The sequence below is a fragment of the Panulirus ornatus genome, chromosome 34, assembly GCF_036320965.1.
Source record: "Panulirus ornatus isolate Po-2019 chromosome 34, ASM3632096v1, whole genome shotgun sequence".
Lineage (NCBI taxonomy): Eukaryota > Metazoa > Arthropoda > Malacostraca > Decapoda > Palinuridae > Panulirus > Panulirus ornatus.
Genome location: NC_092257.1, coordinates 13,776,915 through 13,843,251, shown reverse-complemented (window position 1 = coordinate 13,843,251; position 66,337 = coordinate 13,776,915). Strand labels below are relative to the sequence as shown.

The following is a 66,337-nucleotide window of genomic DNA, read 5'->3' as shown; positions in this document are numbered from 1 at the left end:
CCACTCCAGCAGCTCCCCGCCGTCCACCGCTACTCCAACCACTCAACATCTTCCCCCTCATAAAAGTTATGTTTACAATCCCTCTTCTTTATTTATCGTTCACCGGACTTTCCACATTGTTAGGTTATGAGTTTATGTATTTTCATTTCGTCCATAAGAAGTTATCAAACTTCCCCCCTTTTCTTCAGTTAACTCAAAAGTTCTGGGGTAAAACCCGTGGAAACTTGACGTTTCTAAAAGTGAAAAGACGCGCGAAGGAGACATGAAACCCAAATTGGCATTCCCTGGGTGTTGTTGCTCGGTCCAGGCGGGCGGGTTATGTGTGTGGGGGGAGGGGATGATTTTGTGTTGGACGATGGCAAGCAAGATGATGAAGAAGAGGGAGAGGAGGAGGATGGGGAGGAGGAAGAGAGAGAGAGAGAGAGAGAGAGAGAGAGAGAGAGAGAGAGAGAGAGAGAGAGAGAGAGAGAGAGAGAGAGAGAGAGAGAGAGAGACTCAATGAATAACAGCAACACGCTGGTTGAATGTGAGTGACATAAACAGCAGTATAATAACGAGCACCTACATCGGGCGAGTTACAGGAAATCATTCATGACGGTTTTACCGCCGCGAACTAACCCCAGTGATTCACATTTCCTTTTTTCTCTCCACCTTAATAACACCCGAGTTTCTTAGTATGTCATTAGACTCCTATGGCTGGATCCCGCGTTCCTTAGCTGGGTGGTAACAGAACACAGATTGAGTGGACAACACCGAAGTACTTCTGTGAATCTGCAGTGGTCTATCTTCAAACGTGGATTTAGAATATCAAATCTTTCTCAGAATAAGTTTAGTTTTAACACCGAGAGTGGCATCGGGGTTAGTTCTACTCAGGAGGAGATGACAGATAATGTTCCTTGAAGAGGATAGAGGCAAGGGCGAAAGCAAGAAGAAGGCCGAGTTATGGAAGGGAGAAGAGATGGCTTCTGCCAAAGAGACGGGCGCAGCCGCTGTCTGACTCGTTGGGCGGGACGCAGACGACGGCAGAAGACAGACTCAATCACTCTCCTTCCTGTATTCACGAGTGAGCCACCGGAGGTGTGAGTAGGAGGGGAAGACTTCGTGGTCTCTCGGTGGTCGTCAAATACCTCGGGTCTCTAAGGTGATCCACCGTAGCTACGAAATAATTATGTCGAGAGGTCCCTCCCTCCTCCTCCTCCTCCTCCTTGCTTACCTCTTCCTTTTCCTCCCACCACCTTGCTCCGAGCATGGCTCAGCCTCACGGGGAGGCCTCGGAGTGGTGGTAGTGTCTCTCTCGGCCCAGAATATCCCCTTAAATTAGGCGACGACGGCATTGTGAGCCACTTACATGACGGAGTATTGACTATGTGTCAAGATATTAAGTTTATGGCTCGCTGGTCTCATACAATGTTGCTGGTGGTGGTGATGGCCCAACTGTGCAGCTAGAGGCGGAGGTGCACACGTGTGTGTGTGGGGGGGGGGGGGGGGTTTCTTTCTGAGAACCAACCTGCTACCGACTTGGATAATGGTTTCTGGGAGAGGGTCATGTAATGTGGGGGTCCTGGGAAAGGGGACCTGGAGGGATAAAAGCCTGATAGTGGTTTCTGGAAGGGTTATATGTAAAGGAGACCTGGGAGAAGTTACCTGCAGGTGGAGGGGAGCCCGGTGATGTTTTTTTTTTAGTAGTGGACATATATCTGGGGGAGGGACCTGGAGAGGAAGCTGATTGAAGGACCTGGGAGGAGTTAGAGAAGCCGACCTGGGACCTGGACCTGGGAGAGGTTGGGTGGGGGTCCCTAAAGGAGGAGCTTAAGATCCTGATAACCTTGGTGGACGGACGACCTGGAAGGAGGACCTTGGTTGGGCAACCAAGAATGACACTCGGGGAAAGGAACCTCAGAGGGAGGATTGCCTCACCTGTGTGAGGCACTTGAGTTAAAGACTTGGGGTATAGACCTGAGAGGGAGACGTAGGATAAGAACCTGGAATGGAGACCTGGTAGGTGTGCAAGTAGGTACTGGCATATAGATCTAAGTAGGGGAAACTTCTGGAACTGCTGTCTACAGTCCAGTGCCCTCGCTCACTCACTGTAGGGGAAGGACAGGCCGCCCATTCCCTGATCCTGAGGGCCCCGCAAACCATCTCACGGGCGGACCATGGCACCCTACAGGCCCACGGTGAGTGGGCGGGGCCCTTGAGCTGGATACAGCAGTTCCAGTGAAACAGGTTTTGTCCCATCGCTGGTCCAGTGGGACGCTGTCCACCTGCTGTTCTCGGTAGCCTGGGTCCGATCCTCGGTCGCGGAATGGTAGAATTGTTTACGCGTTGATATACATGTGAACATTACATTACTTTTTTTTTTAATTTTCCAAAAGAGGGAACAGAGAAGGGGCCCAGGTGAGGATATTCCCTCAAGGGCCCAGTCCTCTGTTCTCAATGCTACCTCGCTAATGCGGGAAATGGCGAATAGTATGAAAAAAAAAAAAAAAAAAAAAAAATATATATATATATATATATATATATATATATATATATATATATATATATATATATATATATATATATATACAAAAGTTTTCACTTTTCCAGGATTTATTCAACGTGTATTCACTTTCCGGACGAAGGCAACCCCTCCCTCCCTGTCCATGGAAAGGGTGAGGGGCATCACGTATTTTGTCACAGTGGAACAATATCGACCCTCCCTCACCCCTCCTGCCGGCCGGTACAAGCTCTCCGCTCTGATTTATAGCATCACGCCCTTCCATCAATGCACCTGGAGTCCGTCGCTCTGATGAGGTATTGAGCGCTCGACCCCACAACGATGCCCCAGCCTGAAGGGACTGTCAGAGACCTGAGTCACGTGTGGTTACGGTGGCTGCACGACCCACACTGTGGTGTACACTTGTAGCACGACCCACGGTGTGTGGTGTACACTTGTAGCACGACCCACACTGTGTGCTACACTTGTAGCACGACCCACACTGTGGTGTACACTTGTAGCACGACCCACACTGTGAGGTGTACACTTGTAGCACGACCCACACTGTGGTGTACACTTGTAGCACAACCCACACTGTGTTGTGTACACTTGTAGCACGACCCACATTGTGGTGTACACTTGTAGCTCGACCCACACTGTGTGGTGTACACTTGTAGCACGACCCACATTGTGGTGTGCACTTGTAGCACGACCCACACTGTGTGGTGTACACTTGTAGCACGACCCACACTGTGGTGTACACTTGTAGCACGACCCACACCGTGGTGTACACTTGTAGCACGACCCACATTGTGGTGTACACTTGTAGCACGACCCACATTGTGGTGTACACTTGTAGCACGACCCACATTGTGGTGTACACTTGTAGCACGACCCACACTTTGTGGTGTACACTTGTAACACGGCCCACATTGCGGTGTACACTTGTAGCACGACCCACATTGTGGTGTACACTTGTAGCACGACCCACACTGTGTGGTGTACACTTGTAGCACGACCCACACTGTGGTGTACACTTGTAGCACGACCCACATTGCGGTGTACACTTGTAGCACGACCCACACACTGGTGTACACTTGTAGCACGACCCACACACTGGTGTACACTTGTAGCACGACCCACACAGTGGTGTACACTTGTAGCACGACCCACACTTTGTGGTGTACACTTGTAACACGACCCAAATTGTGGTACACTTGTAGCACGATTCACACTATGGTACACTTGCAACACGACACGTATGTGTGTGCGTGTGTCTGATCACTAAGACATATATAGATCACAAGGAAGGCCAGCTTTCGCCTCTGACAACTCCAGCTATTAATATTCACTCGTCCAGCTCCGTCACCGGGATCTGTCTGTCATCCCCGACTGTCGCTGGCTGGTATCATCCTGTGGTGTAGTGGACTCCTTACAAAGGGGCTCCGTGCATGTGAACTCGCGGACACAGAGCCCTGAGGCAACGCGTTCCGTGCCATCCCTTACAACCAACAACCTCGTTAAGTAGTTAAAGACTTGTTTTACGAAAGTCTGTGTGATCTATGGTCATGTGGGGGTGACAATGTCCTTCATGACGACTCCTGGAGAAGCGTCACGCAAGCTGCATGTTCTCACTAGAACTGAGTGTGTGTGTGTGTGTGTGTGTGTGTGTGTGTGTGTGTGTGTGTGTGTCGTGTTGGCGATGGGATTCTATGACAGCATCATGTGATCCAGTCATGCGATCATGGCCTCAAGCGTGTCTAGTCACACTAAATCCTCTGCGAGAGAATCTAAACACACACACACACACACACACACACACACACACTCATGACTGAGGACATGGTTAGTGCAGACAGCACGCATAGTTCTTTTTTTTTTTTTTAAGAAACTGGATGATAGTAGAGAATACTTAAGAGGCTGGGAGTCCCATGGATTTAAAACTCCTTCCCTGTACAGTACATATGGTCACACACACACACACACACACACACACACACACACACACACACAAATGATATGTATAAATAAACATATGTAGATCTATAGCAAGAGGATAGTTCTCCCACGAAGAAAAGTGATCTAATCCTCATCTGTAGCATCAAGGTGGGTGGAATCGTTGCTCGAGTACCTTCATGGAGACGTTGCCAGGACCTGGACCACATCTCCCAGCGTAGAGTATGGAGACGGAAGGTTCCTTGTGACGTCGTTTCATAAATTCTCCCGTTGACCTGATGGCCGTGAGAGGCGGTGCCTCCCGCCCTCCTGGGGGAAGGTTACCTTAGTGCTGCGCCAGCCGCCAGCAGGGGTGTGGTCTATGTTGCATTAGCTGCCATTCACAAGGCCAGCGGGAGACGGATGTCTCCTGCAACGCTCTGGTAAGCTAAACTAACTGTTGGTGGCTGACACACAGGTGTACTGACGCTACACCTGTGTCGGTGTACCTGGAATCCCTGCATCACTGGCAGGTGTACTGAGGCTACACCTGTGTCGGTACACCTGGAATCCCTGCATCACTGGCAGGTGTACTGAGGCTACACCTGTGTCGGTGCACCTGGAATCCATGCGTCACTGGCAGGTGTACTGAGGCTACACCTGTGTCGGTGCACCTGGAATCCCTGCATCACTGGCAGGTGTACTGAGGCTACACCTGTGTCGGTACACCTGGAATCCATGCGTCACTATATCACATGTCGTCGTGAGGTGTAAGTCAATAATCACCATGAAGCCACAGCCGTGTCACTGTTGCTTACTGTCGTCTACTCCCTCACCCGTCTTACGTCTCCTTCTCCAGCCTTGCTCGCTCCTCCAGGCTCGCTGTGTGTCCTCCTCGAATATTACTGCCTTCTTCTCCTACCTCCTCCCCCTCCTGGATGATGTGGAGCGGTAGTTGGGAGAGAAGGCTAGTAGACAGAGTGGGCTAGAAGGGGAAGTGGAACAGTGAAGTGGACTGGTAAGGAGAGTGGATCAGTGGGTGAAGTGAAAGGATTTCAACGACAGATCGAGAGGGTCAGTAGGTGGAGTTGGCAAGTCTGGAGGTGGAGCTGCATGAGGCCCTAGGTGGAATACCCCAGCAGACAGGGGTGGGGTAGTAGTTGAGTAGGTGGAGTGAGTGTTTTGGAGGCATGATACTGAGCAGAAGGACGTGGTTTAGTGCAGGAGAGGTGGTGGTTGGTGGTGGTGGTGTTGCAGGAGTGGTGGTGATGTTGCAGGAGTGGTGGCCTGATGGTGGTTGGAAGGAGGTCTTGGTGTGCAGGAGTGGGCGGGTGAGAGCAGAGCAGCCGGGCAGCACGAGTGGAGAGGGGGCGGATCCCGTCAGTGCGTTGCTGGGCGAGGTGGGTGACACACGTGTCGGCCGCGGCTCCCAGACCCACGCGGGCCGTCCGACACCCGCACCTCTTCCCGACACTCTCCTGGTGGGGGAAAAAAACCACCCAACCATAGACAGTATACCAGCGTCATGCTACCATAGGTGGTGATATCGTCTGAAAAATGATTCTGGAATGACCTCGGATCTGAACGCGTTCTGGACTAGTATGCTTTTTCATGTTTGCTTCCGGAGGTGGACAATGATGTGATGCAACCAGGTGACTGAAAGGTCTACGCTTCACCGGAGTAGTCGTTGTGTTACGCTCGAGAAAAGCCAGTTGAAATGTCACTGTGAACTTGCAGGTGCCAGCTTCGAGGCCACAGGACTCGTACAAGTGCCACCTCGAGGACACAGGACTCGTGCAAGTGCCAGCCCCGAGGCTACAGGACTCGTGTAGGTACCAGCCTCGAGGACACATGACTCGTGCAGGCGCCAACCCCGAGGCCACAGGACTCGTGCAGGTGCCAACCTCGAGGCCACATGACCCGTGCAGGTGGCAAACCCAAAGGCCTCATAGCCCGCCAGGGGCCGCGACCCTCCTCACTCACAGGACACACGCCACAAGTGGTTCCCGCCACTACCCAGTCACCGCCGCCGGAACGCTGGTGATGTCAGCGACAGTTAATGACGTTGTAGTTGTTATTTAGGTGATTCGATGGGGAGGGGGGGGGTGGGATCTCAGGTCCCTCAGTGGTGTGCAGGGAAGGAACGTGAGGTGTGGGGATGGGACGCGAGGGAGGCAAGCTGGCTGGTCGGGTTGGGAGGATCATGCGATGGGGAGGGAGGACATGGGTGTTCAAGACGTCATCTTCGGGTACCACAGACACTCTGGGGTTGTGACGCCTCGTATGGTTCACATATGGTTCTTCTACCCGGAAACCCGTCTCGTCTTTTGCTTCCCCTGTAGAAGGGAGAATCCCCTCCAACACATCCTTCGTTGAAGCATTACTATCACGTTACTGTTCATTGCATTCACCTGGACCTTTTAATTCTCACTCGCGTCACACTCACATATCACCCGGGGATGACGCCTGACTTGGCTGGCTGGTTTGCAGCCGGGCATGATATACCAATAGTTCGAATCTCAGTAAAATATCACACACACACACGCCAGGGCATGTAAAGCGTCCGGGGTAAACCACGGAAAGGTATGTGGGGCCTGGTCGTGGATAGGGAGCTGCGGTTTCGGTGCATTACACATCACAGCTAGAGAATGGATGTGAGCGAATGTTGCCTTTCTTCGTCTGTTCCTGGCGGTATCTTGCAGACGCAAGAAACGGCGATCGAGTAAAAAAAAATGAAAATATATATTGGAAGAGACTGTCTTGGAAATGAAAGTAAGTTTATTACTTTTTCCCTAGAAACAAGTTAGCAAGTGTTCCCAACGACTTAAAACCAACCATTGACCAGGTGTAGCCTTCGTCTGGACCAGTGGACCGGGTGTCATCTTAATCTACACCAGTGGACCGAATGTAGTCTTCGTCTGGACCAGTGGACCAAGTGTAGTCATTATCTTTACCAGTGGACCAGGTGTAGCCTTCGTCTGTGCCGGTGGACCAGATGTAGCCTTCGTCTGCATGTGTGACCGTACAGACAGCTGGAATAGTCTGTCTGTAATTTTTACTTCGCAGAAGTAGTGTTCTTCTAACCGTCTCTTGTAACTTTTCTCTTTTTTCTATCATCCCTCATTTCTTAACATTGATCTTTAATTACCAATCTGCGTGTCGACGCTGCGGTAATTAATGGTCATTAGCAGATCGTGGGTAGAATAATTACTTATGACTGTGGAACGGGTCATTGTGGTTCGTGATGTCCCTTGTGCCTCCTGCTTCCCTGGCCACCTCTTCTTCCTCCCCAGGTTCCCCCCTTTTTTTTCCCCTATGGACGACCCTTCACCACCACCATCACTCCTCTGGACGACCCTCAAGCTCCATCTCTTCGGGGCGACCATCTTATTCCACTCGCTCTGGACGACCCTCCAAACCCTATCCCTCCGGACGACCCTTCAAATCCTCTCCCTGTAGACGACTCTCCAACTCCTCTCCCTCTGGACGACCTCAAAAAGTCTCTCCCTGTGGACGACGACCTCCTCTCCCTGCCACAACATGCTTTCCCTAGCGCATCACCAGGCCAACCCTCAAAACAGATGTCACGCAGAACCGTCCTTCAGGTAATGCTCCCTCCGCAGGTCTCTCACTTAACCTCCTTGGCACTGCGGAAGACCCGGGCGATGAACGCGCACCCACTAGCGAGGTACCGCCGACGCTGTCGCAGATTTCCGAGTCCAGAAATATGAAACGCGACTGATTCTCAGGGGAATGTGAGGCCATCGTCCGACACTGCTGGAGCAGAGGGGGCTAATCCAAATCCTCATCCACTGAACGAAAAATCATGAATTCTGGACACCTTTTGAATCCATCTAAGGGCACTCTGTATCTCGTGCAATACTCAGATAAATTCTTTCACAAATTAGCGTTCCGTTTTATTGAATATGCATAACGTCGGTCGGGCGTCGTGTCTAGAGTTCTTGCGCGGGATAAAACCTTGATCAATCAGCCGTTCCTTCGTCTATCATTTGTTGGTCATGCCAGCCATACCACCTCCTCATTAACCTCACTTTGAATAGCAGTTCACAACATCTTTGCTGGCTATCATATATATCTATCTCCCCTTCTCATCCATGAGGACCGCAATGTTCATTTCTCTTTTGGCCGCATGCGACCAGGAAACCTTCTTACTCATGAGGACCGCAATGTTCATTTCTTTTTTGGCCGCATGCGACCAGGAAACCTTATGCGTGCGACCAGGAGAACAGCAGCGTAGGTATCGAGTGCCGCGCGGCCGGCAGGGTCGAGAAGGTGACCAAGTCTGTTGTGATTAACTGCATTTTGTGTCAACAATAAAAACAAGAGATAAGTGACAGCGGGAAAGACTCGGATGAAGGTCGAATGATTTTGAAAGAATTGGTATCAAGGTATTATGATAAACGTAGCAGGCTTGAAAAAGACATTTTAATGTTGCCCTTTTTTTCTAAACCGTCTTATATCATGCCAGATCAGTTTTTGCTACGCCAATCTGAATGTACAACACAGTTCTGCGTGTCTGATCGCTCATCTCATGTTTTGATTAACTGAAGTAGATTTTTTTTTCCAACATATGTTGCATGATGACCGTGTGTGTGTGTGTGTGTGTGTGTGTGTGTGTGTGTGTGTGTGGCTTGTGTTCGCTCGCCGATTATAAAAGTTGCGGACCCGTCGAAGGAATGAGTGAGTGTGGAGGACACACACCGCTCACGCCACGGACCGTATGCTACACCTCAACATCCATATCACCAAGTGGAATCTTTGCCTATGATTAAGATCATTATATTCTCTGATTCATAATCACTTCCTCTGATCAGAGAGTTTTTAATAAGATTTTGTTATTTTGTCACGAAAAACTGCAATTTTCGTTGCCCCTTTCAAATTTAAGCGCATTTTTAACTTTTTCTTTTTGCGATATCGTTCTATCTATTTCGTAAGAACATTCTATCCTTTTAGTGTCTTTTTCCTTTTGATAACCAACTTTTGCTTTGCCTAACCATGAGTTAGATATCTAACCATCCTTATTACTCTGCTCAACAGCCATTTTCCTTTCTAACCATCCCTTATCGTGCATAGTCTGACATCCACCCTTCAAACCATCGCTTACCTAACCACGCCGATGTTTCTAATCACCCTTTGCTATGGCTGAAAATCATTTGTTCACGTTTCGGCCCATCTCTTCCTACCTCAAACCATGTGCAACCATCACTTCATTCTACTTCTTCGCATCCCTCCTCTGCATTACAAACTTGCCTTCAACATCACCAGGACACTCCTACGTTGCGTTTAAGTCGACATTGTAAAGTGCTTTCCAATCTCTGCCTCATTTACGTATTGTTGCATGGTACGCGCCCACTCACTGTGTAGGTACAATACTCCACACATTGCTGGTGTTCGGCCTTGTTATAAAGTGTCATGTATTCGTACGAATCATCACGGCATCTCAGAGGGACTTGGATAGCTTCGTTGTACATTAGTGTAGTGAGCCTTGTGCATAGGTACATTGGTCATATATGTACACAGGAATGAAGAGAGTAAGGCCATGTGTGTACAAATAAGTACAGATGAAGAGAGGAAGGCCATGAGTGTACATAAACGTACAGAGGAAGAGAGTAGGGTCATGATGTGTGTACATATATGTACAGAAATGTGTAAGGTATGGTCATGTGTGTATGTGTAGTAGTAGTATCGCCTCATTCTTCTTAGAAAACATTTCAGACGTCGAATGAAATTAGATGTGCGATCAACACTCCACTTGCAATAATGTCTGGCCGGTAATGTGATGTCGTCTACTGCAACGACGCAGGTTCCATAGTGACGTTGGACGAACAGTATCAAGCTGGTGTCGTCACAGAAGCTCCGGGACGTCTACCTACGAAAACTTCATTGATACGTTTTGAGCCGACGATAAGTGCCGTGTTTGCTATTACCAAAAAACAGATGAAGATCAAGTGAAAAAAAATTCTGATATGTTTCGATATGAAGATTCCCGTAAAAAGGAATTTTTGAGTATCTCACTAAATACAACCTGTTTATCCATAGACGGATTTTAAAAGGTGTCCAAAATATCCTTGGTTGCTGTCTGTTGTGTAGTATATCTCCTTCCCCTGGTGACGTAATTCATCAGACGTGTTGTATCTCCTTTGGTGAAGTAAGACAGTTGTTGACGTAGGGAGGGACTCTGCGTCGTCGTGAGGAGGTCTTCAAGTCGTTCTGTGTTTACAGCAGTTGTGAAGTTATTACCGCTACTCTGGTCACCTACAAACAGCCCCCTTGATCATGACGGTCCGATCCTTCAGCACGGTGTTTTGACTCCTCTTCTGGGCGTGGATACTTGGGGCTAGTATATAGGAAGGAAGGATATCAGAAGACCTGATGGTCCATGACGAGGCTCTCCGCTGGAGGACATGGGAAAGGCCAGGTACCAGAAGACCTGAAGGCTCATGACGAGGTTATCTGCTGGAGGACAGCAGTAGCGTCCTGACGTCATGAGGTTATTTGTGGTAGAGACAGGAGAGCAAAAAGCAGTGAGCACCTCACTTCGCAGTCCTGCGTCCTCGTGATCTGTCAAGAGGATGGGGCCGTTGCTGACCCCACAGACGGCCCCATCCTGACACTGAGCTGGGCAGGTCATCCGTGTGTTTAGCAAAATAACTCTGAGCAAAGGCGCAGCCATAACTGTTCTTCCTCCGGGACATCGTTATGATGATCCGAGGATCATGTTAGTAGAGGAAGTGGCCGTATTAACGACCAAAACGACCCGTGAATGAAGTTAGAACAAGAAGCAAAATGAGCCACAGATGGTACGGGATTCCAGATAGCGTTATACTGGGTATCAAATAGTGTTATACAGGGTACAAGACAGTGTTATAAGGGGTACCAAACTGTGATTTACGGGATACCAGACAACGTAATGCAAGGAACTAGAGAAAAGTTCGACTGATAATGCTTCATAGACATTTAGGAAGATAAAGCGCCAAATCAGACGTAATCAAATACTCATTTAATCGAAAGATGAGTCACTGTGGCGGACATACCATCTGGGCGTCTTAATATAAGGAACCATCAATCAGGTTCATCAAACTGTTATAATCCCACATTTTTTTCTTTTTATATCCAACTATCCACTTTATCGCCTAACTCCTAAGGGAGGATGAACAGCTAGGTTGACTGTGGACTGACTACCGAAAACTAGGATTCGAGTCTATGCGCTCGACCCTTAAAAGCCCCTGAGTGCGTCATGGTTAGTAGCGCTAACCGCTCCACCACGGAGGTATATACATGAAAGTATATATATCGAGGGATGTAAACGGAGGTATAAACAGTAAATTATTATTTTCACAGGTTCACGCGTAACCGCATTAATAAAGCCAATATTTTCATCGATAAAGAGATAATAAAGTGAGACTTAAAGAATAAAATAATTCCTCCCACATGTTTCTGTGACAAATTGATCGTTTAATCAGACGAGAAATCCCCAAAGAGGAACGGAGTGTCTGCTGTCGACGCCCTGTACAACAACATACACCGCACACTGGCTGTCTTAAATTCGCCTCCAAAGTTCAGAAGACGTCGCTTGGGTTCTGGTGAAGTGACGTCTCTGTCTTAATTAATTAAGGGACCCACCTCATGACAGGATGACAGAAGGGCATGAAATATTCTAGAGAACTTTCCCCTCTCTGCTGTATCATTATCCTGACGGCTCCGATGGCTTCCTCCAGCTGATGTTCCTCGTTCTCATGAGGTTGTCTGCAAATTGAAACCCTCAATGGCTCCGAGTCTAATTCATTATGTATACCCGGTCTGCTGGTGATCAATATGGCTACGAGAGATGATCAACCTCAACGTAGATAATCTGTGCATTGCCGTGGAATATATATGTGTGCGAGTGTCAGCTAGACCGTGCCTCAGTATGGCTGACACTTGAATAATACGAAAAGAAAGACTTTGTTTTTCGTCAGCGTGTGGGATTTTGGGCCAGTCATAATCATCAATTGGTCATTACGACACTAAGTTGAAGTCTAGCCCAACGTTAGCGTCAAGTGGTCATTACTCTGTGATGAATTACTACTCGAAATGTCTTACTGATCAATCAGTCTCGAGATTATGAGTAAAAATAAGACGGATTTTTGAGATCATCCGGACTCATTCCTTTCCAGGGAGACAATAATTCCACTTACTAATTCTTTACTAAACTAACGTACTGTCTACCTCTCCTCATGATGGAAGATATGTAAAATGTTGACTCAATTTTCCAACAAATGGAAGTTGAAATTTTCATGGGAATTCCCGCAGTCTCTGTCGTGCCTTCATTACATAATCCAGTCAATGTTTAACACTGACGTGTAAGGCTAAGGGTTCGCTTGCCTCCTACAGTATACCAGTGGACCGCCGTGGTCCTTCTGCCTCCTACAGTAGACCGGTGGACCACCCTGGTCCTCCTGCCTCCTACAGTGTACCGGTGGGCCGCCGTGGTCCTCTTGCTTCCTTTAGTGCGCCGTTGGAGCGCCAGTCCTTCTGCCTCCTACATAGTAGCGGTGGTCCACTGTCCCCCAGCGTCTTACAGCCTCAAGACCCACCAGTGTGGCGATGGACCATCAGTCCTCTAGACTCGTACAGTGTGGCTATGGACCATCGGTCCTCTAGACTCGTACAGTGCGGCTATGGACCATCGGTCCTCCGGACTCATACATTGTGGCGGTGGACCGCCGATCTCCGACCTTGTACGTAACAGCGGTAGACGCGGACCTTAATCCTCCAGCGATGTAGCGGCGGACCAAGGTCCTCAAGGCTCCTACCCACGCATCATATCATGGGTCATGATCCTCATCACTGTTGTGATCCGCCGGTAGCAATACACTAGCCTTACAGCTGTGGTGAGAAGGTGTGGTCAGTCGTTAGCCTCACAGCCGTGGTGAGACAGAGGCCCTATGGATGTACATAGACCGTTGCCTGGCCCGTTGCACTTGCTCGATCGGTTAAGGAGAGAGAGAGAGAGAGAGAGAGAGAGAGAGAGAGAGAGAGAGAGAGAGAGAGAGAGAGAGAGAGAGAGAGAGTAAACGTGTATGTAATTACAGGCTGCGTTAGTCTGGCAGGTAGACAAGAGCTACGACTTGTCGTTCGTTTTACGACGGTAAGTTTTGAGTAAACTTGCGTTAAGTGGCATCTAGTGCCTGATGACTGGTTGTGTATCGACGACGAGCCAGGAAATTACTCCCTTTGGGAAAGGTCACAGTCCAGGTCGGCCGGCACCCCCGCGACACTCTGGGTTGGCACCTTCAGTCTGGCCAACGACACGGCAGGACGCAACCCGTGTTCCGTGTGAGGCTTCTTTTTTTTTTTACCCGTGTTCCGTGTGAGGTTTCTTTTTTTTACCCGTGTTCCATGTGAGGTTCTTTTTTTTACCCGTGTTCCATGTGAGGTTCTCCTCGTAGACTGTGGAAGAAAAGGAATTTTGACGAAAAAAAGACCCTGCAAATTTCAGGTCAGACTTGAGTGTCGTAGGCAGTGTGGAGAGACTTACAGGCTGGCGCGACCTGAGGGCCGCAGCAGAGAGAGAGAGAGGACTGTTTTTCGTTGCACCTCCCCTGGCAGGAGGGCTAGAGGAGAAGGCCCTGGTACAGGAGGCCGCAGGAGGGCACCACCACCACCACCACCAGGAGCATCATCAGCCACGTCAGGTTATGGGAGATGGGTACCAGCGCTGCCTTCAGGTACCTGCCACTCTTTGCCTTCTGCTGCTTCGCTCACGAGGGTAAGTCATGAGGACCTTCTCGCCTCCTTTAGTGTTATGATTGTGGTCAGTGTTTAGGTAGTTCCCTTCCCCTGGTACTGGCGTTCTAATGATCCAACGCCTCCGTGGCTACTTTTAAGACAGACTGAAGCCTTGTATGTACATATGGTAGTATACAGGCATACTGAAGTGTGGGTAGGGTGACATTTTGAGACGGAAACACGAGAAAGATAATGTCTTCATTGTTCTAACAATCATTTGGAAATGTTAATGTCGATATAAAACCACCGCTGACATGACGATGATGTTCATACATGTATGTGTTAAAAAAGAATGAGAAGCAAGCGAGCTGCCGGGAAACATCTGGTCTAGGTATTATATAAAGTCTTCTTGTTTTTTTTGCAATGATAATTTCCTGTGTTTTCCTGTCTGATCGGGAATCTAATCCTCCCCTGCAGAACAGTCAGACAGGACAATGATCTGTCTTATGTACCTATCTTGATCTCCCGTCATGAATAATCCACGTGGGATTTTCATTATACATTTCGACCAACACGTTTGGTCACACGTTCAAATGATGACGTATACCTGACATCCTAAGCATGAAGGGACCTGTAAACCTGGGAGTCTTTACTACATCCTTATGGAAAGATAGTGAAGCTATCCCATCATACCTACGGTCAGATAATGAGGCTATATCATCATCCCTACAGTTAGATAGAAAAGATGCACCATAGCAATGATCGTCTGACGGGTGATAGACACAGGTAGGAGAGTGTACGTCGTGCGTGCCAGATCCGGCTAAGAAACAGTTTAACACTGTCATTGATAACAAGACGTAGTAGAGAGGATGTACTAGTGTTAATATGTTTAGTTAACATGTTCGAGGTGGCAGGAGGTCGCGTCTCGTCCTGTTGGCATCTCCGCTGACGGAGACCTACCGAGGGACGTCCAATTTCTAGCCTTAACATTTCCCACATATCCGGCCTCTATAGACCATCAAGTGGGAAATGAAGACGAATACATTTAGAGGCACTTGTCCGGTCGCTGTGTCGTAGTTATCCACTCAATACACGTATGTTAGTTACCGATACAATAAGAAATTTACTAAAGTAATCCTAAGACATTCTAGATGGTCAAATTTGTTATCGACAGTTAGCAACTACTGAGACAACCAGAGATTAGTCAAACTAATCCTAAGATATTCTAGATGGTTAAATTTGTAATTGATAGTTTGGAATTAAGGCTGTACTAACGCGCCGTTAGGTGTGGCTAAGTGTAACTAAAGTTAGATTTTCAGCTGGCGTCGATTTACTCATGATGTTCGATAGGCTGACATATGATCATCATTCTAGGAGGCGTCTGTCATCGGGCCGATAGCTACAGCCTGGTTGTACTGGGTCAGATTAACCCCTCGACAACATGACCCCCCTACCCCCCGAGGTTATCTTAGCATGACCTTTGACCAGACTCCTAAGGATAAGGTCAAAGATTATAGGCCATCATACCTTAGGGTCGTACCATCCAGCTCAAGGGCGTGATGATCAGGGGTCGTTAATCAGAGGTCGTACAGTGGTGATCAAAGGTCATACCGTCGTGACCAAGGGGTCGTACTGTCGTTATCAAAGGGTTTATGACCCCTGGATTATGTGTGTGTGTGTGTGTGTGTGTGTGTGTGTGTGTGTGTGTGTGTGTGTGTGTGTGTGTGGGGTCTCTATCAGATCAGCCGGGACGATGGGCCGTGGTTTGATTACTCCAGCCAATCCCATAACCATAATGCCATGAAAGACATCTGAACTGATCCCAGGGATGCTTTTCATGGCGGTCTCCACCAACTTTTCATTATTCCCTCTAGTTCTACCGAAAGAATTTCACTATAATTAGGCTGAAGACATTTCTTTAGGGAATGAAGGAAGACGAAGAAGGAAGGAAGGAGGGAGAGAAGGAGAGAGTGTGGGGAGTCAAACGCTAGAGGGAGGGAGTGAAGGAAGGAGAGGAAGAACAAGAGGGATGGAGGGAAAGGAGTACACAAACGTCGTTACGAAGGAATAGTAGGTTGAATATATATATATATATATATATATATATATATATATATATATATATATATATATATATATATATATATATATATGCAAGAGGCACCACCAAGCAGTATTTCTCTCACCTTTGCCATGCCTCTCCGCCCTTCTCCCACCCTCACTGCCTCTCGGGTCATCCACACCGCTGCCTCCCGTCCAGCGGTGACCTAAGTGTAGTTGTGGTGTGGTGTGGTGTGGTACTGGTACCTCATGTCGTCTGGTTCAGCCGCTGCTCGTAGGGACTGCCACCTGACTCCTCGTTCAGGGGACTTCAGCCCTTACTCCATGGCGTCCTGTACCCATTTCAGGTCCTCATTCCATTTATCTTCCATTTTCTCATTATCTGTAACCGTTTCTACTTTGTTCTGTGCGGATTTTTATATTTGTCCTTCGCGTCTCTCGGGTGGAGAGCGTCTGTTCGCTACCGGGTACGGCCCCTCAGGACATTCTTCGTTCCTCTGTGGACTTGTAATCACCTCTTCTTCGATAGGCAATTTTCTTGACCTTCCTCCTCGTCTCCCAATAAGCACTCCCATTTGTCACCCTCCTGTGACCCCTTCCACCTGGGTGTCGTTTTTCTGATGACGTGTGAGTCTTGCAAACCTCACTTCCCTACCCCTGTCATCTCGCGTCCCATGGGCTTTTCCTACCTCGCCCATAACACTAGTCTTTAATTGTTTTTCGCCCCCTCACGAGGTCTGTCTCTACCTCGGCTGGTCACTTCGCTGGCTCCGCGTGTGGATGCTTCTCGACCAGTCAGTCCTCCTTCTGTCTCCACTGTGTAGGTTTTGTTACAAGTGTTGGCACACAGATCTCCTCTCCCAATCCTGTCCTTGTGAAAGTCATCACCCACTGTCAACGTCCTCCTCGACCCATCACCCTCAACTAACGTCCTCCTCGACCCATCATCCCAAACTAACGTCCTCCTCGACCCATCACCCTCAACTAACGTCATCCTCGACCCATCACCCCAAACTAACGTCCTCCTCGACCCACCACCCCCAACTAACGTCCTCCTCGACCCATCATCCCAAACTAACGTCCTCCTCGACCCACCACCCTTAACTAACGTCCTCCTCGACCCATCATCCCCAACTAACGTCCTCCTCGACCCATCAACCTCAACTAACGTCCTCCTCGACCCATCACCCCCAACTAACGTCCTCCTCGACCCATCATCCCAAACTAACGTCCTCCTCGACCCATCACACCCAACTAACGTCCTCCTCCACCCCCAACTAATTCTTTTCCTCAACCACATCACCCCAGATGACTCTTCAAACCTCTTCTCCCTCCTTCCCTACTAAATCTCCACATATCTACAAAGACTCTTCTCCGGTTACCATTGAACCAAACACACGTGGCTATATCAGACCTAACCCCACATCACCTAGGTATTGTCAGATCTAACCCCACACCACCTAGGTATTGTCAGATCTAACCCCACATCATCTGTCAGTATCAAGCCAAAAGAAAATATGTGAAGTAAACGTCCTTCCTTCTTCGCTGTATCTTGCCTCTTGCAATACAATTTTTGTTCTACTTTTTTTTCTTTAAGAAATTCAGCGCCGTCCCTCCCACGCTCCGTCACGGAGAGCACAACTCATATTCATCGTTTTAAAGAGGTCAATTATGTCTTTACTGCCGTAGAAACTAGTGCGAGACGGACACTTACGGCCAGTTTACATATTACGGGGCCAAGAGCAGAGCATGTTGACCGTCACGCACGCACCACGACACGACACTTGCTCCTTCCTTCCCTCCTCATCCACTGCAGCTACGTCTTTGTGTGTGTGTGTGTGTGTGTGTGTGTGTGTGAGGGGACGGTTAGTGAGCCAAACACAAGCCTCGTTGATGCATAGATCGACCCTCTTCAGAAAGTCGTCCCCTCCTCCCATGCCTGGCGTTGGACAGAAGACAAGCCCACTTGGCCAGTGTGTGATAGCCAGGGCAGCTGAGCCGTACAGAAGGCTACGCCAGCTGTTGGAGTGTTGGAGAATCGGAGAGCATTGGAGAGGCTAGACGAGGGAGTGGAAGGTCTTCATTGTAAAGCCTGGGCCAGTGGTGGTGATTTGCTACGTGGTAATCCATTTTTTTCTTCCAAGTTCGACCTGGTTCTTCCCGGAAACTGGTGAGGGCGCCATTAACTGGTGCCGCCACAACCTCGCCATGACATCGTTAGGCTGTGAGGGGTCACCTCGAACCACTCTGGTCAAATCTGTTTCTCTTAGGTTTACGTTAAACTGTTTGGGGATCCTTTCTTGAGCGGCTGTCACTTAACCAGACAAATGACGAACAGATCTATAGATGGATAAAGTTTGGGTGATTTGTACGTTCTTTCGTAAACCATTACGACCAAGTAAAGTAAGAACTGGTGTACCCGAGGTGATGTAATGGTTAGGAAGACCTCGGAAGTACCTCCTGAGGACGGTGGCTATAGCGGGGCTGGTGAAGGCGCCATGACTTTGTAGGTTCAACTGCTTTATCCTTATGTTCCTGATCCTCTGGAATCTTTGCTTTCAGCCTTACAGAAGAGCGAATTACCATGTCTCCCTCTCTGAGGATCGGGCCGTAGGCCAGCGACGTTGAGGGTGTAGTAATGATGATCAGTCGAGGGTGATGTGGATTTGAAAGTCTTTTCAAAGTTGAGGTGAAGGTGAGTCTGTTGATGTCGCCCTTAGATGAACATGATAGTGAGTCTGTTGATGTCGCCCTTAGATGAACATGATAGTGAGTGATGATGCGAAGGGAGACTTACTCCCTTCATACGAGAATGTTGGTTTATATAGTTATTTTCTTTAGCTCTCCCTCAATACAGCTGATCGTCAGAAGGAGTTCGCACTTTATGCTAAATTGGTAATTATATCACTAACTGGATCTATCTTTCATGGGCCTCTGTGGTGTAGTGGTTAGCGTTACTGAACATGAGTCACCATGTGTTAGGGTTCGAATCCTGGGTATGAACATTCGGCCTACGCCCAACCCAGGTGCTCATCCTCCCCTCGGGGCTGAATAGATTAAATGGGCACCTGGATGAGGCTGGGGCATGTGTGTGTCTTCATACATACTAAGGAGTAAAGACATGGTACATAAACACAAGGTATAGAGACGGGGGCAACAAGAATATAAAACTCGCTTTCCGTAACACACAAATGATGGTATAATTTTCTTTAAGCTGCAGTTCCATAGCTTTCCCTTTGTTGGCTCCAGGAGGCGACTCACAACAGCTGGGACAATGTTTACATGGCTGGCTTGATCTCCTCCGCCGATTGTGGCGCCAGCGGCGCCAGGTCTCGGAGGAGTGTCGGTGTGGGCAGTTTCTGGCGCCGTTGACAACATGTTGATAAGGGGAAGGTGGTGTCAGCAGCGGCAGGAGGAAGGTGAGGGTGAGGGTGGTCAGTCGTGACGGCAATATCAGCTGGAGGATAAGGAAGGGTTGACGACGTCAGGTACCGACACCAGACGACATTGGAAGATGAGGCTGAGGAAGAGCAGTGGCAGGGAGAGTTATATGACGGCCTCGACCCGTCTCCTTCCAGTCCCTGGTCGCCGACTGATGGCCTCAGACCCGTCTCCTTCCAGTCCCTGGTCGCCGACTGATGGCCTCAGTCCGTCTACCAGTCCCTGGTCGCCGACGGAAAGCCTCGACCCGTCGTCTCCCAGTCCATGGCTCACGGGTGAGTCCAAACCCAGCTCCCGCCCGCCCATGAGACTAATAAATAAAGAGCGGGACGGGAGGACTTGTCCAGAACTTTTCAGAACTTTCCGGGAGGATCTTTTTTGTTTTCTTTTCTTTACGGGAGATTACCAGAGGCCTGTCCTGGAACCTTATACAGAGGGCGTTCAGAACCCCCCTTCTGGGAATTTCAAGAGGGATTAGATCCCAGATTTCACGCGTATCAACAGGGATTGTCTTTTACTGGGAGTTAGGGAGAGCGAGGTGCTCCTCACTTGTCATGATCACCAGGAAATGTCCCGGGTATTCTTGTGCTTCACCAAGTGAATGTTGGTGAGGCCTGGTGGCTGTGGTGGAGGACAGTGGTGGTGGTTGTGGCGGCAGTGGTGAAGGCGGTGGTGATTATAGTGGTAGTGGTGGAGGTGTGTGTGTGTGTGGGTGTGGCTGTTGGCAGTGGTGATGTGTCTGTTGTTGTTGGAGTACTGTAGTTGTAGGTGGCGGCGGTGGTGATGCGGTCGTTGGCGATAATTGTGGTGGTGTATGACTGGCGGAGGAGATCGGTCCTGTAAGATGGCGGACAGGCTGGAGAAAGGGAATATCCCAGCTCTCGTATGTCTTATGTCGGCTATGATCTCCAACTTCACCAGGATCTCTCCGTCATCACGCTGTCCAACACTGTCATCATCTGTATATCCAAATGGCAGTGTGACCTTCAGTTTGTATCATTCGTTATACCAAGATCACTAACATGACGTCATTCGTGAGAGTATGACTTGTGAGTCTCTTCGTAATGTAGATATTCATGAGTACATCGTAGTCTATCCTCAACAATCCCAGTGGAATAAAGTCCGCGAAGTAGGATCATCAGTGGTAGTACAACACACACACACACACACACACACACACACACACACACACACACACACACACACACCTTCAGTGGTCTGAGGATCCACTGCGAACACCTTCAGTTGTACGAAGATCCTCCTCGATCACATTAACACACCTGAGGTTCCACAAATGATCTGTAAACTTAACTAAAAACGCCAGTATTTGCGAGCGGACGCAGGAATGCTTAAACTCATCACTGTCAGTCTTTGATATAGAGGGAGACACCGCCCCAAACGTGGCTACACAACGCCCTCGATGAAGATAAATCAATTTCTCTACAGAATGATCATCATCATCATTATTCTCGACGGACGCATCTATACTACACCCTCATCTTCATTACGGGCCGCCATTCCCCCATCGTCATCTCGACCTGACAGGTAAAGTGTCAGGTCAAAAGGCAAGAGGTTATAGAGTGTTGATCGCAGGCGGAAAAAAAAAAGATGAAAAAAAAAAAAAACTGATCCAAGGAAAAAATGACACGTACGTTTTCTCTTGCAGTGAGGGAGGAAGGCATCATAAACTAGACTCTTAACCAGGCAGAGAGAAAGTGCACTGGGAGATATTTATGGTGGCCATTCTCTTATGGGGTTCTCATCAGTGGCTTCCCCTATGGTCGTATTGAATTTTACACTAATCGACTCTGCCATTTGGAAGGGGCGAGAGAGAGAGAGAGAGAGAGAGAGAGAGAGAGAGAGAGAGAGAGAGAGAGAGAGAGAGAGAGAGAGAGGAGAGCAGGGGTTGGCTGGTGGGGCTATCCTGCCCCAGAGGGACGGTACGGGGTCCCCATACCTGTCCCATGCGTCCCCCTGGGGGAGGGAGCATGATCATGACGCAAGGGGTACGACGGGAGGATAACCCTGAATTATGATGCTATTGCTGTTGTAAGAACCTTATCGAATGGGGTCAGGTGGACCCTGGTGGTAATCACCAGCGCCAGCCTGATGCATATATTTCGACGTGTGAAGTGAGTGACCAGCTGAAATACAGGAACTGATTCACACATATATTGGATATTACACACAAACACACACACACACCTTAGGGGTTGGAGGGCCTTCATGCACTTGCATGGATGATGGGACAAACTCGTTGAAATATATCTCCTGCTTGCTTGCCTGATGGTCGGGTGGCCACAAGCATGTGTCGGGCGACGCAGTCATAGGTCAGGTCAGGGATTAGCTCATAAATTCGTACATGTCGACATTTTTGAGAAAGGATCTAATCTATGCACCCGAGACTGATGGTGAGGTTATTATGAAAGTTGTGTTTAATTATGCTAGATTCTGCGATATCTCTGTCTGCAGGTAAATGACAAGATACGATTGTCTAACCTTTGTTCCAGTCAGTAGAGTGGCTGAATCCTTGCATATGCAGGGACAGAGCACTCGATTCTTGTCCAACACGAACACTATATTACTGCTGACTTGAATTATTCAGAAGGAATCTGAAAAAATAAATCAGTTACCTGGTCATTTCAATAGATTAAGCAGGAAGGTGACAGGCGTGCACGGGATATGTAAATTGGAACGAGGTAGTATACAGAGGTCAGACGTAATGTCAATGGACTGAGCCAGGGTATGTGAAGCGGTATGGGGAAACCAGGGAAAGGTCTCTGGGACCTGGCTGTGGGATAGGGATAGGGAGCAGTGGCTTCGGTGCATTACACATGACAGCTAGAGCCTGAGTGTGAGTGACTGCGGCCTTTCTTCGTCTGTTCCTGGCGCTAATTCGCTAACGCGGGAAACGGTATTATGATAAACTATATAAATATTATTTGTGCGTTACGAAGAGAGAGTTTCATACTCATTCCCCGAGGGGAGGATGAACACCTGGGTTGGGTGTAGGCCTACAGCCATACCCAAGTTCCGAACTCAAGTGGGTATGACCCCGGGCTGGCCCGTGTTGATTCATGGCCAGTGTGTGTGTGTGTGTGTGTGTGTGTGTGTGTGTGTGTGTGTGTGTGTGTGTGTGTGTGTTATGCCATTACATATTACAAAGGCTTATCCTTTTTGATGTATATCCTCACATATTTTTGGTTTTGAGGGGAGGGATTTATTCTGCTCCCCTGTGTTCGTGATGGTACATACGAGTCTATGTGTGAGTCTCCGGTCATTATAGACTTATTTATGGTTGTGATATTTGATGATATTTACAGTTGTGTGGCCACAATGGACGACCCCCAATGCCAGTCCAAAATAATTAGCTTTTAATTTGTGTCAGAACTGAACGGCCCGTGATGTTTAGGTTAGAATTCAATTCTGATGTAAAGACAATACTGCCAGAATACATCATCCCAAATATTGCAGCTAGAATACATCATCCCAAATATTGCTGCTAGAATACATCATCCCAAATATTGCTGCTAGAATACATCATCCCAAATACTGCTGCTAGAATACATCATCCCAAATATTGCTGCTAGAATACATCATCCCAAATATTGCTGCTAGAATACATCATCCCAAGTATTGCTGCTAAATACATCCCAAATATTGCTCTTAAAGTACTTGTACAATATTGTTGGAACAACACATCCCAAAAATATCGCTGCTAAAATATATATCCCAAACAAGTCCTCCGTTAAGCCAGAACAACAGCGCCCTCCGTTAAGCCAGAACAACAGCGCCCTCCGTTAAGCCAGAGTCGTTGCGTCCTCCGTTGAGATAGAGCAGTGGTCTCCTTTGTTACTTATCCGATGAAAACTTGCGTCAGGTACCATCCTCCGTCAGCCTTGCGTCGGGTATCAACCCTCCGTCAGCCTTGCGTCAAGCGTTAGCCCCAGACACTCATCCCTCAAGGTCTCAAAACGTCACTGATAATCATTCTGATCATATATATTCACACACGATTTCTATTGAGCCAAAGAGATAAAAAAAAGGGGGGGTCACTATAATTTTCTATCCTAAATTGCATCGTGTGTTTCACTTGTCGTGCGAGTGGCTCTCGACCTCCACCTCTCATCACATTGGTTACGATCCCCCGGATAATCACTTGAAACAAGCCAAACACTCCATTAATCAACGAACTCGAGGAATTTTGCCAATCCCAGCTGAAACGTGTGATGAAGCACTGTTGACAACCGATTAGTGCCTTCAAGGGGGGGAGGGGATCATTAGCCAAGATTAACATATTTATGGAAGCAAGAGATTACCAGATGAGGCCTGGGACAATGAAGTCATGTCATGGATACACGCCACTCATTCTTGCTCAGGGCCAAAAGGGTCTTCTTGAGGAGTGAATAGGACAAAGGAATTGTCATGGCAGAACAAGACCATAATCTCCTCTCTTCTTCTATCAATCTATTGAACTGAGAGACAACATTATTCGGATCCGGTGACTGGCGGTCGGTATCTGCTGAGTGCTACTGTATGAAGAACTTTACTTTCCCGCTGAGCCAAAGTTCCTAGTGTTGACCGACACTCTGGTCATGTCTTAAGTGTTTGACGGACGCACCGTGAGGAGGACAGGCCGTCCGTAAACTATGGATCACATACGTAATGACCACATTGGAGCAGACAACCGTCCCCCCCTTGACGCATCGCACTTCTCGCTATCCCGGGGACCAATCGGAAGGCTCTCTCTCTCTCTCTCTCTCTCTCTCTCTCTCTCTCTCTCTCTCTCTCTCTCTCTCTCTCTCTCACTGAAGGGGGACTCACTGAACCTCAGTGAATAAGGTTTATGAAGCCGAATCTCACAATGAACCACACGGATAAACCAGCTTTGCCAGGGCGGTAGCAAGGCCCATCCCCTCATCCCAGACTCCCTACTGATATGTCTGGCTCCAGGACTTGAGCTGGGTGACATACACACACACACACACACACACACACACACACACACACACACACACACACACACACACACACACCCGCTGCAGATGTTCATGCATATAACGATCCATAATAAGGAACTGTCTCATACGTCTCGACCATAATCTCGATGGGTTTCCAGCTACCAGTCCCACAGTGTGTGTGCGCGGAACCAGGACCTCTTCGTTATGAATTGAATATACGATTTTCCTCGTCTGGTAGAGGGCGAGACTGTAATAATACTAGGGGGGGAAAAAAAAAAGGCGTCCGTGGCTAAATTACTCGTTACACTCTTGCCGACGTGGTATGATAACGTCTGAGTTGACGTTTTCTATGAATGGGTCGAAACATAATTGAACGAGACCCCTTGAAGGACAGCCGTATATTATAAAATGCCCTAAATTAAGGGCTTCCCAGACTAATTTGTAAAAAAAAAAGGGGGCGAATGCCCCTTCACATGAGGATCATGACAATAACACGGGAGATGAAATGTGTTATTTAAGCGTCAAAAAGTACTCGTCTAGATATGAAAACTTCAACCTTATGGATAATATACGTAAGGGCAAGACCCCAGCATCACCGGATGCTGGTGGGCGTCTTGGCTATATTTGGCTTTATGGCTGTTTCAGAAAGAGCCTTTTTTTTGTCCACGTGATGTTTATGGGGGCAGAGGAGGTCCACAACCCCCAAAGGGGTGGGGGTCGTGGTGTGGGTGTGTGGGGGGAACAACACGAGGGTAGGCGAGTGGACAAGATGGGTGTGCCTAGTTGTTGTGTAATGTTGTGAGTGAATGGATGATGATAGGTAGTTATGGTTATTAGTACCAGGTGGGTCATCAGGTCATCACTAGTACCAAGTGGCCCATCAGGTTATTACGAGTACCAGGTGGCCCATCAGGTCATCACTAGTACCAAGTGGCCCATCAGGTTATTACGACAACCAGGTGGCCCATCAGGTCATCACTAGTACCAAGTGGCCCATCAGGTTATTACGAGTACCAGGTGGCCCATCAGGAAATTACCAGCACTAAGTGGCAAATCAAGTCATGAGTCTTACTAAGTACTGAAGTTATCTTACACAGGGCTGAAGTTATCTTACACAGGGCTGAAGTTATCTTACACAGGGCTGAAGTTATCTTACACAGGGCTGAAGTTATCTTACACAGGGCTGAAGTTATCTTACTAAGGGCTGAAGCTGTCTTACTAGATGGTTGAAACTATCTTACTAGATTTCTCATCGCAAGGATGTACAATTACGTTATCTTAAATCAAACGTGATGTTCATTTTGTCCTTATCATATCCAATGATCGAATACTAACCCGAGACCCGACCTAGAGGTTAAGAAAGATAAGAATTCCCTTTCCCCTCAGAGAGAGAGAGAGAGAGAGAGAGAGAGAGAGAGAGAGAGAGAGAGAGAGAGAGAGAGAGAGAGAAATTAATGAGGGCTGGACCTAAATTCGTCGAAGGAGTCTTCAAGAGCAAGCCACATCCACCTGAAGTGGGAAGACCTTTTCAACTTTCCAACTTCTTTCCTGTTGTGTTGTTAAACGACTTTGAAATATTACGAACAGTTCTGACCATGTAAATAGCCCCTTTTTTGCTTTATATACTCTATATTTTTGGTCATTATTCATCGCAATTTATGTCTTGTTACATTGCTCTTTCGAACTGACCTCTGGGCTTCGAGTGTGTGTGTGTGTGTGTGTGTGTGTGTGTGTGTGTGTGTGTGTGTGTGTGTCATCTGCGGCGAATCTGACGGCCAGTGTCGAACTGACAGTTCGAAGCGCTTCGCCGAGACACGGACCAGGGATTGTGAACCTAATGGGGCCAGATTATGAGACAACTGGAGTTTGATTACTACACACTCGAACTAGGCTACGCGACCTATCGAACTGATATACGTGAGATCGGTCGCAGAAAACTTGGATTTCTGAGAAATGATAAGAAATGAGTTGCCTGAACCACTATCCTATGCAATGTTATCCTCACAAGGTCCTCCTTATATATGAGGTTGATATACAAGCACACTAATTCATGAAAGAGTAAATCTCACTTCATTACAAGTTCAGATAATTTAGTCTATTGAGACTTTACAATCTACAAAGACTGACCTCGTAACACAAGTATATAGTGCTGTATGTACCCCCGCCTCCTCACCGCCACGCTAGAGCTGAAACTATGTCCATGGCCATCATAGGGAAAGTGGGAGGTGGGGTGCCTTGTGTTGAAAGGGGGGTGGGGGGTTATAATGCGTAGGTTGGCTGGCCTGAGGAGCGAGATGCGTGTTCAACTCCTCTCCATAAAACTATGTTGTCTTGATAGTGTGTTCATAATGATTTGGCTGGTAATTACATGTGCTTTAAAGTTACGTGGGGATAGGATGAAAGTAATCATTATAAGCAATTATGACAGATTCAGTGATGTGTGTGTGTGTGTGTGTGTGTGTGTGTGTGTGTGTGTAAATTCATGAGACTATTATCAACTAAATTGACGTCAGATCTACCCCATCAGTGGAACAGTCTATCACATAACAACGCAACTGTCAGCTTGTTCGTCAGACGTCTTGGGACACGTAATGGTTATCATATATTAAAGGAATCAGGTGTTTGAATCCTCGTCTCTGACGTTGATGATTTAGGAAAGAGCAATACAAACCATGTCGTCTCCCACCGCCATTATCACAACACCAGGTTCAAAAATATTACTTATTGTAATTTGGTAAACCGTGGAAACTGGTGGATACATTATGCAAAAATGCCTACAATCACAAAAAAAAAAAAAAAATCATGCAAATGACAGTCATCAATAAATGATAATATAGTATGGCACTTTGTTGACCTTTGACCTAGTGGTCACGGTGATTGTGGCACTAGGAGATCACAAGGACAATGGAACGGGAAGCCACAAGGATAATGGAACAGGAAGACGCCAGGATAATGGAACAGGAAGACGCTAGGATAATGGAACAGGAAGCCACAAGGATAATGGAACAGGAAGACGCCAGGATAATGGAACAAGAAGACGTCAGGGTAATGATCTATGGAGACGGCAGGGTAATACAAAGAACTCCAATAGAAATCTAAACAGATACAGTCCAATGGGTTCCATCGAAGCTGTTTGGGGCAATGGAAAACATATCAGAAACTCATAGATCATTGTGGTGAGAGTGGAGAGGCACATGGATAATCCGAAAAGAAAAACCTACAAACTATTCATGTGACATAGGGGGCGCTGATAATGTCAGCATTGGACATGAAGCGAAATCATTAAGTCTATTATCAAATGTTTCTGTCTGTAGTACTGCTTTCAACCACTCTTAATTGGTGATGTCATTCTTTATGTTAACAACCCCGTTGAAGAAAATGTACTTCGCCTCATTCGAGGTAAAACGTGAAATCAGAGAGGGATCCAATCTTAATCACCTTTTCTAAATCGAGGTTTTCAAAGCCTTTGATACTTTTGAATACTTGTATTAGATCACCTCTTCAACTTATCTTTTCTAAGCTAAATAGATTTGAGTTATTTAGTCTATTCTCATAGAATTAGTCTCTCATCTTGATAACACTTAGCTATACTCTTTTGATTCTCTTTTTTTTTTCAACTAGGGTGACCAAACCCGAACCTAATATTGAAGACGGGGTCGCACCAATTACCTGTGACGACTAGGGATGATTCCCTCAGACATGGATTCGAAAACCCCATTATGAATCCAAGAATCATGTTCGTTCATTCTCCTACTTCTATATCCTGCTTACTTGAATTTAAGTCGTCAGAGATTATAACGCCCATATACCATCATGACTGTAAATGGACAATATTACAAAATACTGTAAATTGACAAAATTACAAAATACTGTGAATTAACGAAATTACAGAAATATCATAAACGGATACACACGCTGTAAATGTTAACGGTATATAATTTGGACGGATAATGACGGTAAATATCATCATAAACTGATAACATTAGTGTTCAAAGTCTTCATTAAGCCCTCAAAGAGAATATATTGCTGGATATTCATTTCGTATATTCGAATACCTCAGATGATCATGCTGAATATCTGACCCGTTTTAGCAGGTCCTTTATTTCGCTGGTCACCTGTTTCTTTCGCTTGATACCTGGCGGAGGAGGTCGCTCCACACTCCTCCTCCTTTCCTTCGTTACCGACAAGATCGTAAAAGGGTTTTACAGGATCTTGACTTATGATTAGCAATACGATAATCCGGTCAATGGGATAATAGCGGGATGATGATGAAGTCCATGGGATATTAATGGCGTTGACTGTAGCGAGAAAGAGAGAAAAAATGAGTGAATTACCTTAAGAGATTTTTTTTTTCTGGTAGAATCATTCAGAAATCGACCATATATAATTTCCGTCGTCCAGGATGTCCTCTCTCTCTCTCTCTCTCTCTCTCTCTCTCTCTCTCTCTCTCTCTCTCTCTCTCTCTCTCTCTCTCTCATATTAATGACCGCCTTAACCCCCCCAGCCACTGTCCTGGGGATTAGTGTGGTCGTATTACATAACAGTTGTCAACCTGTCAAAGTAAATTCAAAGTTAGTCTATAAAATGTTTCACTGGCTGAGCCGGGTGTGGGCGCGTTTCCTCCGGCCATAGCGCCACCAGCTTAGTCGAGGTGGGAGGAGTAGGTGGGTGTAGGTGGGAGTAGGGAGTAGGTGGGCGAAAAGGAGTAGGTGGAGGATAATAAGTAAAGAGACAGACGAGAGAGCTGAGGAGATAGATCAGGAGATGTGTGTGTGTGGGGCAGACGGGGAAGGAATGGCGAGAGAAAGAGGGAGATGGAATAATATAGAAGGGTAATGTAAGAGATGGGTGTGATGGAAGGGGAAAGAAGGGTCAGGATAGATGGGAGGGAAGTCAAACAGAGAGACCCTGGGATGTAGGGTGAGGGAGGGAGGAGAGATAAGAGGCATTATAGATAAATGGAATATAAGTGATGGAAAGCAGACAGGAATAGACCACTAGGTTTATTGCTGTTGACAGTGGAAGAGAAGTGATGGTGTATGTATAGAGGTACTGGAAGTCATACATACGGTAGGAATAGATGTAAGGATGTTACTGAGAATCGATTAAGATGAGGATCCAGTGGCAGATGGGACTATGGAGTACGGTTTAATATTGTACCGAAGACTATAACGTATAGTCTACGTTTACTCTGAAGATATACTATCTATAATACTTTTAGCTTTTGTAAGGAATTAATGAAGGTATTTAACTGTGAAGGTAACGTTTAAGAAATGCTCATTAATACCCGAAGGTACAAAATCAGTTGCAAGCGGTACGTTTGTAATACAGGCCCCTCACCTTATGTAGATAGGGTCCCTGTTCTCTTGAGAATATGCCTTTGAAATGAGGGTAAACAACAGTGGAAGAGATCAGAAAAGCGGGACTAAATATGGAGAGAAGGAGAAGTCAGGAAAGAAGAGAAAGAGAAAGAAAAATAGGGGAGATAGAGGAGGGGAGTAGATAAGGTAAAGAACGATAAGAAGATGGACATAGAGGAAGGGGTTGGATGGAGAGGGAACTTCTTACAAGCTCTGCAGTGAAGGTCTTGGTGGCATTACATCGATCTGTTCATACATTAGTCTGAAGTATTTATACAGTGGCTGGCTCGGCTTCACCTCATCCGAAGCGATGCAGAACCGGGTCGCTGTTTTCATACGCTCTCCTTTTAGCTATGGCGCTGATGCAGAAAATCAGATTAATGCTCGCTGAAAAAAAGTCCCCCTCTCAAAAAAAAAAATGTCTACAGTTGTAAATAAGCCGCTGTAAATTTCAGACCTTCGAGTGAGATATTTGGCCTACGACGTGGTAACACTGCGTCTCCCTGATGGAAAAAAGAAGAAAAAAAAAATTTACCCGGAAGGAAGGTAACGTGAATGGCAACACTGGCTGAGATGACTCTGAGATGGCTATGGGGACGACTCTGAGGTGACTAAGATGACGACTCCGAGATGACTAAGAGGACGACTCTGAGATGACTAAGAGGACGACTCTGAGATGACTAAGAGGACGACTCCGAGATGACTAAGAGGACGACTCTGAGATGACTAAGAGGACGACTCTGAGATGACTAAGAGGACGACTCCGAGATGACTAAGAGGACGACTCTGAGATGACTAAGAGAACGACTCTGAGATGACTAAGAGGACGACTCTGAGATGACTAAGAGAACGACTCTGAGATGACGATACGACTCTCAGATCCAACACAAAGGACGACTCTCATGTATCCATTACCGACTCATGTTTTCCCGTCACTGTACCCATTACCGACTCATGTTTTCCCGTCACTGTACCCATTACTGACTCATGTTTCCCCGTCACTGTAACCATTACTGACTCATGTGTTCCCGTTACTGTAACCATTACTGACTCATGTGTCCCCGTTACTGTAACCATTACTGACTCATGTGTCCCCGTTACTGTAACCATTACTGACTCATGTGTCCCCGTTACTGTAACCATTACTGACTCATGTGTCCCCGTTACTGTAACCATTACTGACTCATGTGTCCCCGTTACTGTAACCATTACTGACTCACGTGCCCCCGTCACTGCACCCATTACTGACTGACGTTTGTAATGCGTATCGAAATTTATCAGTCAATCCTGTAAGAAGATAATGCTAATCTACAAATCCATCACTATGAATGTAATATCAAGCGCTAACTGTGGGGCCATTACAGTATATTTAATTCATCGGCGAACGATACACCACACACACACACACACACACATACACACACACACACACACACACACAGGTGGAGAAGTCTTCTCAGGGCGTCAGGAGAGGGTCAGAACCCACTTACTTTCATCATTCACGACCGTACCGTCGACCAGCACAGCGGAAGGCTTATAGAAGTGGCAGACTGTCCTCCCCTGTCAGGGTGTGTGAGTGAGTGGTGGTGGGGTCGTCTGTGTGAGCGGAGGGAGGGAGACATTCGTAGGGCACATAGCAGCAGCCAAGCACTTCTGACGGGGACGTCCGCCCGGCATGAGGAAGGTCAGATCACTCAGCCTTTACTGCTATAGAACTGAGACGGTAGCAGGTCATATTGGAACTAAGAAGGCAGGTGGTATATAGACCCGAGCTGGACAGGAGGGTGGTATAGAACTAAGGTATGGGGATAAAGAGGGGATTATAAAATGATACGAACATCATGGAACTCAAAGCTGGAGCTGAGAAAGACGTGCTATGAAGAGGAAGAAGCGGGTCTCGCTCTGGCGTACCATTCTACCAGCGCATGGCTCGTCATCCTCGCCTCCGTCCTCAAGCGCCCCCGACCCTCAACGTAATCAAACCCTGGCTTGGGTCCTGAGACTCGGGGAATGTAGCAACTCTCCAGCCGCTCCCGGGCCTTCAAGGTCTTCAACACAGTGCATTCACTATTCCCCCCGCGAAGTTGTGCTGAAATGCCTGCTTGGGGGATGGTGAATGAAGGCATCAGTGACCGGCCGATGGAAGCTCTCTGCCTCAACAAGGGGAACTACACATAAACTGATGTAAATGAATAAAACGGTCGGCCCCGCGTCGCAACAACATTCTCTCTGTGGCCTGGCTGACCCGGAGGACAGATAATGACCTAAACATGTATAACACGCAATTCCGCTTCGCCTTTGTTTAGGCTTTACCGACACCACCATCATAGAAATACGGACTGAACGTATGGATGCACTTTTCAATGCTACTGTAGATTACGACTGACGTAGTAACATTTCGACATGCGAAAGCACTCGTAGAATGTTACAAGGTCACTTAGAGTTGGTGTCGATACAAAGTTAGTTCGTTTTGCTTTCATGCAGCGGAGCGCATCTCGCTCTTGTCCGCCAAGCAGGAGGAGGAGGAAATGATACCCTACTACAGGGCCTTGGTCTATAGTTACTGCTCATACCATGAAGACTCGCGTGTAGTTAACACGTCCAGCGTGTGAGCATAGCCACTCATGCCTCACACTATAATTCCACCCTCATCGTGTCTCAACATCTCTATCATTTCCTCCTTCACCCTCGATCCTCGTCTCAACACCTCCTCCTCTTCCTCCTACAGAAGACAGCCGTCTTCTAGACAGACAGACAGACGGTGGAGTGGGTCCAAGACCTCACACTGTGGGGAAAATGGGATGATGATGTCTCCCATTACCTCTTCTTGGGCTACCCACATCCCCTCATCCATCATGTCCACCATTATTCTCCCTCATCTGCCCCATCCAACCCGCCATGATATTACCCTATTCTCATGTCCCCTAAATCTGCCTTCCTCACCCACTTACCCTCTTCCCTCCACTCATATCCGTTCTTCTCCTCCCTCTCATCCTAATCTCTACTCTCTCATCCACTCTCCTCTTCCCTCTCATCCATTCCTCTCATCTCTCTCTCATCTGTCCTTCCCCTTGCCTCTCTCATCCATTCTCCTCCTCACCTTCCTCCCTCTCATTAGTTCATCTTCTCCCTTTTCATCCATCCCTCTCAATCTTTCTCCTCCCCTCCCGTTCATCTGTTCCTCTCTCTCCCCCTCATCTCGACCCTGGTCAAGGCCGGACGCTCCCAGCTCAGCTCTCCTGATCAAGTGAAGTCAACAAAAATAACCAAGATCCCTCCCCCAACTCAGAACACTTTGCTTGTCCTCACCAGTTCACGAAGGAATTCTTAATCAGGAAAGTTAAGTAACTATGCTTTTTTTTTTCTGCTTCTCTTCACACCCTATATAGTGGGTTGTCCAAAATCACTGATGATAGGGAAGCTACCAAAAGTGTCATCAACAGGCTGAGGGTAATCAGGGGCAGGAAGTAGTTAAGAAACGTCACAACATGAAGATAAGAAGAAAGAAACACAAGTAAGTCAGGAAATCTGTAAACTAAGATGGTCGTGCAAGATAAATAATTAGATAAGAGTGATTATTTTCAAGTGGCTGGTAGTAGTGGTATAAACGAAAGATTTAGAGAAAACTCACGGTGGCAGAAACTGTAATGACCGAATGAATGACAGGCGTAGCATTAACTCCCTCCTCCTCAGGGGCTTGTGAGTAAGAAACTTAGGCACTTATTTTTTCAGTAGGGAACCAAAATAGGAAGAGGTGGTCACATCACCCACTGGCCCAGCTGAAGAACTTGGCACATTAGGTCCAGGTTATAATAGTTAAGGGACGCTAGGGAGGGTTGTGTACTTCCTGTATAGGTAAGGACTTGCAAATGAGGGCTTCAGGTAGATCAGAGGAGAATAGAAAGGTTAGAAATAAGTAGTTATAAGGATAATCATCAGTTATGATGTACGATCTGTGTGATTTTCAGTCGACGGATGTGAAGTAATTGTAGCAAGACTTGTGGGTATGAATATGGTATACGTTCCTTAGGATATCAAAAGAGATGAATCAACGAACAGTATTTCTCCTGCCTGGCTTGTTTTACAGCAGCCGTGAGTAGACTTCACCTGTGTTTTCCCATTCACAGTCTAAAACAACAGAGTTTCCACGCTAGTATACACCACATGCACTACACTTTAGCTATATACTATATAGGAAGGAGCGGTGGGTAGGGAGGAGGTGCCTTCTGCTTTACTATAATGTCTCTTATCTAAATATATCAGGAAATTAGGGTACTATACTGGCTAACAGCAGATAACATGGTCATTGGCCTTCACTTATTTTTGTCATCTGGCCTCACATAGTTTCCCATCTCTCTTCATCCTTCTCATCCGTCCCTCTCATCCGTCTCACTCCCATCCTCTCCTCCCTCCCTCTCTCACTCCCTCCTGCAGTTCCTCGCCCGTTCCCTGGCGAAAGGAATGCCTCTCTTCCCCAGAATTACTCTTTTTCTTGTATATTGGAAAACGTGATGGAAGGAGGGGGAAGGGGGAGGGGGAATGGGGGAGTGATACATGGTGGATAGTGGGGGGGTCATCACAGTCAGCTGGTCGTCCCTCACTCCAACCCACCGGCAGACCACCCACTCCCTCCCCCTCTTTTCACCCTGCAAATCTCTCTCTCCCACCACCCCCGGAACTCCACCTTACCTCCTCTCCCCAGACCACCCCTTTCCCCTTGTCTCCTCCTCCCCCCATCTCCTGTCACAGGTCAACGGCGTAACGTCACCTAAACCGGCGATAGGAAATTCCAGATCAACATGAGGAGAAAGTAATCAAGAGAGAAAAGCTGATAAAAAAAGGAAGAAAATATGGACGAAAAGGGACTTATAAGACGTGACTCCCTACACTGTGAACATAAGAAGAAACACACGGTAATCACGCACACACACACACACACACACACACACACACACACACACACCAGGGATCATATGAAGGCTAATCAGGTAAGAAAACATGTTATTCTCTATTTGTGGGAAGGAACAGTACCAAGAAAGTGCCATCCTTAGGCCCTGGAAGTGGACAGAGCACCAGCATCAAGACAGTGCTACACGAAAAGCCTGGAGTAAAAGGTTTTGTACCAAAGCTGTGGTACCTGTCATATTCGGAATGGGTGACCTCCCGACGTTATAACCCCGGCATCTCGACCATAACAACAGCAGGGCACTGGCCTTATGATCCATCTCATTACATTCATGACGACAACGCCATCTGTCTGGCGGTGCCTAAACCTAGGGAACCAAGAACGAGTTATAAAGTTTGGAGACAAAGACGAAAATTCGAAATCCACCGCAAAGTTGATGATCTATGACCGATCACATAGGCAAAGTAGTTCTAAGTTAGATTCAAAGAGATATCAAGGTTGGGATTGATGTGAAAAATGATCGGCGCTTGCTTGGAAGTTTGAGATAACGAAGGAATGAATAGTGAAGGTAAGGATGGAAATGAATGATTATCAGGTGTTGATCAAAGACATGATTCAAAGACAAAATGGGAATGGGGAAGGCTGGGGAAGGCTGGGAATGAGAGAGGAAAGAAGTGGGAGAGGAATTCATTCCTTTACCTTCCTTCCTTCCTTCACCATCAATCGTAGGACTACATCCACACAAAATGCATTTCACATTTTCCTATCACATGAAAGAAGTGGTACCTGTTGATTGAATCCCGTCTCAGTAACCACGTAACTCCTTAAGGACGACCGAACGACCATTGAGTACGACTACGTGACCTTTGTGACATGAGTTTTAAGGGTTTAGGTCGTATGCCAGGCTATCATCATACCCGAGGGTTGAATTGACCAGTTAAAAGGGATTGAAAACGTTCGTATTTGTGTGTATTTTGTGAACATTTGAAGATCTGAACATGATGTGTACATAACGTGAACATGTAAACACAAATATCTTTCACATGTACTGAACAAATGGAATAGATGATAAGGATTTTGGGGACAGAAGGTTGGAACTCTGATTCTACTTAGCATATCTACCTTCCAGGCGGTAGGGCTGGGTTCGAATCCTCAGCGTCCAGACGTAATTCGAGATAAACCTAAACACTATGGAGCTATATTGATATAGCTATATTGGATAATGCAGCTATACTATATGGTGTTGCCATATTGGAGTAAGTCTAGGAGACAGAATGAATGCCATATATCAAGGCTAGGTAACTGTCAAGTCTGTTTCTTTCCTTACGCAGCTAAACTTTGGAACTCTTCACCTTCTCCTGCCCTTCCTGATAACCTCCACCCGACTCTTTTCTAAAAGGCAGGAAGGTAAAATGGCTAAGAAGAAAGCAGAAAATGAGAAAGAATAAAGAAAGAAAATGAAAATGAATGAAGAAAACAGGATCCCGTCTTGTCTACCGTGTGTGTGTTGTGAGGCGCCTCCTTTTTGGCGTTGATGACGTCATAAAGCTGAAAGCGCTGCTCTCTCTCTCTCTCTCTCTCCCACCTTGGCCTCGCGTTACGTGTAAATGGTTAGCTTTATAAGGGGCTTTGTACCCTCTTTACTAGCACGTCTCCTCCCCCCGTGATGGCAATGCAGACGCTTCATCATCAGACTCACTTCCTTCTTATTCTATTTTTTTTCCATACACACACGAGCTCAATGGAGACTTATGGATGGCTTCGAGCTTAAACATTCAGTCTTATGGACACTCTTCACGCTTAAACAGTCAGTCTTATGGGTGACTTTTCAAGCCTTAAATAGGTAACCTATTGATGGCTTCAAGCATAAACAGTTAATCTTATGGAAGCTTTGGAGTTTATAAAATCAAGTCTTGTCATAGATAATGGCTTCAAGCTTAAGCAATCAGTGGTATGGAAGACTTCAAGCTTATATATTCAGTGGGATGGAAGACTTCAAGCTTATATATTCAGTGGGATGGAAGACTTCAAGCTTATATATTCAGTGGGATGGAAGATTTCAAGCTTATATATTCAGTGGGATGGAAGACTTCAAGCTTATACTCATCCACAGATCCCTTTACTCAATCGGCAGCCTCCTCTTCTCTCCCTTAGACCTCTTACTTTTCTCTAGACTTCTCCACTCTCCCCTAGAGCCTAGATCCCTCCACTCTCACCTAGAGCCCCTCCACTCTCACCTGGAACCCTACACTCTCACCTAGACGTCCTCCACTCCACACCTGGACCCCCTCCACTCTCCCCTAGACCCCCTCCACTCCACATCAAATACCCCCTTCCCCCGCTCCTATCTCTCTCCACTAGTGCCCACGAGTGTCTCTCCCTAACACCCCCGCCATTCTCCCCCTGCCACACTCCCGCCCTTCCCCGCACCCCAGAATTTATTGCAGGTTGTGGGTGACAGTGTGGGGCGTGTATATTAGTGTAGGGAGGCTGCGGGCTGCCTGTATTGCCCGTCGTCCGTGTCAGGAAGGCCGTCTATTGCCGCTGGGGTTTGTCACAGCTGCATGCTGAGGGTCTCTTTAATTGTGAGGCTGTTGCCGTGATGGACTGAGCCCCAGGAGGAAACCCGCCTGCACTGCCCAGAGGCAGGCGACATGCCCAGCAGGTGTGTGTGTGTGTGTGTGTGTCCTGTCAGACTGGTCGATTTGGGGCAGATGCAGGTCCCCAAGCAGGTAGTGAGGTAAGGCAAGGCCGATACAGCCCCACTGAAGGTGGCGAAGTAAGGCAGGTCATATAAGATGACCCCTAACTTGCTTCTTCGAACGTCTGCTTAAAGGTGACACTATTCTTGACCTAGTCCTCACCACTGGCGGCATACTTGACCAACCCCGACCTGTGAGGGTAGGCGAGACCCTGGTAACCAGTGACCTCAAGGTAACTAAATTCGAGATGACATCCAGAGCAAGATTTCATGTCAGCGATAACAGAGTTTTGACCCGGGTTATATAGAGAGGGCAGACTTTGAGAGCATAAGGCACTGTAAGAATGGTAGTGACTGGATAATCATACTTGATGCTCGTACAGTTAAGGAGATTGTGGAGTAACCCAGACCAAAAAACCGAATCAAGTCTTACCGAAAACAAAGACAAAAGATTCTAAGAGTGGGCGTAAATCTATAACTTACTTGGATGACTTAAGGAATGAAACCATTTCGTCATGAGAATAGAAAGGAAATGTAAAGAAAACAGAAGACAATGAATATGGGTTGGGGAGCAGACCTTGGAGGAATTGCAGGGTTGGGGAGAGGGTCTTGTAGGGATTGTAGGGTTGGGGAGAGGGCCTTGTTGGGATTGTAGGGTAGGAGAAAGGGCCTTGAAGGGATTGTAGGGTGGAAGGGAGGCCTTAGAGGGAGTAGAAGGTGGAGAGAGACCCTTCTTACCATTCTCTCCCAACTTGAGGTATCTCAGTGTAGTTGACTTGGAAGAAAACTCCTCCCCAGCCACCATGTCTTGTGTTATCTGTCTTATCTGTGTCTCCATTTGTTTGTAATCTCGTTTGTCGTGTCTTATCTGGTCCTCCTTATTGCTCACTATCCCATCCTTCTTATGTCTTCTCCTTATCTCTCTACTACACACATATTTCCTTATGCATTCAATTTTATTTTAGTAGTTCACACATTACGTTTTCTTTTCATTCTTCCTATATTGTGGAATTTTTAGAAGATAACAATAATATTGTAGTTTTATTCTAAGTATTATACATGGTTCCTCCTTATCTGTATCGCTATCTCTCGTCATTCATTTGTTCTCTTTCTCTCTCTCGTTATTCTACATTTTACTTCCACTGTTGTTATTCACCACCCCTATTCTGTTACATTCTCTTACCCAATTCACCTCACCCCTCTCTTCCCCTAACCAATTTCATCTCCCCTTCCCTTCTCCATTACATTGTCTCTTTCCTTCCCTAATCTGTACAACATTCTCGCCCCCTAATCTCCTCCAGTTTTGAGCCTCACGTCTTTCACACAATGATCATATTCTAACCTGCTCAAACTTTTCCACCTCCTGTATTGAAAAAAAACCCCTCTGTGATCACATTCTACCTTATAAACTCACAATCGTATTCTGTTAATGTGTCCTCTCTCTCTCTCTCTCTCTCTCTCTCTCTCTCTCTCTCTCTCTCTCTCTCTCTCTCTCTCTCTCTCTCTAACTCTCTCTGGGGAAGAGAGAGAGAAAAAGTGGCCGGAATATAGATTAAAATCTGCGAATATTTTTAGCGTTGTATCCATATTAACTACATTACTCGCCGATTTATGATAATACATTATCCGTAGATTTATTCCACCTATAATCACACACACACACACATATATATATATATATATATATATATATATATATATATATATATATATATATATATATATATATAAGTGAACGCGTCAGAGTCTGGTATAGATGAATATGTGCGCACACACACACACGACCCCATACCATAATATCAAAAATAGAATGTTTACATATTATGCAAAATACCTTCCACACAGTTGCCCAGCATTTAGGGAAATCTAATTTCACCCAATTCTGTTCTGTCTTTAGTGGTGTTTACACCGGAATTTTTCACATTTATAAGTTATCCAATTATTCCAATGATTATTCACCGTTTATTTTACACTAGTTATTCGCGATAGCCAAGTGTCATTCATCGCGGTGTTGTATACAGTGTCCATCATTCTGTCATCAAGGTTTACTGAAGTTGGTTTATCTTAAAGAAAAGTTGACCACTGTTTTTAATCATCTATATTCGTCTTATCGTCTGTCAACCAGCCAGTCAAGGTTAATATAAATAAACCTTTTAGTGTGTCACTTATAGATCTGACATCGTAGTATAAGTAACCCGTAGATCAAATATTGTATTGTAAGTAACCCGGTCAAATATTGTAGTATAAGTAACCCGTACGTCAAATATTGTAGCACAGGTAACCTGTATATCAAATATTGAATTGCAAGTAACCCGTAGATCAAATATTGTATTGTGAGTAAACCGTAGGTCAAATATTATAGTATAAGTAACCAGTAGGTCAAATATTGTATCATAGGTAACCCGTCGATCAAATATTGAAGTATAAGTAACCCGTACATCAAAAAGTGACCCTTACAGGAGCGGGATAATGTTATGTTGGCTTTGATGTGTCCCTGTCGCTTCCTCGCCGTTTCTCATGTTTACAAAATTGGCTAATTATCCCAGAGAATAACAATATCCCCCCCGGGCTTCCCGCCAGATCCCTGCTGAATACATATATCTCTCTCTCTCCCTTGTGTGAAAGGGTAACGTCCGTCCGTCCGGGCCTTTTAGATAAATTTCATGGCGATTTTAGGGAAAAAAATCATTCTTCTTTTCATTACCCGTTTCATAATTCTCTTTGAATTTCAGTGAAGGCCCCGGCCTTGATGTGGATTTCTGTTCGTGATTGGAGCCTTAAACATTAAAAAAAAAAATGTATCCTCATGGGGTTAATGATAATGTTGTATGCCACTTACAAGATAATCTTATATCAGTTCTACATGAAACAGAGGTGTGGTCGGGTCCCATCTACTTTTGATCAGATCCTGGGCGAATTTGTATCCTCAACTTACGAAAGGGAATACAGTCTCGTTGGGGAACTCCTGGTTGTACAGAAGTCTATCACTGTCTTGCTGATGGTCATAGCGTAGCCTCGAAAAAGAAGCCACAGAAACACGACTTATCTATCTGTAGGTTGGTGGAAATCTAGCCTCAGTCCCACACTCCTCTGTCTATCATACACGACACTTGACAAGACATAACAAACATACTTCAATATTTTCTTCTATGCTTTTTTTTTTTTTCATCTTACTTTGTATTCCTTCAACATCTATGGCAGTACAGCCAACCAATGCTTCAACGGCGTCGATTCAGAGCGGCGCCGCTGATCGAACTGGGCTTGGCGGATCTCATGTCTTCCATAGCTACAGCTTCGTAGACCCGACACGTCTTCTATCTAGTCCCTAAAACACTCACGGTTTCCGTATCTTCCTTCTGTTGAACACCGTCTGTTCATACCTCCTCCGCTGATCTTTCTCTCCTCTCTGCAACCCAGACTGTCCAAGACTGCTTCCCTTCTGCACTTTCCTGTTCTCCATCGCATTCGCTTCAAGGATCGAAGTCGACTATAGTACCGAAAAGAAATTAAGAATGTTAATAGCCTCTTGGATCCCGAGTCTCCTACCTTATAGCCTCTTGAGTCTCCTACCTTATGGCCTCTTGAGCCTCCTACCTTTAATGCAATCTGGCTCAAGATCCCTCTACCCCTCTGTTACTTTTGCTTTTAAAAGAACGAAAAGAAGCACTTTTTTTTTTATAAAGTCTTGGGCGAATGGAACAGATTGACGACGCTGTGAATGTGTACAACATACGGGAAATTTAAAAAGTTTTATAACATAATGGGAAAACTTCAAGATCCGGGAGCCCAGCTAGTGTAGAACTTCCTCCCCGCGTAGTACAGAAAGGTGATTACATAAAGATAATTATATACACGTGAGGAAACTTACGGTAATCAACACATTTCGGTTCCATCGTGTGGGATGAAGATGTCTGGTTCCTGTGTAACTTGAGGGGAGGGGTGTGTGTCTGGTCTGGTCTGGTCTGTGGAATTTGAGGGTTACCCATTGCGTCCCCACTTAAGAAAACGGGTTTATGATATCAAGAAAATGGGTACTCATAAAACATGAGGAGTGGGTATTGCTTAAAACGTTCCCACGAAATGAGTACAGGACAATATGAGGAAGAGCAACAAAGACACCTTCTGGTTAAGCAGAGAGCGGCACTGGGGGGGAAAGGGGGGTTGAGCTCGACGCTGATGGTGTCCAGAAAAGAGAACGAAATGCAATTAAGAGGAAATTAAACATGGGCCAACAGTGCTGTAGAGCCGAGTCTGCTTCAAGACCAGTCTCTCTCTCTCTCTCTCTCTCTCTCTCTCTCTCTCTCTCTCTCTACTTTTATAACTCACATTGAAAGCATTTCTATCTTTATTCCTCAATGCTTCACGTGCCGTTGATCGATGTGTGTGTCGTCAGGGCTGACTTGAGAGGGATTCCATTCAATATTACTTCCTTGTTTACGCTGCTACTCGCTGTTACCTCTGACCTTGTTTGCACTGCTACCCCTGACCTTACTGACAGCGGTGCAAACTTGTTTACACTCGGTCTGCACTGTTAATACTACTGGGTGATGGAGGAGGAATACAAATGAATTCGAACACCACCGTACATACCACTGGGTGCCATACGAGGATGTTTATGTCACTGGAAGAGATCAGAACTCCATAAATTAATGTGATAGTAAAGACACTAAATATCTTTCGTGGGGGAAAAACCTGTTATCTTTATATAAGTAAAGAGGCGCACATAACATCAGTTTTGGATCCATATCAAATAAAAATACCAAGACTGTTCTTACACGTATCCACGGTAGTGGTTTCAACTTCTCTTTTAAATCATTCCATATGTCAACAATCCTCTTGTAGACAAAGTACGTCGCCTCTTTCGAGGTTAAAACGTTTGCTTACGGAGTAGTATCTTGTTGGTACAAGTGATAGCGGGCGTTCTAGCCTCTTCAGTAGCTTGTTAGGTCGATATAACCGATGCTTTTGATTATGTCGAGTACCAGCATTAGATCACATCCTGACCTTCGCTTTACTAAGCTTCATAGACTCACGTCTTTTACTCAGCTGTCATATGATTTGTCCCTCAGTCCAGGAAGCATCTTGGTATCTCGACGCTCTGCTCTCTCTCTCTCTCTCTCTCTCTCTCTCTCTCTCTCTCTCTCTCCACGTAGGGTGACTTAAAATGTCTCTCAGATGACAACACACACACACACACACACACACACAGTCTGTACTAACGGAGATGTGGAATGATGCAGTGTGTGCAGGAGGGAGCGTACCAGAGGAGCATTCCAGTGTACGCCGTGTGAGTTTACCTGCACAGGGAATAGACTGAACAAGAAACACACCCACGTATTTCTCTCTCTCTCTCTCTCTCTCTCTCTCTCTCTCTCTCTCTCTCTCGGCCGTTCACATCACGTCCTGTTGCTTGAGCGGCCAGTTTAAGAGATGCCGTCACATGCATAGCTAATGGACACGAGCCTGTACTGCTGTGCTGTGCTGTGCCAGGCTACCAGTCTCTATGACATGATCAGGGCGAAACGACGTAGGTCATCAAAAGGTTTTCTGAAGCTGGAGAATTCGAAGACCTTCGAATAAGGCAGCGATCTTGGCCTATCGGCGTTATTTTTCACGCATTTAAAAGGCTCTAGCCTCACAGAGGGGACTTTAAAAAAAAAAAAAACGAGATCGTGCATTATCTAGATGATAGATTTGTCTGTTAAGGGGAGATGTATTGTAGGTCAAGGTGGTTAAGAGGAGGTGGAAAAGCTCCATTGTCTATTCTGTGGGAGGGGTTAACCGGATCTTGAACTGGTTTGAAGACTGAGGTTTCCAGTGTCCGTGATGGTAGCATATGCGTCTATAGTGTCCAGGATGATGGTATAAAGGTAAGCAGTGTCCGTGATGGTTGTACGTAGGTCATAACGATATGTGGTCCTGTCATGTCCGTGATGGTTGTACGTCGATCATAACAATATGTGGTCCTGTCATGTCCGTGATGTGGTATACAGGTCCTCAGCGTCCGTGATAAATGTGATAGACTCCTTCTCAATGCGTCACACTCGGAGGGCTGTGAGCCAGCCTAAGTGTGACACCCCCTTGAGTATGACCCCCCAAAAAAACGTGACAATGGAGAGTACACTTTCTCTTTTATTCGTTATATTAACTGAGACGCCTGAATGCCCTAATCAAGACGACCTCATTAACAATATATATAATATATATATATATATATATATATATATTTTTTTTTTTTTTTTTTTTTTTTTCATACTATTCGCCATTTCCCGCGATAGCGAGGTAGCGTTAAGAACAGAGGACTGGGCCTTTGAGGGAATATCCTCACCTGGCCCCCTTCTCTGTTCCTTCTTTTGGAAAATTAAAAAAAAACGAGAGGGGAGGATTTCCAGCCCCCCGCTCCCTTCCCTTTTAGTCGCCTTCTACGACACGCAGGGAATACGTGGGAAGTATTCTTTCTCCCCTATCCCCAGGGATATATATATATATATATATATATATATATATATATATATATATATATATATATATATATATATATATATATATATATATATAATGTCACTAGGAAAATAATGTCATGAGATCGTGCGCTGCCACCAGAATCTACTGCGATGTCTCCAGATATGACATCCTCAACAAACATCATGATGTCACCAGAACGTATATAACTCCAAAGAAATGATAAAAAAAAAAGGCTGTTTTCAAAGCAAAAAAAAAAAAAAAAAATAGACTCGGTCCGTAAAAATAAGGGTGGGAAGCTTCGTCCAATCATTGCACCATCGTGTGTGAAGTGTTCGTTAAGTCAGAGCGGCAACATCAGCAAAATTCAGGCAGAAATACCAGTCGTGGACTGGAAGTGGGAGAAAAAATGGATCCGACCTACCCAGCCACCTCCGTAGCGGCCTAGATGCTCGCGTTAGTTTCCCCCCGTAGAGTTTTACGGTACAAATGACGGCCCTGGCCTAAACGATGCAATAGGGAGGGAGCTTGCTGGCCCCCCGGGAACAGAGATGGACCGGTCCAGCAGGAGTACTGGATGAACGGGACAGTGACCCCTGGAACAGGGATAGAACGGTCCAGCAGGAGTACCAGCAGAACGGAAGGGGCGAGTCTTACGGTCGTCCTGTGACCCGACTTTGCAGTCAGAGGCTCAAGAACGTCCCGTGACCCAACACTTGCAGGAGGGTGGTCCTAGAACATCCCGTGACCCGACCAACGCAGGAGAGGTCTTAGAACATCCCGTGACCAGACACGTATAGAGGGAATCCTGGGAAAGCCCCGTGATCCCAGCACTTGCAGGCGGGAGTCCTGGGAACATCCCGTGACCTGAGAATTCACACACACACACACACACACACACACACACACACGCATATGCCCGACCATCAAACGCCCTTTTTCTCTCGCCATTCCAACATTTCCTACTCAGTTGGAAGCAGATCTGCTGATACGCTTGTTTCACAAGCTTATCTCACCCGCATTTTCTTTTTTTCTTTTTTTACTCTTAAGCTTTTAAGCGTCGAGTTCACCCGCTCTGAAAACCGAATTCTTGAAATCGCATTAAGATCAACTTGGCCGAGTTTTAAGATCGTTTGGCCAAATTCGGTTCAGGGTCTCAACCCTACGGCAGTAGCGACACTATCTTCCTCCTCCAGGCTATGGTATCGGGATCCGATGTAATATCTGGACTTGAGGTTTAGTGTGGCATCGGGAAATTAGACAAAAATCGGACAGTATGGTAAAGGAGATTAAGATAAGCGGATATCAGTCGTTGAAATGGTTAAGATAAGGTGGCATGATAAACTAAGACAACAAGGACTAACTTACTGAAACGATTGTCATTTGTTTCCCCCAAAAGGAATCTTACCATTTTTTTACATCTCTATCTCTTTCCTTATGACAATACTACACTCACGTTACGTCGAGGAAGTCTAAAGGTGATTTTAATGATTTTTTTCCACTATATCTTAGAGAACGTCTTTTGGAAGACTCAAGGAAACGAGAAGGAGGAGGAGGAGGAGGAGGATCAAAGGTGTGTTGATTAGATTTTGTTTTTCCCAATATAAACATGAATGATTCACTCATGACGTCCTGTCTCCTCTCTCCCTCTCTTGCCAGGTGTGGCCATGAAGTGGGTCAGGTTCAGCGTGCCGTCCTGGGCTTCGCGAGGTGAGGACGCCGTTCTGACCTGCCAGTTTGACCTGGAGGGGGAGCGGCTGTACTCCGTCAAGTGGTACAAGGCTGGCAGGGAGTTCTACCGCTACGTCCCTGGTGACTGGCCTCCTCAGCAGGCCTTCGCCCACCACGGCATCACCGTCGACGTGAGTTGAACGCCACACACACACACACACACACACACACACACACACACTCACACACACACACACACACACCTCACACATACCCCACCACCCCTCCCCTGGAGAGAGAGAGAGAGAGAGAGAGAGAGAGAGAGAGAGAGAGAGAGAGAGAGAGAGAGAGAGAGAGAGAGAGAGAGAGGACGCATTTATGCGAGGTTTAAGCATCTCGTATGGCGAGATAGCCAGACCAGCCGCCACCCCAATGATCCGCTCTCTCTCTCTCTCTCTCTCTCTCTCTCTCTCTCTCTCTGCCCACACCCAATCACCATACCACCACCACCACGACCCCGGATCACCTCCACCCGTCGCGGGCGGCGTGACCTGCGTCACGTTAACTGTGTGACAAGGTACGCCCCTACCTCACCTCACAGGACCTGCTCCCTTCGACGTGCCTTCTACACTCTAATTCAAAAGTCTACCATGACAGTACATTGTCTTGTACTTTACGTAGCCGAAAAAAAAGGCTTTTGGAACAAGGAATATGGAATGAAGACCTGGAGCAGTAAATGACAAGACAGAATTTATAGTCACACACACAGTCTACATATAATTCCCATCACCAGCCATTACTGAACATAACAATATGCTGTTTACATAGATGGTGTGTGTGTGTGTGTGTGTGTGTGTGTGTGTGTGTGTAATACCTACTTACATTGTTCAGGAAGAGGTAGCCCGACACGCGGTGGGACCCCATCTTTTACAGAACTTTCTGTACTTTTTTTTACAACTCTTTAAATTCGAATGCTCTCCACATCCACAATCTTATGACAGGTTATTCCGTCTATGTGCTACTCTCATACTATAATGTAATTGTTTACATCTTTTTTATCAAGTCTCTCGTTTACTTTCATGTTATGACCTGTGGGTTAACTCATCCCTGCACCCTTCGAAGAACTGTTCATTGCCTAAGTCATCGCACTTGTTTAAAAACGTTCAAGTCGCCACTCACTCTTCTTTCTTCCATGATGGGCAAATCTAAGGCACTTAGCCTTTACCTACATCCTCAACTCCTTTCCTACTGGTTGTTGTGCCGGAGGGAGAGGTGGAGTGGGAGATGCCTAAGGCTGGGCTATTCTGTCTTTATCTGTAACCAGATTAGGAATTTAAGACACTACTGCTGTCCTCCAGTAAATATTGAGGACCATCATATCTCTTGTTATCTGTGTGTTCCATGTAGCCTTATCTACGTGCTAACAAGGGGCGGGTTGTTGACAAGGGTGATATGGCACACCACTTGATGATAAGGATGACCTCTAACAATACCTGGTGATAGGGGTGACCTGTTGTTATAGGGGTGACCTGTTACAGTAGCTGGTGACGAGAATGACCTAGGTCACACTACCTGGTGGGAAGACAATTAGGCAAATGGTGAGGCGTTGGGTCAAGTTCCTGTCCACACAGGAGGTTCTCGGAGCCGGCCCTAACGTTGCTCTGTCCTCGACATCTACGAACAGCCAAATGCATCATGGAAACAAGTATGGTGGTGTCTACTTCGTAAACACAACATACAGACTCGAAAAAACCATCCTCGGGGCAGTTGATTTATATATATATATATATATATATATATATATATATATATATATATATATATATATATATATATATATATATATATATATATATTTTCATAATATATTTCAAGTCAGGTGACACGAATCCTGAACATGTTCATGTTTTATATGAAATTTTTGCCACATCGGGGGAAAAAAAACATTCAACATAATCGTACCGCTAAAAAAAAAAGTTGCGAACATTTCGGATTGCGGTGCATACAAGTTCAGTCATTTAATTAATATGTAAATAATATGAATTTTCATTTAGACCCAGGGTGACTTAATCCTTGCGTCCCCCCCTCTCCCCCGCTTACCCCCATCCTGGACACTGTGGGCCAACATTCCTTCGTCTTGGTTTTACAATGGAAAAAAAACCCTCTGAAAATGTGTTTATAAACGGAGGCCAAGAGTTTGGTAAACTGCAAGCGGGAATAAGGTTTAAGGAATGAAAATCAAGTCTGGGATAATTCACTGTCTGTTGGGCGGACAGCCACCAGACCAACATCCTGCACTGTAAATATGGCATCGTGTTCACTATAAGTCTGGCACTGTTCACTGTAAGTCTGGCATCATTCACTGTAAGTCTGGCATCATTCACTGTAAGTCTGACATCATTCGCTATAAGTCTGGCACTGTTCACTGCGAGTCTAGGATCATTTCACTGTAAGTCTGGCACTGTTCACTGAGAGTCTAGCATCATTTCATTGTAAGTCTGGCACTGTTCCCTGAGAGTCTAGCATCACTTCACTGTAAGTCTGGCATCATTTAGAATGTAAATAACAACAACACTGTAGCTACAGTGTCTGCTTAACAAGCTGGACTGTCAAGGGTCGTAATGAAGCCTTCGTCCAGGCAACATTGGTCCTTACGATGTTCTACAATAACGGCTGGAATCGTGGCTGACCCATGAATTAATCCTCAACTCGTTTTCCTGTTTTTTTTTTTCCTACCCAGTTGGTACGTCACAACAGGATAATTATCATGATAATGACACCAGTTACACTTTCAGCGTCTGGGAGTCATTATGATCCAACACTTGGGGCAAGGATGGCGGTCGCTTCTAGTTCTTCACGTTAGGAATTCCACCCATAGGATCAGCGAAAGGCTAAGATGTATAGCCTTCATCCACCCAGGTCTCCCACACTTTGTTAAGAAATAGCGTGAATATTATCTGACGACTCATGTTAATCTGCTGTATATAGATTATCATGATAATCTGTCGGATACAGATGTATTATCATCGTGAAATTTAACCTGAGCACGGTTGAAACAAGAGGTGTTAACACACACACACACACACACACACACACACACACACACACACCCACGTCGTCTCGTCTAACCTAAGTCGTGACAGATTATTATCAATGATGATAATGATAATGAAAATAATAATGATAATGATGATAATAACACAATCTTGATAAAAACGTCTCACTGCTTCTAGCAGCTTTCCTCCCACACCATATCTTCTTAAGACCCTCCTCAAGGCATCTCTATCAACCCTATCATATTATCTCTCCAAATCCATAAATGCCCATCACAAATACCCAAAGTTAAGAGGTGTAGGAAAAGAAACTGAGAAGACAAAGATAGTCATTTATCAATGTCTTTCTGATTCAACACCCTGCATCCTGACCTAACTTATTCTTATATACGGTGTGTATTACAAGGTGAACATAGAAAGAAGACTTTTCATCATATTTCGTACAGTTTGGATGAATGGCACAATTGTCAAAAACATTCAGCGCCTGTTTTACATATCAGAATTGTAATGCTAACATTCACATAAGTTAACAGTATTCAATCAGTGCGAGGAAAGGCTCAGTGCACATGTATGATTGTTGTTATGACTAGAGTATTACCGATATATATATATATATATATATATATATATATATATATATATATATATATATATATATATATATATATATATATGCTATACAGACCTTTACTAACATTCACGTTTCAGTTTTTTGTGTGCTTGATGAGATCTGAAATCTCTCTTGATCACAGAGTTACAGGTTCGAATTGACCAGATCGATACACTTGCCCTTATATTAACGTGAAAAAACAAGGCATTAGAAACCTATTCATTTTCCTATACAGTATCTATATTACTCAAATTTAACACACATCCTCACTAGCCTGTCCAATATGAAAATTATTACAGCTTTTGCAAAGTATTCTATAAACACATCCCGCAGAATTTTCTGACGAGTCTTTGATTAGAATATTCCTAATAGTACTGGCATTTGCTAATGGCTACATTCACATTTAAGACTGAGTAAGTGTGGCAATAAAGGAAAATTATCCTTAGATGACAAAATTAAGAGATTCTTGGCATCTCGGGGAAACTTGGGATTATCATTGCAAAATGTTTCTTTGTCTAGATAATGATAATTATAATTAGATGATAATGATAATATATGGTAATAACTGTAATGATAATGATTTTTATCAGAACAACAGAATGGGGTTTCACCAATATAAACCTCGTATTTCTTATCCTTCAAGACTACACACCATCTCACCATTATCTTAAGGACTGATAAAATCCACTTTGAAAATTCAGGACAATTTTGTGGCTTCCACTTATGCAAACATCCCAGTGGGGTGGGGTGAGGAGGGAAGCTGAGCACCTCAACACATGTCTGATAAAAAAGATGTTTTTACAGGATAAGTGAAATGTCCAAAGAGTTAAATTCTGCTTTGTTTTACATTCATTACTTGAGGGGGGTGGGGGGGGAGGAACGGGTGTGGTGACGGCTCGTAGCTGTGGGGTTAAATGTGACGGGTGAGGTGTGACGGACGAGGAATGATGGAAGAAAAAAAAAAGAGTGACGACTGAGTAAGAATGAGTAAAGCAAAAGTGGGAAGTAATTTTTCATCCTTATCCCCACAGGGATATATATATATATATATATATATATATATATATATATATATATATATATATATATATATATATATATATATATATATTGCTGCTACCACACTACAGTTTTGTAAGTACTTAACTTGAAAAAAGAAAACAAGTACATACCAAAAAGTATTAAAAAATTCTTCTCTCTAACAAGCCTGAGTAATTATTCCTATTACTCATCACACAAGGTATACGAGTAATATACTTCATGCAATACACACCAGCCCGAAAAAATACACAGACCCCCGAATACAAGGGAAGTATAATTACCCATCTGTTTTGGACGACTTTTAATTATGAGTCTGCGTTCTGCTTTTTAAGCTGACGTTCTGGTGGTGGTCCGACACATTATGGTAGTAACTGAGGTGTGTAACATCATTAATACGAGGCATTAAAGCTTATTAGAGTACGTAACATCCTCAGCGAGAGGCATCAAGTGTTACTATGGTATATACCATCCTTAGCGAGAGGCATGGAGGTGTCTCTATAGCGTATAACTTTCTCAGCATGAGGCATTAGGTGTGACCACAGAATGCAGCTTCCTCAGGACGAGGCATTAAATGTTACTATAGCACATAACTTCCTCAGCACGAGGCATCAGATGTTACAACCGTACATAACTTCCTCAGCACGAGGCATTAGATGTTACTACCGTACATAACTTCCTCAGCACGAGGCATTAGATGTTACTACCGTCATATAGCTTCCTCAGCACGAGGCATTACAGGCGCCATACTAATGTCTCCTGTTACCTAAGTCGACCACGATAACTGCATTTGGTTTACGACGCACGATGTGCCATCTTGTCTCGGTGTTCCGCTCAGCCAACACAATCGTGAGTGTTGACCTTCAGCGTTGGGCAATCACCTGACCACGGGTCAGCCTGGGGTCACGATAACCCGTATTTGCCCACCGCCTTTATTGGCTTTTGATCGACGCTATAAACTCGTGGCCGAATCCAAAGCGGGTGTGTGCGCGGGTTGGTGGTAGCGCACAGGCCGACAGTGCTGTCCCCGGCGAGGTCACACACACACACACACACACACACGCAGCGGCAGGCCAGCCCGACCAGGCATACGAGGTCCTCATTATACGGCGCTCTTCGCGGGGGTGTGATGGTCGTAGGTCATCATCCTGTCTCCCTCAGCGTTGCTCGTACCGGCGACCTGTTATACCAAGCTTCACCTGCCGCACCGTCGTGACATGTGCACATCCAGGCGGGAAGTGCTTCTTAAGTCTCCTGGAAGTGCTGGAACGACGCGAGGTCTCTGAGAAGTGCTTCTTAAGTCTCCTGGAAGTGCTGGAAGACGTGAGGTCTCTGGGAAGTGCTTCATATGTCTCCTGGAAGTGCTGGAACGACGCGAGGTCTCTGAGGGCGCGGCAAGACCATGACACGAGTCTCTCCAGGTACTTGAAGGAAGAACATGATACGAGTGTCTCCTGGGGCTGCAGGGGTTCGATTTTAAATCGCGTGTCTCCTGGGGCTGCAGGAGTTCGATTTTGAATCGCTTTGAGTACCATGACTACACGACGGAGGTAGGTGTGAGAGAGAGAGGATGGGAAGAAGACGAACTCGTGAACATCTCATACAACCTCAACTCCTATGGTTGGTCCTATGCCGGTTCAAAAACGTTTGTCTTTGGCCATAACTGCTGTGGAGACCCAGAGAAGGACGTCGCTCCCTAGCGAGCGATACGGGCAACGATAAAGCTTATGAAATTATTAAAACAAGGGTCTGTCTGTCTGTTGTCTCCCTGATGACCTACATCCGACGAGGGTCGAACATCTCGTTCAACTCGGATCGAGTCTCCAGTGACACTGGGTAACTCGAGGAACTTTTAAAGATTCAGACTGCTCAAGAAAGTTCACAAGAGCTTCAGTCTGCTCGAGAAAGTTCCAAGTTTATACACACACACACACACACACATATATATATATATATATATATATATATATATATATATATATATATATATATATATATATATATATATATATATGTACTGAGAGATCTTAAAGTAAAGAGGCACACTCCTGGGAAGCGCATTACATCGCTCACCAACTCCCTCCTGACGCGTATGGATCTCCTCAGAAAAAAGTCTTAAATTCTTTTTAGTTAGAGGCGCTTCTACGCCATGACCCATGCCTTGGTGGAGCCAGGACCTCCTTGTTCCTGCCCTTTGTTTCTCCTCCACTCCTGGGTTAATCCTCTCTGTCTGCGCTCCTGAAGGTGGCAGAGATCCATCTGCCAGTGTGGTTTCTGGCTCCCTGTGGTGGCAGATATCGGGAAGCCACCTTCAGGAGCCACTAACAGGAGAGATGGGTAGTGTGAGGACTGGGAACCTGGATGTTCTAGCTTTGAGTGAAACAAAGCTTGAAGCTAAAGTGGAAGAATGGTTTGGGAATGTCTTAGAGGTAAAGTCAAGGTGGGGTTTGTGTGAGGACGAGAGCTTGGGAAGGGGTGGTAGCATGGCTGCTGCGAGAGCCATTTTCCAAGCCAGACTCGAGGGGGATATCACCCAAATCTACTTGAGTATGTGTGTCACATGGCATTCATACTAGGCGTTCAACTGGATATGGAATCATACAACCAAGACTTCGAACTGCCATTCGGCTTAGGATGCTAGCCCTGGACGTGGACGAGAATGTGTGTGTGTGTGTGTGTGTGTGTGTGTGTGTGTGTGTGTGTGTGTGTGTGTGTGATCATCCGCGCCACAACCCAGGGTCTGGAGGAGTCTAGGTGACCAAAGGCTTCAACGGAGACATCCCTCGCTGCTACCTCGGATCTTATCTGGAATTACTGGCGCTACTGCGTACCCAAGTGAGAGAGAGAGAGAGAGAGAGAGAGAGAGAGAGAGAGAGAGAGAGAGAGAGAGAGAGAGAGAGAGAGAGAGAGAGAGCATCTCTGCCAGGAATACACAGCCCAGAACGCACAAGTCAAACACTCCGGCAGTGATGCATTACTAAATTTGTTCCGCCAAATAAATCGCGATTTAGTTACAGCTTCAGGATCGCGATGGGCTCAAGTTGCCCCACTCCCCACTCCCCAGTCCCCTCCTCACCCACCCACTCGGACCATGCTCACCCACCCCCAGCCACCTACAACCCCACACCATGACTCACCCACACAACACCCCTCCGTCTCACCACTGAATATCAATATTAGTTCTGTGTCATGGTTGACGTAATAAGTAGATACTTAACTCATTTTACTAAATGAGTAAAATAGAAAAATTGGCATTTGATTTCTAAAACTCATTCTATAAAGTACCACACAAAAAGGTGTTTGGTTACACTCAAGGTCACGAGCACAGGAATTCGACTTTGCGAGTAGAGAACAGACCAGATTGTAGGTTGAAAACGAGTGGCACTGAACAGGAAAGCATCCAACAGGGTGTCAGCGTGACAAGCGCCTTACCACAAGGATCTTTTCTAGGAGCTGCTACCAGGACAGAAGACTATCTCAGTGAGAGGGAACAGAGGAACGCAATGTTGGAGGAACCTCTTTCAAATGGCTCGAGGTGAACAACGGAGAGACAAGGTTCTCTTCTAGGACCATCACAATTTTCAACCCACGTAAATGTCTCGCCTGAATATGTTTGCAGATGATGCAGAAATATTTACTTCAACATCTACCCACGCCCTCTACCACACCGCCACCACCCTCCTATACCATAACCACCATCATCCACACCAACATCACCATCACCATCCACCACAACCCTCACTACCACCACTTACATGCATCGCCTCAAGGGTCTCTTCTCCATCTTGCCAAGCGGCTGTTGTGTGAGCACTAACGCTGTTGGGTGGTTGGCTGCAGGTGTCGCAGAGCAACCACGAGACGGTGACGCTGAGGGAAGTCACCCTGGAGGCGGACGGACGCTACAAGTGTGAGGTCCTCACCGAGGCGCCGCTCTTCCGGACCCTCGTCAAATCCGCCGCCATGCACGTCGTCGGTGAGTACCCATGGTAGGATGAAGGGCTTGGGCTGAGGGAGGGGAGCTCAGGGAAGGGGTGGGGCTGATGGTACAACCAGAGGCATGACCTGAGGAGGGGGGTAAGCAGACTAGAGACGAGATGGCGGCTAAGTTTTGGGAGATTCAAGAGTCTGCTGGGGCAGTGCCCCTAGAACGTGGATGACAGTCAGCGGTACCTGAACATGAACCTTAAAAAACTCGAACACTGATCGAGGGTTCGAACAGATTGAACACTTCCCTCACTTTGAGTGTCAGTGTTCTCTATAACAACCCATAACTTAAAGAACAAATATAGGAAAGTTCCGGGAACCTCTTTTACTACAGTGCAGGTCAATGTCTACAAGACTAAACTCCCCTTACTTCCTTAACCAGCTATAGCCATTCCGGCACAGTGGACTTGCATAGCACTCTATGATTCACAATACATTTCGAACTGGAACAAATTATGAACACTCATCGCATATGCAAAAGCATTTTGGGTCGGAAATGACGCGTTAAATAATGTTATATTATTTATCACTCCCCAGTGATGGACATAATGGCCATATGCAAACATTTAATTAAATAATAATGGAATGCAACTTTACATATATATATATATATATATATATATATATATATATATATATATATATATATATATATATATATATATATAGAGAGAGAGAGAGAGAGAGAGAGAGAGAGGAGTTCAGTCAGTTGACATCACTTCGCCCCTTGTATAACACATCATTCCAATTCACACTATCCCGAGCACGCTTCACACCCTCCCGGACTCCGGCCTTCATGAACTTGTATCACAAATGAAAAGAAGTCGAGCTTGTATCACTGGGAGTAAAGTCTCGTCAAAAGAAGTTTTCACTCTAAACGAGTCCACATGTCCCTGCTACTGGAAGTAGTGCAACTTTGGGTTGCAAGCTGCAATATATATATATATATATATATATATATATATATATATATATATATATATATATATATATATATATATATATATTTTGCAGCTTGCCGTACCACTGAATATTGCCACTGTCAGCTGTGCCAATTTTAGGAAAGACAAACGGTCACTAACGGCAGACCGAGGGACAAAAATTGGATATCTTGAAACTGATGGCTTTAATACCGGTAAGAAGCACCTCGCATATACATACCGCAGTGACTGCTGGTGTCGGGGAGTTAAGATTAGGGTGTAGTCAAGATGAGAGTGTAGTTAGAATAGTGTAGTCATATTGAGGGTGTAGTGATGATGATGAGGATATAGCGAAGATGGCCTTTGGCCTGACTGGTGAGCGTGTAGTGAAGGTAGAGATGTAGTGAAGATGAGGTCGTAGTGAAGACGGCCAGTGTAGTAAAAACACGTTCATCATAGGCATAGTGAAGACGACAGCAATGGTCTATTCCTCCGTTGAACGATGGGTCTTTCCTTCTGACACACGTTGGCTTACATGGGTCGTAGTATTCGTTCCCTCTTATCCACTGGAATGATAACAATTGTGTCTCCTGCAGAGCTGCCCCAGGGTTCTCCATACGTGACTGGTGGCGAGCTGGAGTACAACTTGGGAGACATTGTCAACCTGACGTGTACCGCCCCGAGGTCCATACCCCCAGCCACTCTCACCTGGTACATCAACGACCAGGAGGTAGGTACCTGGCCTGTAGTCACCTCCTAAGGGTCATTTCCAGGTGACCTGAATCATTACGGGGTAAATATCTTTCCACTAACAGCCATCTTGAGGCGATGTGGATGATAGTAGTAGGGCGAGGCTTTAGCTAACTCTTTCTCTGGCCTGCCGCAGGCGCCGCAAGACTATTTGGTGCAATATCCGGCCACTGTGGACCAGAGTGGAAGGTACGAGGCGCAGCTGGGGCTACAGTTCCGGGCGGAGCGATGGCACTTCGTGGACGATCGGGTGACCCTGCGATGCACCGCCTCCATTCACCGCTTGTACGAGGAGGAGGTCCACCACAGCGGTGTCGTCGTCCACCCCCTCGTACCAGCACTCTTCGAGGACCAGACAGCAGGTGGGTTCCTTGTCCCTTTGTCCATAATGACAATCAGGCTACACTATCTACCACAGTGACTCATGAAGCCTCACTCCTTCGCCCGATCCATTCCTCTGCTTCTTATATTTCCTCTTGAGTATGTCCTCTGCCCTTAACCTACCTCAACGACCCCATATTCCAGTATACATGTGATGGCTGATGAATAACATATTCAATAAACGACCCTCAGGAACATGTTATATAGAATAAAATCTACAACAAATTCAAAGTAATTTTCTTGATATAGCCACAGCTAAAAAGTGGCTTGACATGTCCAGGGGCATGATCCTCACTAACAGTGCTGATGAGCCTATCAGGTGCTGGAATTGCACTGTACTGACACTGTCTGTCTGCAACCGACAGTGTCTATCTATAATGTGAGTACATGTCTGATCTCGTCTTCCCCAGGTGCAGCATCCATCCTGCCTGTGAGACAAGTGCTGGTCATCCTGTGGCTCCTTCTGTTCTCATGAGCCAACAGCCCATCGTCTACTACTTCTGCTTCTCTACCCATTAGTCTACCATACCTTCTGACGCCGCTTCATGGAATCTCTTACCTCTTGACAAGCTCCACAACCCTCATAGCCAGCGTGTGGCCTCAAACAACGCTACATTGTCTTCATGGCCCAGGTCTCTGGCCTCAACGAAGTAATGATGTCTTCATAGCCAGTCTCTGGGCTCAGTATCCCTTTAGACGTTTGCCAGAGAGAGAGAGAGATGCATCACGCAGCATGCCTCATACAGCGTGATATCCACGACAGTGGACGAGGGAAGTAATTAACTCTAGTAATAAGGTATACGTGTGTACACGTGTGCGAGGAAATATTGCTTGATCTAAGGGGCTGTTGCGTTCCCTGTGGAGCGGCGGTGAGGGCGGCGGGCGACTTGTTCCTACGGATGGCCAAATATAACAAAAATACTCACATAGAATAATTCCCCAGCGTTCTCAGTGCCAACTGTGCATATCTTCGTCACCAACTTTGACGTTCGTGGAATGTTTCTGTTACACAGGCGGCTGAGCGGTTCTCCATCTTCCGGTGTCAACAAACCCACGTAAATCAGTTATGTAGACTGGCTTCATTTCTCTCCTTGGTTTTGAGTCACGTATTTACACATCTACGTTCCCTTAGTTCTGGGTAGTCGCCCCAGGAAGCTATGCTCTCTGTCCCTTTTTCGTATTCGTGTGTACGACTACGTGTCTCCCGTGAATATTCTCGCCTTTGAGCAAACTGTTCATGAATATGAGCAGTGGACGACGGGGTTGGTCAGGACCATCGATGGGTTTGGTAACGTCTCGTCAGAGCTCCAGACCAGGGCCAGGTTTTGGTTGTGATGCGCCAACTAGTAACAATGGTGGCGCATCACCAACACTGGTGAAGGAGAGGGGAAGTGTTGGGGGAAGATGAGTGGCGGAGATTGCATGGGGAGGAAAGGGAGAGTGTTGGGTCAAGGTGGGTGGAAGGAGATGCATGGGGGAAGGAGAAGGAGAATGTTGGGGGTGTTGGTTGGTAGCGGGGGTTGTGGGTGAGGAAGGAGTGGGGAAAGTGTTGGGGTAGAGGTGGGAAGGGGGAAGAGACAGGCGGTGTGTGTGTGTGTGTGGGGGGGTGTTGTTGTTATCGCTCGATATATCCTGATGATGGCTTGGCCTGCCCTACTGCTGATGACGAGCGCCTCCCCCGTCACTCACACTCCACTGCGTACTTATAAGGAGTCGATCCTGCCACCTGTCGTTCACAATAACGACAAAAGCCTCGGTGACCCCGAAGGTATCTATCTATCTGGCCGCTTGGCTTCCAGCGAGCGGCTGGCGACGACTGGCCTCTTGTCTCCACGGGATGCGACGCGTTTCACACAAGTCGTCTGCTGTCTCACTCGCCCTTCAGCCTGATGATCATGAAGTCAAAAACGAGCTTACGAGTCCTGTAGAGAGATCTTTTTTTTTTTTCGTTCTCCTCGTGAAACACAAGTTCCGACCCGAACCTACCAGTGTGATAGTCCAGGTGTTCTCATATCATTAGAGAGTTTAGATATGCCCCCTTTTTTGTCTCGCCCCCACAACTGTCTCCCTCCCATGAGAATAGAATGTTCGCCCACCAGTCGGTCACTCCCCTGTTGTACGTGCATCTCCGGCCCTGCTGAGGCCTCTCGCTATGTGTCTCCAGTTGTGGAAGTGGGAGCGTCAGTGTGGATCATAGACGATTGTGTCGAGCCCCTGGGATGTGGACGCTGTACGTACAGTGTCTGGTCCTGGGATGGACACCGTACCTTCAGTGTCCGGTCCCCTGTCACCTCCAGACGACCTTGTCACTATGTGCATAGTATTAGAAATCTCAGGGACTTCTTTTTCGAAGCTTCCCCCATCTGTGTGTGTGTGTGTGTGTGTGTGTGTGTGTGTGTGTGTGTGTTGAAATATACATACTCGCATCTGCATATGTACAACCTTCAAGATTCTAAGCCAGTTGATTTGACGGTGACAAAGAACATTTCTTCAGAGGAGGTAAAGATAGAACAACCAGAGTCCATAACTGGAAATAAAGGAAGAAAAGTAAATGTAATGAAGTGTTTTTATAAAATGGAAATGATGGAGGGATGGAACACGATGCGAGGAAATCATGAAGTCAAAGTATCAGAGTTTAAAGATGGTTCAAGAGATTTGGGCCCCAGAGGTGTCGAACTCTCTCCCCGTACTGTACAAATAACTAACTGCACACATACACACACACACACACACACACACCAAAGTTGGTCTGCTACATGGCTGATGAAGATGAACCCGAGTATATGTACCGAGGATGGGTCACAGCTAAGGAAGGCCTCGACGTAATCACCATCTGGCAGGACACAAGCTGCAGGAATCTGTGTGTGATAAAGACCTGGAGGTCGACACTGCTCCTAACCTGTCGCCAGAGTCTTGCTTTAGGAGAATAGTTGAGGAGACCAACTGTGTGTTAATAGTCATCAGAACAGAGTTAAAATTTATGGATAGAGAATTACTTTGTTGGCTGTCCACATCATAGATATATAAATTTGGCCAAATTAGAACATACTTCACAATTTTGGTTAGTGTAGGTGAAGAAACACAAAGAACTAATAGAGAGGGTCCAGAGGAGAGCAACAAAGACGTTGAGGTACAGGGTTACTTGTAACTGCAAGAAGAGAGGGAAGGGTCTCTGACCTGCACGAACCTGGGGGGTGTGAGGCTTAGAACAGCGTCGCTGCTGGGAGTGGCACAGGGAATATGAAAGTGGCAAGTCGTCTGCCGGGAGAAAACCACCCTGGCCTCCATGATGGTGGCACAGGTTTTTCCTGGCTTTACCCTTCCTTTCTGTACAGCCTGCAGTGACCGAAGATGTACAGGGAGACAGATGAGGATACCTGCCTCTATTCATACGCACCTTCGAATATTTCTTAAAAATGTGTCGAAGAGAACTGGTGATAATATATCGGGTGATCCTATACTGTCTTGCACTTGTCTCCGTATGCAAAGATAGCGATACATAAGCAATTGGCCGGGACCTGCGGTTGAGCCTTGTTTCTGTAGTTGCTACATTTCAAGTGGATGAAATGTCTTTGGAAAAGAATCTGCAACGGTTGCCAAATATTACTGGCGTGTGTTTTGTCTGCTTTTAATGTTCATCCTTCCGCTCTGGTTCACTGAATACCAGTGGTTGTGTATCTGCGTTTTTTGTTGACTTTCATTCCATATGAGGATTCTTGAAGTCTGAGCGAGTTGCCAGAGGCTTCTGTATCTCAGATCCACTGTGTTTCTTCTTTATGAAACGAGGACCAATGTGTAGTGGGAGGGGCATTTCAATTGATCCACAATGCTTTTCTTTTGTGATTGGTCAACTGAAGTAGAGGAGGCGAGGCTTTCTCAGTGATCCACGATGCTTACATCTTGTGATTGGTCAACTGGAGTAGAGTGGGCGGGGCTTTCTTAACGATCCACGATGCTTCCCTCTCGTGACTTGTCAATCGGAGGACAGTGGGCGGGGCTCTCTCAGCGATCGACAATGCTTCCCTCTTATGATTGGTCAACTGGAGTAAAGTGGGCGGGCCTTTCTGATCGATCCACAATGCTTCCCTCTTGTGACTAGTCACCTGGAGTACACTGGGCGGAGCTTCATCAGTGTTCAGGCTTCTTTCCTTGATTCCTAAAGCGAGACAACAGCGGGAGGAGATTTATGGTTCTCAAGGCTTCCTTTCCCTAAGAGGTTAAAGGGAAAAAAGAAAAAAGGTGGTTGGAGTTTTACCACTGTCGAGACTTTCGCGATGACTTTCCAAAAAGTAGGCGGTGTCATCTCGATGCATTGCGATACTGTTTATCTTCAGTGATGGTTCTCACGACGCTGGAAGAAACAAATGTACATATATCTATATCCGAACATGTAATGTTCACATGTAAATCAATGCAAACAATTTCACCATAGTGCGCCCGATAGTTGACCCCAGGCAACGTATCATGTTATGATATAGAGACATTACTAAAATGCCTGTGACTTGATTTGCAGGGGCTTGGGGCCCAGAGTGTGGGCGGCCTGCCTGTCCACATAGGCCCATATATATATATATATATATATATATATATATATATATATATATATATATATATATATATATATATATATACACACACACACACAACTCCAAGATACCTTATGTGGAGCCCCTGCAGCTTCGAGGCTGCGCTCCACGCAGGAAAAGGGTGACGTGGGCTTTGTTGGGATGGGGAGTTCCTCGACGAGGAGAATTTACTCCTTTACGTCCACTGCAATGATACAACCTTGCTGGGGGTAGGGTGTTTACTCCCTAGTATATTACAACCTATGGAAGGAACCCCTAAACATACATACACACGTAAACTCATGTATATACTGTAGTATATGTATGGGGAGGAATATAAGAGTTTACAGAATGTTTTGATTTGTTGTGTTCTGGGCCGAATAATACTGGCGAGGACCACAGACAAGTTCAAGGTGCAGAATTAGAAAACCATAGATTTCAACTATAGAAAATGGAGAAAAGGACCTCTAGTGATGGCTTGCCCTATATGCCATTTGTACATGACTTATCGTAGGTGATGACATTTTTGTAAATAGAACGTAACAAGGCCGTTGTAACTTGCCGTTACCTGCAGGTAACGTTTCAAGGAGCCTCTCCACCACACCTGTATACAAGATGATTAGGATTAGTGTATTACTCTCACTGTTTTAGAAAGCCTCGCGAGAAATTGACGAAGCGGATGAGATCAATATCTTAGCGCGAATGGGCAGACGGACGCATCATACATTACTCAGAAGCCAAATTCCAGTTTCTGTAGTTACGCCCCGATTTCTTCAAGCGTTGCCAATTAGAGTAAAGTCACGTCTGTCATTCGCGTCAGGTTGCCGCGGAATATTTCTCGCTAGGCTGGAGAACAGAGAGCTAGAGTGTCTATTAGAATGTCCTTGTTCTAAATACAGTAATATACATATACATATACATATATATATATATACTATCTACCAATATCTTTCTTTCATTTACCGTTCCTTACGCACTTACTGTTCTCGTCAGACGTCAGTATCTGTCCCTAAGCACAAAGAATTGAACCCAGGGCTGGCGTCTGACTGTGTCTTCCCATAGTTTTTTTTTATATTTTTTCATTTGGGTACCGCCACTCGAGGATAGACCGTTAGGATCACCTGCTTCATCCCTCGAATAGTGAAACTTTGCTTCTACATCCTTCTTTCATCTTTCCTTCTCCCTTTAACCTTTCTATCATTAAACGACTTAAGATCTCTCACTAATTTCTTCATTCTTTTTCTTAACCCATTTTCCTCGCGGCCGATAATGCTATGAATCGGGTAGGTGCTGCCCGATGCCATATCGGTCACTATATGTAAACAAAAAAGCTGTATGCAAAATGGTTGTGGATATCTACTGTAAATGACACTGATGTTAGCAGGAAAAGAGGTTACTACATCATCCATCTCCCATGGACGTGTGATGCCACAGGCGAGGGGGAGCAAGAAGATGCTACAATGGTGTGGAAAAACCTGAAGCAGGAGAGAGAGAGAGAGAGAGAGAGAGAGAGAGAGAGAGAGAGAGAGAGAGAGAGAGAGAGAGAGAGAGAGAGAGAGAGAGAGATGTGGTTATCAGCGGACAGACTTATACCATACTACAGCATAGTGCATGCGTAGAAAAAACACATGATTGGACAACCAAAACGTTCTGTGCGTTCATGTCTCTCTTATCCATAAGCACACTCGTATATTTTCCTCTAAAGATACCCATTATATATCTTCCCTATAAGTAAACATTTACAATATATTGTTTTATAATCCTATATATCTTTCTGTAAACAAATCATGTGTCTTCCCGTAAACATATATACCTTCCCTATAAACAGATCATATATCATCCAATAAACAAATGAATTATTCCTATATCATACATCCTACCTATAACCATATATCTTCCTATACACTTATATATCTTCCCTGTACACCTATATATCTTGCATATAAACATACGGGCTATCTTCCCTATAGGGGTATCCTATACCCTTTTAATGACTATGTCGACAAAGAAATACAATGAAAAAAAAAAATATATCTACTACAAAAGATTTTTCAAAATCTAAATTACTCTGATTCACCTACAAATATCATAAAAACAAAAAATAAAAAAAATGCCATAAGTACAAGAAAGACGAATGAAAAGATAGTGATGATAATACAGGTGAGTGGCAACGCTTTTGGTCACAAGATAAATGGCAATAACTGCATAATTGATCTGAGTGGCAACGCTTTTGGTCACAAGATACATGGCAATAACTGCATAATTGATCTCTAAGTACGTAGGGAAATAAGATAAAAACAGATAAACATTTCTGATGGAAGCAGTGTTGTCAGTGGTATACGGTTCTTACAAAGGGCCCACTTAGAAGGCCACCGTTGGCAGAGGTGTCTATAGATTGTCAACATTTCACTTAGTTTTATCTTTGAGGAATTATTCTTATCAGACTATATCACTGCACAGATACTGGACCACACAGATCTCTCTCACCATTATTCTCATGTATGAAACACGTAGTTCTTGTTTCATTCTTGTACCGCGAACTTTGACATGCTTCTGGCGTTCTCAGGTCGAGAGAGAGAGAGAGAGAGAGAGAGAGAGAGAGAGAGAGAGAGAGAGAGAGAGAGAGAGAGAGAGAGAGAGAGAGAGAAGAGTTCTGTCTCTAAAGGTTAAACTTCCTATTCATTTCACTAGTTAAACATACCTGATATGATTTTTGATGCCGTGAGCTGGATGGTTAACGTTGGACCATTTCACACTTTCGTATCGTATATATATATATATATATATATATATATATATATATATATATATATATATATATATATATATAGACAGATAGATAGATAGAGGGGGAGACGAACAGAAGAACTGAATGATCTCCATCACTTTCCAGTTGCTAATATCTTAGACATAGATGGAAGGTACCAAGTGAACACAGAAACTACAGATAGTAATGAGAAGTGGCGCTACAAGCTACAAGAAGGTAATGAGTGTAGCTACGAGCTACAGGAAAGTATCGAGTGACTCACACGCTACAGAAATGACTGACCCAAGAAGCTACAGGAAAGTTATGAGCAACGCTACAAGCTACAGGAAGGTAACAAGCGATGCTACAACCTTCAAGAAAGTAACGAGTAACGCTACAAGATACAGGAAAGTCACGAATGACTTACAAGCTACAGGGAATTACTGAATGACGCTACAAGCCTCAGGAAGGTACCATCGTAATATCTCGTCACTTCTTCTCAGACGCAGTGAAGTGCACTTGTGTATACGACCAACTAAGTTATAACCAAACCGTTAATGTTTACCTACGTCTTCACATCAGACCCCCAGACAAGAATCGGAGGACAGAGGACGCATCAATAAGACCACAACTCCACAATACGTCACACATCCTGATATCAAAGATCACAAAAATGATATCAGGGAGAGAGAGAGAGAGGGAGGGAGCCCTGATGGTGTCATTATTGCCCCCGATCGATTAAGTCATTCAACAACTCGACGTGGCGCATCAGCGCTAATTTCGAGCGGCCAGCCAGATGGAGGCTGGAGGATCGAGGACTGTCAGAGGAGACATTTATTAATTTTCCAGCTCACAGCTCCCGACGTCAGTCACTCCCCAAAGACCACCACTGATATAGCACATCACTGTACCTTCAGCTGAATGTTTAACCACCAGTCTCTGCCGGAAGTCTGGATCAAGCGGCATTAGGTATGAAAAATTCGGGGGTCAGAATCAATTCAGAGTATTGGGAATTAAAGGAAAGAGAATCAGACTTAAGGAGTGAAGGGTGTGCGATCATCTTGTCTCTCAAAAGAGCGTCGTCAAGGCAGGAGGAGGCGGCGGTGGCTGATCCTCCCTCTGAACCAGCCGATTAGGAAAGCTCCGAATTAGATAGCCTCGGGGAAAATACAAATTCCCTTCCTTTTTTTATTGTTTAATCATTGCAAATGGAACGGAGCGACTGTCAACAGATGAAGGATGGTCCGTAGAGAGAAAGAGTGATAAAAAAATGAAAGATATATTTCAGTTATCTGACATAGCCAGAGGGGAAGAGGATTTATTTTTTATATACGGATGCGAGGTTTTGCCTGTGATGGTAATAACGAATACTGTGATTGTGCATTCAGAAGACCTTGCAGAAATGTCCTACGGTTGTTGTGAGCGTTTCGTGAACTGCTGTTTTGGTCACCATAACGACGGAGTAGGGAGAGAGAGAGAGAGAGAGAGAGAGAGAGAGAGAGAGAGAGAGAGAGAGAGAGAGAGAGAGAGAGAGAGAGTAGAGAGACGAAAGGAGGTGGAAAGAAACTACAAGAAAAGAAAGGTAGAGAGAAATACGATAAAGAAATGAAATAACTGAGCAGAAACAGGCAGAGGATTACGATGGCAAATGAAATGAGGTGACTAATAACAAGGGCCGCGTCCCCCTGGCGATGAGGCCATGAACTGGGAGGAGGACGAGCTCGTAGGGTGATTCCTCCCGATGACACCAGAGAGGATCACATCCTCCTGCAGGAGTTTATTGCTGCAGGGGAACCCTGCCTCCTCCATCCCTCACGGTGAGGGATGACTCCAGTCAGATGGTATCTTAGAGTCTGGGGGGGTCGTCTCCCCCATCACAACATCCACAGGAAGGTCCTCTACTCTCCCCACGAAGAGGAGGGAGAGATGGCAGCAACACTATAGCAGGATGGAACACTGTGAGGTATATGGAGAGGGAGATAGATAAGTCTCCGGGAAGGAAAGATAAAGAAGTATGCTAGTGTGACGAGTGACGGGTCCTACATATGGTTTCGGGTCACTGACGGATCCTGTAGGTGGAGTGTTGGATCAGGGATGGGTACTCTTAGTGGTGTTGGGTCAGTAATGGGTCCTCCTGGTGGTGTTGGGTCAGTAATGGGTCCTCCTGGTGGTGTCGCATCACTGCCGGATCCTCCTGGTGGTGTCGCATCATTGCCGGATCCTCCTGGTGGTGTCGCATCACTGCCGGATCCTCCTGGTGGTGTCGCATCATTGCCGGATCCTCCTGGTGGTGTCGCATCACTGCCGGATCCTCCTGGTGGTGTCGCATCACTGCTGGATCCTCCTGGTGGTGTCGCATCATTGCCGGATCCTCCTGGTGGTGTCGCATCATTGCCGGATCCTCCTGGTGGTGTCGCATCATTGCCGGATCCTCCTGGTGGTGTCGCATCACTGCCGGATCCTCCTGGTGGTGTCGCATCACTGCTGGATCCTCCTGGTGGTGTCGCATCACTGCTGGATCCTCCTGGTGGTGTCGCATCACTGCCGGATCCTCCTGGTGGTGTCGCATCACTGCCGGATC

General features: G+C 45.9%; 1 protein-coding gene across 5 annotated transcripts; it reads left to right on the top strand.

The window, feature by feature from the left end:
* The first annotated feature begins 5,658 nt into the window (after positions 1–5,658).
* LOC139759882 (cell adhesion molecule 2-like) lies at positions 5,659–61,957 on the top strand. Of its 5 annotated transcripts, none has more exons than XM_071682423.1 (7): positions 5,659–5,895; positions 13,917–14,186; positions 45,698–45,900; positions 54,248–54,383; positions 55,911–56,044; positions 56,201–56,426; positions 56,856–61,957. In XM_071682423.1, the coding sequence occupies exons 2-7, from the start codon at positions 14,123–14,125 to the stop codon at positions 56,918–56,920; spliced, it is 828 nt and encodes a 275-aa protein (XP_071538524.1). In that variant the 5' UTR covers positions 5,659–5,895; positions 13,917–14,122; the 3' UTR covers positions 56,921–61,957. The 5 variants fall into 5 exon arrangements, with proteins under 5 accessions (XP_071538524.1, XP_071538520.1, XP_071538519.1 ...); XM_071682419.1 differs by having other exon boundaries at positions 5,659–5,951; XM_071682418.1 differs by having other exon boundaries at positions 5,659–6,013.
* Positions 61,958–66,337: the final 4,380 nt, after the last annotated feature.

Bases quoted from the DNA above. Each gene is read 5' to 3' on its own strand.
- LOC139759882 (XM_071682423.1), top strand. From the start codon at position 14,123: ATGGGTACCAGCGCTGCCTTCAGGTACCTGCCACTCTTTGCCTTCTGC. The intron at 54,384-55,910 runs GTGAGTACCCAT...TGTCTCCTGCAG, and splicing joins CGCCGCCATGCACGTCGTCG to AGCTGCCCCAGGGTTCTCCA. The intron at 56,427-56,855 runs GTGGGTTCCTTG...CGTCTTCCCCAG, and splicing joins CTTCGAGGACCAGACAGCAG to GTGCAGCATCCATCCTGCCT.